We start from the raw sequence: 66,052 nt of genomic DNA, 5'->3' as shown, positions 1-66,052 counted from the left end.
GAAAATGATGAATCTATATAAAACAAAAGTTATATTTATTTAAGGACAAATATAGAATTTTAACCCATTACATCTAGTGCCACATAATATAATTGGCTATTTTTCTAAAACTCTCCAAACGTGATCTAAATCCCAAAACTTGAGCTTAAGATAGCATAGTTAGTTACAAAATTCAAAAAAGAAAAGAATAATTTTAAAAGAAAACATAGAACATTAAAAAGCGAAATATATCATAGTTAATTTAAGAAGAAAAAAAACTTCTCTCTCTCCCTCTCTCTCGCACTCATATACCCTAATTGAAAACTGAAGAGATTTACACTAGGACAAAAATCGTCATCGGGTGCGACAGATGTCGCACCTAATAGCCCAATAGTCGCACCTAATAGTTTATTAGGTGCGACATTAGGTGCGACAAAGTCGCACCTAATCTCCCGTCGCTAAAGGCATTAGGTGCGACATGTCGCACCTAATAGTCACACCTTTAGGTGCGACATTTTCGGGTGCGACAATGTCGCACCTAATACTTTTTTTAATTAAAAAAAATTACAAAACTGGACGGCGGGACAGCGGCTGGACGACGATGTGCAGCGGGGCGGGACGGGGGCTGGCGGGGCTGGACGCGGGACGTCCAGCGAGGCAGGACGGCGACGTGCAGCGGGGCGGGACGGGGCAGCGGGGCTAGACGGCGACGTGCAGCGGGGCGGGACGGGGCAGCGGGGCGAGGCCGCGGTGCGCGGGACGGGGCAGCGGGGCGAGGCAGCGGGGCGCGGGAGGGGGCAGTGAGGCGGAGCAGCGGGGCGCGGGAGGAGGCACGGCGGCGGGGAAGGACAGCGACGGCGGTAGGGATGGACGGCGGCGGCTGACTGGCAGAGAAAGTGTGAGATGGTGAGAGAGAGAGAGTGTGTGAGAGAGAGAGACGGTGACAGAGAAAGACGTACCGGGGAGGGACGGCGGCGGGAGGGACGGCGGCGAGGAGCAGAGAGAGAGACAGATCGAGTGAGAGAGAAAGTGAGCGAGAATGAGTGAAAAAGAAGGAAGTTTGGGTTTAAAAACCCTAATTCATATTGGGTGCGACACTGTCGCACCTAATAATCATATTAGGTGCGACAATGTCGCACCCAATATGATAAAAAAAAAATCGGCGGGATTCGGCTGAAAAGTTTAAATTTGAAACCCATTGGGTGCGACATTTGTCGTACCTAAAGGTATTAGGTGCGACAAATTCATATTAGGTGCGACAATGTCGCACCGAATAGCACTAAACATTAGCGAAATTTTTAGTCATCCGGATGAGTATCTGGTGCGACATGTCGCACCTAATATGGGCTCAGGTGTGACTTTTAGGTGCGACATGTCGCACCTAATACCCTTCCGCACCCAATATGCTAATTTGTAGTAGTGTTACTCATCTTCATCTGTTTTAATGTATTGTGTTGGTCAGATGATGGTGTTCAATTTCGAGTTTCCCAGATGAAAATAACTTTGTTAAACACTGTTTTTGGGCTAAAGTAATGCACTGAAAATCTAAATGCATTGCAAAGTTATGAAGAAAACCGAAATCGTGTTAATCGGAATTGCCTGTCTTTCAACAATCATTTTGATACCCATAATTTACTTAAAACTACAATACCAAGAAAAAAAAATCAAGTTCAGAGACCTTCGCAAACGCTAGCAATTTTCCTAGGCCCTTAAGGTATTTCGTTTGCAAAAGTAATAAATTTCACATGCTCATATCTGGTGTATTGAGTAAAAAGAATGAAACCCTGTTTATCATATCCGATTTTCTCGCAGAAACCCCGATTTTTATGATGTTTTAACTAGTCTGGGCCGGTTTTTTGCATTACGGGATTTTCTATCGGTATCGGCACAATAAACCCCGATTATACGGGTATTTCACGGTTTTGTACGTTTCGCTCGCAAGATCTCCCATGATCTAACGGTAAGCGATATACCGCGCGGTAACCAATCGATTACCCCGATAACTCAAACCCTTGAGTGAGGATTATGTTATTGATGACCAGAGATTAGCAAAGCTTCATACGCTAGAAATTGAGATTTAATTTCTCATGATTTTTAATGGAGACGAAGTGAAAACACACGTACACAAGGCACATATGAGACTTCCTTAACACTAGTACAAAATATAACATAAGGTGCGACAAAAGTCGCACCTGAAAGCACCACAGTCGCACCTGAAAGTATCATCAGGTGCGACTTTAGATGCGACAAAGTCGCATCTGAAAGTCCGCACCTGATGATTTTAGGTGCGTCAAGTCGCACCTGAAAGTCATCACTATCAGGTGCGACAGTTTAGGTGCGACTTGTCGCACCAAAAGTCGCACCTAAATATACTTCAAAATAAGATATCAAAGCGGGATATATAGTATCAGATGCGACTAGTCACATCTGATACTTTCGCGGGAAAAGTATCAGATGCGACTAGTCGCACCTGATAGTAATTCCCCGCCTAATATTTTGGCGGGTTACAGTACAATCAGATGCGACTAGTCGCATCTGATACTTTTCCCGCGAAAGTATCAGATGCGACTAGTCGCATCTGATTGTTTGTAGTTTTTTTTTTAAATGCTGATTCTAATAGAATCAGCCTATATTAAATTAATTAAATAATTTTAATAATAATTATTATATAATATTAATTAGAATAATTATATAAATAATTTAATAGAAATTCTAATATTAAATTCATAAAATTTGATAATTTACGTTCAATAAATTAAAAAAATTACAATCTATTCCTTTTGTTTCCCTTTTTCACTCGAAGTCTTCCAATTCTTGAATGCACGGCCTCCTCTTCCGCCAGATCTTCCTCGTGCGCTGCCGCTCGAACGATGTCGTTGAAATTCTACCGAATCTGGCGTCTGAGCATTCGGCATTGAAGCTGGTGGCGGCGTCTGAGCATTCGGCATTGAAGCGGATGGCGGCGTCTGAACATTCGGCATTGAAGCTGATGGCGGCGTCGTCCCAGGGTGCATCATCGCGGGGGATGTCTGCATGGGAGACTGATGCTGCTGTGTGTAGGCAAAGAACTGTCGCTGAAACGCCTCCATCTGAGCTCGTTGCTCACGCCTCATCTCTTCCATTGCGGCCTGTTGTGCAGCCAACGCTGCTTGTAGCTCGCTAACCACTGGATCTGGAACGCGCCTCGATGAAGAACCTGATGACGAGCTGTCGTCCTGAGCCTGAGCCAAGAGATACGAGGATCTCGGGATCGAGGGACCTATCCCGTCATACCAATCTCGACGTTGCCCGAGAACAGTATCCATCGCGTACTGCTCCGCCTGGTCTATGTCAAACGTTTGGCTTGACTCCGCTGCTTGTCGCTGAATATCCTCGGCTTGAGTCATAATTCGCGCCTTCAAACATATGTTAAAAAAATTATTAAGATTATCGAAATTTGATTATTAAGTAATTAACACAAGTAACCTGACTCCGCTGCTTGTCGCTAAATCGCTGCTTGTCGCTAAATCGCTGCCTCTGATCAAGGGTTAAGGTATACGATGCTCGTAGTTTGTACCACGAATCCCCTTGTTTTTTCAAGTGGAGAGCGGTCTTGATGCCCAAGTCCATCAAATCAAACCTCGCCTTATCCGTGTCGTAGTTCTTCTTTTCTAAGCTGAGCATGGTTCCGTGAAGATTCTCGCACACGTTCGTCTCTATATGCATGAAGTCCATGTTATGCTTCAACTCCAAATCTGACCAGTACAGCAACTCGTAAAAGATGCTTTTCTTGGCCCAATTTAGTTCGCACTCGGCTCGTTTTCGTTTTCTGCCCAGGAGCCAGCATGTTTACCAGTTGTCGTGCAAGACACATTAGCCAACTGAGCGAGTATGTCTTGCAGAGTCAACTTCTCGGGTTTACTGCGTTTCTCGTGGCGATCCTTGTAGTGATCGGTGCTTTTTCTCAATCGGTGACGCGTACGCAAGAATCGACGGTGGTCGTAGTAGACGATCCTGTTTCTGACTTTCAAAGACGGCGTGTCAAGGTTGCACGTCGGGCAAGCGAGATACCCTTGGCCACTCTATCCCGATAAATAGGATTGAGCCGGAAAATCGTTAATCGTCCAGAGTAGCGCGGCACGCAATCGAAACACTTCATCGTTGGCGCCATCTCAAACGTGGAATCCGATCTCCCATAGTTCTTTCAGCTCTTCGACAACTGGCTGCAAGAACACGTCCATGTCCTTTCCTGGTGAGTGAGGCCCCGGGATCAAAAGCATCAGCATCAAGTACTCTTTCTTCATGCACAACCAAGGCGGCAAGTTGTACGCAGTTAGTACCACAGGCCACATGCTGTACGATAGACTCATTTCTCCGAACGGATTGAATCCATCTGCAGCTAGTCCAAGCCGCACGTTTCGAGGCTCTGCAGCAAAGCCTGGGTATCTCTCGTCTAGGTTTTTCCACGTCGTACCAACCGCAGGATGTCGTAGAACACCAACTTCCCTGACGCGATCTCTTTCGTGCCACTGCATCAGAAGCGACGTGTGTCGAGACGTGTACAACCGCTTCAATCGATCTTTCAGGGGAAAATATCGCAAAATCTTTTGCGGTATCATTTTTCCAGTTGACTTCCATCTGCTCTCGTTGCATACTGGGCACACGTCGGCTTCCGCGAGATCTTTTCGAAATAGGACACAGTCGTTAATACACACATCGATCATCTCGTATCCCATGCCAAAACGCTTCAGCTTCGCCTTTGCCTCGTAATGCTTCTCCGAAATTCGATTACCAGCTGGATGAGACTTCTTCAAGAGCTGCAAGAGCTCTGTGAACGACTTGTTCGTCCAATGGTTCGTGACTTTGAGATGTATCAACGAAACCAAGAAGGACAAAGAAGAAAACTCTTTGCATCCAGGGTACAATTCCGCTTCCAACTCGGCGAAGAGGTCTTCCACTTGCTCCTCTGCACGCACCTCGCTCTGGGTCGGCTCCGTAGCATCGTCGAAATCCTCGTGATCCCTGATATCCTCCACAGCACCGTGCAATCCTCCTATTCCTCTCTGATCTGTTCCTCCGATGAAATCTTCTTCATGAGGAAGGACGACATGCTCGAGCTCGCCGTGATGATACCATTTTGTGTAGCCTGGGGTAAACCCCTTGTTCAGCAAATGATTCCTGACAACCCCGATGTCGTGCCATCTCACGTTGTTGCAAGGTTTGCAAGGACACCGATATTTGCCATTTTCGTTAGGGAATCTTCTTGCAGCGCGAATAAACTCGTTAACACCGGTTTTGTACTGCAATGTCACCCGATTATTCTCTGTGATCCAATCTCTACTTGGATTGGACATTTCGCTGAATGAGAGCGAAAAATGAAAGTTGTGAAGAGTTATTGATAAAGGACGACGGAGAACAAAATGAAAGAGAGATTATGAATTGTATGTTATTTTGAAGTCGGATTGAATAAGTTGAGAGTTTTTAGACTAATTGGTTCGAAACTCTACCGAAATTTCGGCAGAGTTTCCCCTATTATATAGACAAACCAAAAACCTGCTAAATTATTTAAAAACATATACAAACCATCCAGAACTATCCTACAAATTAGCTCGGCCCTAAACCGAACCTCCGTGGTTCGGTCACAACATTTTATAAATGAAAAAGCCAAATAAACAAAATATCACAAACTATCAAAACATTTCACAAACTATTTTTCTTATTTAAACTTACAATTTCATTTCATGTTAAATCAACTAAAACTAATCACAAAGTCATTAACTTAATTTTAACCTAAACTTCATTTTATACTAAACATGTCACAAAACATCAAAACATGTCACAAAACATCAAAACATGTCACAAAACACAAATAAAACTTAGTTTTAACCTAAACTAATCAAATTATTAAACATGTGATGACATTATCAATTACAATTACTAATCAATTTCAAAGTAGCATGTTACAATTACAATTTTAATTTCATTAAATAATTTTAAACTAAACAACCTATTCATGTAATTATTCGACTAATTAAAATTCCTAATTGATAAATTACAATAAATCAAAACTAATTAAAACAAAACAAATTTAAACTAAACACTAACCTAAACACATTACTAAACATTGTAATTAATTACAATTTCTTTACAATTACAATTAACATACTAATCAAAATTAAATTAAAGAACCTAAACATATTACTAACTATGTAATTCAAATTTACAATGATTAACTACAACTATATTAACTAACATTTACATTTACATACTAACACTTAACATTCTAAATAATTAGTTACTAACATATCTATTTAATTAACTAACATTTACATACTAATTAACTAACTAACATTTTATATCAACTAACCTAATTAACTAAACTAACTAAACTAACAGCCATCTTATATAACAAACAAATTTTTAAAAACAAAAAAAAAAAGCTAGACTTACTTGGACAGCTCGGGACAACATGGCTGAGCGCGCGGCGGTGAAACGGCTCGGTGAAACGGCGGAGGAGGGATCGAGGCAGCGACGGTTCGATGCAGCGGGGAGAGAGACTCGTCGAGGATAGGGGACGAGGCAGGGACTCGTCGAGGATAGGGGACGACAGCAGGGCCGAGGATGACAGCAGACTCGTCGAGGACAGCTCGGGACAACAACAGCCCTGCTCTTGGTTCTCGGTTTAGTCAGAGAGAGAGAGAGAGAGAGAGAGAGATAGACGGTGATAGAGAGCTTACCGGGATTGCAGCGATGCCGAGGCTGAGCACGCGTCGAGGCAGCAGGGCTGTCGGGGCAGAGACGCCGAGGTGTCGAGGCTGAGCGCGCGGCGGTCGGAAGCTCGGCCGGAAGAGCTAACGATGACCTGACGGAGAGAGTGAGAGTGAGGCAGAGAGAGAGCCGGAGAGTGAGAGTGAGCCGGAGAAATACCGGTGCTGAGGGGCTCAAGGCCAAGAGTGAGGCAGAGAGAGAGCCAGAGAGTGAGAGTGAGCCGGAGAAATACCGGACCTGATGAGAGAGTGAGAGTGAGGCAGAGAGAGAGCCGGAGACTGAGAGTGAGCCGGAGAAATACCGGTGCTGAGGGGCTCGAGGCCAAGAGTGAGGCAGAGAGAGAGCTGGAGAGTGAGAGTGAGAGTGAGAGTGGTCGGAGGGGCTCGAGGCCGAGAGAGAGAGAGAGAGAGAGAGAGAGAGAGAGAGAGAGAGAGAGAGAGAGAGAGAGAGAGAGAGAGAGAGAGAAATACCGGTGCTGAGCCGGAGCTGTGGTCGGAGGGGCTCGTGGCTCAGTGAGGCAGAGAAAGAGAGCTTTTTTTTTTAACTGTCGGCGAAGTGGGGAAGACGAAGTGCAGAAGAGTCGGGTTTATACAAAAACCTAAATTACAGGTGCGACTTTGTCGCATCTGATGGCTCTTTCCGGTGCGACTAGTCGCACCTGATAAGTTATCGGGTGCGACTAGTCGCATCTGATTAATATTAAAAAAATTAATTAATTTCGGAAGCCACGTCATAACTGAATGAAAAAGGAAGGGGGAGAATTGGCCCGCTTAAAATTTAAAACAATCAGGTGCGACTCTGTCGCACCTAAAAGTTTCTTTAACTATCAGGTGCGACTAGTCGCACCTGATACTCAAAATAATAAACAATTTCAGCGAAATTTTTTGGACTTCTGGATGCTAATCGGGTGCGACTAGTCGCACCCGAAAGTCATTTAGATGCGACTAGTCGCACGTGATAGTCATGCGCATCATAAAACCAAATTTGTAGTAGTGTAAGACAAATCAGAAATCATGCTTGCAAAATTCATCTAGAAATTTGTACGAATTCATGTTTTTTCATTTCATTTTATTTCATGAAGAAGAATACCAAAGTACGTTCTCAAACTAATCTTAGAGTTCCCTTAAAAAAAACCTAGATCTGGCCGATTTTTGCCTCCGAGAAGACGAATTGAGCGGCCAAGAGAGAGGGGAAGAGAAGAGTAGAGTTCAAACGAGACTCTGAACTCAAAGCCGCGGTGGACCAAGGTTTCGTGGATGAGGTTTATGCTTGTGATCGCGGTCACCATAATTCTCTCTGAAATTTGGCAGAGAGATTAGAGCATCAACTTCAGGGCAGAGGAAGAGGAAAAAAGAACATTGTTCATTTTCATTGTTTTATTTTATTTTTATTTTTACTAAAACAAATAAGAGTTAGATTATTAGTCGCTTGAATCATTTGAATCCCCAAGGGCATTTTCATAATTTTTTCTCATTTGAATCGTAACGTGTGAACCACATGTTCATTTAACTGACTTTTTACCATAAAAGTTTCAAAAAGAAAAAATGTCAAAAATCAAAGTTTAAAAGGACAAAACTAAAAATAAATATTATGTTCGTTACAAATGACATACTTCAAGGGGTAAATACATTTGTTACAGGTTGTTTGTTGATAAGTATATTCTATTTTTTTTACTAGGAGTCCTTGAATTTTGATAGTATTACACTTGTGACCTTTTTGTCCAAATTTTATCAAGAGTTAGACAGAATCTCAACTGTGGGATATAAACAGAGAGGATCACAAGTTTGTGGACAGAAGTCGAAGCTCACAACACTTAATATATACAGCGATCAATAATTAATTAGACAAAATACAATTTACAATTATAGCATGGACTTGAATGTAAAAATAAGTTCAAACGTAGTTGGTGATAAAATGAAGTTAAATAATAGGTTTTAGACAATTGGGTAGTCGTGTTACACGAATGGTGGTGAACTGTCCATATTTCCCTTGGCACCGATTGACAAAAAGTAAACTGAAACAACAAAGGATAAGGTGGTCTGGTCTCCCACTTCTTTTTCTCAATTCCCATTAGAAATATTTTTAAAGTAAATTTCCAACCAAATTCGTCTTTCATAATGGGGCAGGTAGTTAATAGAAAAAAAAAAATGCATCTATGCTCGTTCACAAAAGCTAAGATTTAGTATTTTGTCAAATTATTTAGCTATCAAAGTTGTTTATTTCATTTTATTTTTATGACCTGAAATTTTGTTTAATCATAGATAAGATGTCGTACACAATGTAAAGTCAATCCATGTGACAATCTGTTCCTATGAAAATGATGGATAAATAAAATGCAGTGCGTAAAAATAAATGACACAGATAATGATAACACAATTCAGTGCAACATCACCTACTCTGAGAAGCAATGTGCCAAGTATAAATGAAATTCACTATATGAAAAGTAGTCAATAGTATGACAATGTACTTATATGAACGATCCCCGCTTCAAGACCATTTTTTAATACTACCCATGACTATTAACGCAGGCTCCTCCTGAATCTAAGATCCTCTCGCTTCGACTCTCAAACACTCTCCCAACTATGTGGTAGTCTTCAAGGTCAATCGATCGTGAACACTTCAATCACGAAAACACAAAATGCAAATAACTCTCTAACATTCAATAGGTCTAGAAAATATATAGAGAATTACACCACGCACATCACACAATTAGTTTCTTAGTCTGTCGATCGTGCTTGTCTAAGAACCCTAAAAGTGTGAATGAATGCGTCAATACTACTAAGGGAAAAATCTCTTTCTTTTATAGCAGTCAACACCTTTGGAAGTCGAATTAGGATTTCCTTACCCATTCACGCGGATAAGATAAATGTAGAAGATCTTCGCGAATCATTATGGCAGGACAGGAAACTTGCCAAAAATACAATTACGCACACAGTGACCAAAATGTTTCACATATCCTGGAGCATAGTGTAAGATATCTTGCCAATAAGACTTGCACTAAAAAATAAGTCAACAACGAAAGTAACAACATAACCTAACCATAAAAATTATTGAGCTGCTCCAAGTTTTAGTAATTTGACATGCATAAAAATTAAAATGTCATGAAGATGTTCTAGGGTTAGAATTTGCAATATCTTTTCATTTTTTGCAATTTTTTTATTTTTTTGTTGCCTAATTTCTTCCATTTTAGGGTTATTGAGTGTTTATGTAGTCTTTTCGCCTAATCTTTTATATTCTTCATATTCTCAACCATTTTTATGTGACTATGGATTTAATAGAAGGCCAAAAGCCATAATTTCCCGTTTAATTTACATTTTTTTCGATTATTGTCTTTTGTTCATTATTTCAGATTGAATTTAATCTCGGTACAGAATTTTGAGGCCAATCTCTACAAATCTAACTCGATCATTTATCATCACTAATTAGTCAAGATTGCTTTGAGGTGATTTTTCACGTCAACAATCACCACCACCAAAAGAAGGAAAGACACCATGAGAAGATAAGCTTATTTGAATGCTCGTATTCGTTAATGAGAGGTATCATCCACCTTTTCATAGGATAAGCTCTTAAAGGTTTTGTCCAAACCGTTTAACTCACCATTGCCAATGAAACTTATTGCTCAATCATCATATTAAGAGTTTCAAAAGGTTTCACACTATTACTTCGGACACTTAATTGTCCGTTCAAAATAAATTTTGAAACGTTGGATCCTTTGTGGCATGATTTTTAATTTGAAAAAAAAAATGTACATTTGTTCATGATATTATGCAACAAGTTGTTCAAGATCTCTTGTTACTCAAGTCACATGCCTTCACTCATGAATGGAATTAAGAATATTTTGTTTTTAGTTCCGAGATCTTTAGAGAGATATGATATGGTGTCTTGTTATAATATATTCACATAAGACACTGTAGCTAACCTAATAAAACACTCCTAGGGTTTTCATTGAGGTGATGAATTGTTTGGATTTCAGTCGCACACATGCTGACTTATTCTCTAACTAGTCTATATACTTTGGAGATCTTCATCGACAACTGGTTTGAGAAATTGCTTGCTAATGTTTAATAAGTTCGATTTATTCTCACTAATCTCGATCCTTTAATATGAGAATCAAATCTTGTTTTTAGGTTATTTGATAGTGTTTCGTAGGATAATGATTTAAAGGTACAAATGAGCAAGAGAGGGTTATGCTGCAAAAATGAGCAAAATTAGAACTTAAATGCACAAGAAATGACCCTGGAAGCCAAAGTCAAAGCTAGAGAAAAGTCAACCAAAGCCTCGTATGTCGCACATGACTCAGAGCGCGATATGCTGGAGGATTTCAGGCAGTGCGGCGCGCCAGATCAGATACGGGACGCGTGAATGTCACAAGGATCTCTAATCCTAGCGCGAGGGCCGCACTCAGCTCCACGCAACACGCATTGTGACAAATTTTTTTTATTAAATAGCTCGTCCAAGAGCTAATCTCAACCTTGGATCTCATCCAAGGGCACATAATGCTCTGAAAATATGGTATCCAATGCCGTAAGATCTTAATTGGGTCTAATTTCATCATTATCACATACATTACACAATACCCCATAGTTTTAGATCTTGAAACCAATTCCTAGAGAGAGAAAAGCCATTGGAGAGCTCTTGAAGTGAAGAAGAAGAAGAAGAAGAAGAAGAAGAAGAAGAAGAAGAATAAAGTGACAGGCCCTTTCATCATCATGATCAACTTCACTCTTTGTTATCCATTTTCCTCTACCTTTCTTCATTTTCATCTTTGTTGAACACCATTTTACTTTCTTTGTAAGTTTTTGTTTGTTTTAGATACTTTTGTGATCTGGATGGATTTGAGTATAGTTCTCTGTTATTTCATACTTTGATCTTGTTTTTATGTTCACTTGAGTATTGTTGGAATCGAATCTTGGATTTTGGAAATTGAATAGAGTTTATTGTGAGTTTTGCTTTGAATATGATGTCTCTTTAATTTCTTGCTTTCTTGCTTTTACTTATTGTTATTTTTCTTTCCGTGATTTCAATTATGAGTAGCAAATTTGTAAAGGGGCATAATATAGTTGGTGAAAGGGTACTTTGGTTGGTTCATAGCCCAAGGATAGAGTTGTTCTTCGTGAGGGAAAATAAAAGAGCAAGTCTATGGGATTTTAGGTGTGTGTGTCATCTCAAGTTAGCTTAGCTACCTGGTCAGTGAATCTCTGGGCAAATTTTGAAACCATGAGGTAATAACCATTCGAGCTCTACTCGTCCCATTACAAGTTCACCTAGATCTATAGAAAGACTAGGAGATATGTGCAATTGTTTGAAACCCAAGCTTAATGTGGTTGTTTGTTTGGATAAAACTCATGCTGATAGGTGCAAGTTCGTCAACAATCTAAGTCCCTAAAGAATCGAGAGAGATTAGCGGATAAAATTGAAGGGTGAGATTAAGTTTCCATTCTAAATGCCAGTCCAATAGCCAACTGAACCATGAAACCAACGAAATCATGCCCTTTTCCCTTTTTTTTTAATAAATGTTCATAGTCGTTTTAGGTTGCTTGTTTGATAAAAATCATCACAAAACACTTCAAAACCCCAATTCTTTGCTTGTTTTATTTTTAAGATTAAAAAAGAAAAGGAACTAATTGATTCAATTTATCGAGCTTCTAGTCCTCGAGGGATTGATCCATGCTTTCCACGTGTATTACTTGACGACTCGTTCACTTGCGATAAGTGTTTTGAGATATCTCACATCAATGTTGTGCTTTATTTATATGGAGTCAGTGAGTCACGTGTGATTTACGTATAACCGAGATAATCTTCGGAAGCGGATTGTGTGGAAAAGAGAGGGAGTTGCTGATCTAATAGGATCTTGGATTGCAATTCATTAGAGGATTAAAGGAGACGATAGTTTGAGAGAGTCTGTAAACCTACGCCCTTGTATCTTTGATCTGTTATTATCATCACTGGACGTATCAGTTTCCTTGACTAGATGTTTTGTCGTTGAACATCATTGACAAATCCATGTTTCCACTATTGTTTTTCTCCTTTTTGAGTGCTTGCTTAATTGATTATGTAATTAGTTGTTGAGTTAATGGCGACAAAAATACTCAAAGTTTTACGTTTAATACACTTCAATACTCATTCTTTTTTTTTTCTACGATTTTTTAATAAACTTACTTAAGTAATTACTTGCTTTTCTTCTATGTTTTTTTTTTCACAGCGCTTCACAAATTTTTTTTCTCATTCAAAGCGCCATCATCAACAACTACCATAAAAAACATCAATTTTATTTGTGAGAGTAAAACAAGTGTATCAAAAACATCAATCATCGTCCCTAATGTAGTTATACACACAAATACAGCTGAATCACTCCAAATTTATTCACCAAAAAAAAAAAAAAGTTCACATTGGACTCCGAACGCGTTCTCAGCTGTGCCATCCTTCTTGATCTTGATGATGGGACAGCCATGACGAGCACAGAAGAAAAGAACCGCGCGTTCTCGAGTGCGTCATCGTTCGGGGCTCGAAGCGAAGACAATCTTAGTCCAGATTGGACTCCGAACCGGCCTTCCCTGGCCGGCGATCGATGTCGCCGGAGTCCTCGGTTTGGAGCTTGAGGTCAAACTCCATGGCTTTCCTAGGCTGCGACACCCTGCAGCGCCGCGATTCCGTGCTGCTGTAAATACCATTGACAAAGTATAAGCATAGAAGATGAGGGAGGTGGATCTCTAGGTTGTTGTCTCGGCACCAAACAATTTTTTCTATGACGACGTCTCTTACATGTTTTATTTTGATTTTTCTTTATATATAGGTTGTTAATTTCTTTTTTTTTTCTAAATTTATTTATTTATATTATTTTTATATCTGAATTCTTTTAGTTTTTTATTATTAAATATTATTTTAAAATTACATAATCATAAGATTAGGACACGTGGAATTCACGTGAAATTATGGTAAAGTTAACAGTGAAAGTAGTAACGGTGAAACAAAAAATGAACATTAGGTATTTTATCCGCCGAAAATAAAGAATTAGTATTTAAGTGTATTAAACGTAAAACTTTAAGTATTTTTGCCACCATTACCTCTTAGTTATTCAACTAATTGTCACAACTAATAGTTGAATGACTATCTCATTACTTGTTTAATAATATTGCGGACCGTAAAAACATGATATGAATTTAATTTGGCAAAATATCCTCTAGAAAAATAGAAACAAATGATAACCAGGAATACACAACCTATAAAAATACATTCGTGTAGAGGTAGTGTTACACTTGAAACATTTCAACAAAGGAGCCATTGTATAGATATTAAATTTCCTTTCAATTCCATTATTTACAACATTGATCACAAACCCAGAAATCCAATATATTTACGTATACTTTACAACTAAACAAAGAGAGTTAATAAACAAGTAGTTAAGGTATATATGATCATCTCTCTATATGGATACCTTGTTTGTGTGAAAGCAAGGCTTTCCATTAATCATAAATATTTAACCTTTTGTCACTAACTATATTAATATAGTATCAATGAGCCCTACTTCATGAACAACATCTTATCACTCGTAAAGAGGTAAGAACTTCATTAAAGCTTCATATACCAAAAAGTAATGAACTTGTTTTTTCTGTGGCCTTTATGACCTAATCCAAGTGAAAACATATTAAAAAGAAGATTGATCATTGTAATCAGTGGTGGACCCAAATTTTTTTTTTTAAAAAATAGGGTCAAAAACAAAATTTGGCTGGAAAAAAAAAATCGCTAAAAATTTTTCGCCCTAAAAATTTACCGGGGGAGAGGGGGGCGGACCCAAGGGTCCGTCACTGGTACTAATTACCCAATAGTATATTACATATAAAATTCACTACAACGCCCCACAATCTATGTGGAAGTCCATTTCATAGACATGTCATGGGAACCACTCAAGTCCCAAAGCAAACTTTAGCTCTCTTTTTTTTGCCACTTTCACTAAGCACAGATTCACTCGTTTCTTTCTTTAATGAGCTCATTTAACGACTAAGACTACCAAAAAAAAAAAAAAAGTTTTTAGTCTTGATCCCCGTTCATGAGTGATTAAGAAGACACTTTGCTAAAATATGCATAAAAATTAATGAACCATCGAGCGAACAAATTGACCTATATTTACGATTATATAAAATATAAGGTCAAATATTTCATGTTCGTTTCTATGTTAATTGGATTAATCCAAACAGATATCTTAAAAGATGCACGCCATTCGTAGAAATTACCCAATAGTATATATTAGATATAAAATTCACTAAAACGCCCCACAAAGGCCCCACAATCGCCCCAAATCAACAATGCGAACACAAATCCTAATAAATTATTGTAACACTGCAACAATCAAACAAATAAAAAAAATAAAATAGAAAAAACTTAAAAATCGAGGAAGATTTACCTCGAGATGGTCAGCCGAGTCAAACGGGTTTGGAGAGTATGAACACGCTCAAGTAACACTAATCCAATACTTCAAAAACGTTGTAGAACCATTAAAATAACTTAGTATACGAAAATCATAAAATTTAAAGCATACAATTACACAAAATGGAAAAAATACAAACCCTAAATTGCGGTCGAAGGTAAGGCTAAAGGTTGAAACACAAGAATCCAACACTTCAAAACGGTTCGGAATCCACAATATCATCTGCTCAAACAAGAAATTTCAGAAATTTTGAAAATATTTGAAATAGGAATAAAACGAATAACACGTATGAACCCGATCGAACGTAAATATAAACCACGAGAACAACGAGGAATACTGCAAATCAGGGCGCGGTCGCTGAGGCAGAGTGTGGTTGACGACGGTGGAAGAGGGCTGAGAAAGCGGAGGATGTCAATGGAGTTTTAGGGTTACTCGCGAGATAAAGGAAGAAGAAGAAGAAGAAGAAGAAGAAGAAGAAGACGCGGGAATGAAACGAAGAAGAAAACTGTACTAGTCGTGCGTATAAGTCAAAGACTCTGACACATACATGTGTCATGCTGTGATTCGACAAAAGTATATACGGAATTTATACTTTTCTAATTCGCCCCCTCCTGTCTGCTTCTGGTTGGTCGGGAAGTTTTGACTGAGCTTATAATTAAGTGTCAGCTCTTGCTTTCCACAGCACCCACCAACAAGCTCCACGCGGATCTTTTCTATTCGCCTGTTTAAAAAAACACCTTTGACTACACTTTTTTTCATCAAATACCGTCTAAAGAAGTGTTGTGTAAGACATATTTTCTAGTAGTGATGTCATGGGAACCAAACTAGTGCGAAATCAAACTTTAGCTCCTTCTTTTTGCCACTTTCACCACAAGAAAGTAAAATAAATTTTGTGAGCAGGTGGTCACAAAATAAGCACGCTTCGTGACTAGGATGTACCTGCTTCGTGATTACGTGGTCAAGAAACATGTCGAATATTCGTGACCACTTCGTGATTACGCTTCGTGACTCTGGAGACGGCATATCATGTTGAGTTTGGGGTAAATGAATTAGTGCATATTCGTGATAGGGGATATCAGAAGCACCACCATCTGGCTTTGGAGACGACATATCAGGTTGAGTTTGAGTAAAAGCAAATCGTGCAAAGTTGTGGTTAGAGATCTCAGAAGCACTACCCCCGGCTTTACAGACGGCATATCAGAGTCGCCACTGGGTAGGTCTAGCTGTCATTGCTCCATCTCCACTACCAAATTCAATTTTGATTTGTTTTTTTTCTTATTCCGAAGATGCGAATAACATTTCAAACTTAGGTCGGACGCAATACTAACCAGAGGCACCAACCCTTCTGTCTCGTACTTAACATACAGTACATCCAAGAAATCCTCGTACGTCGCCCACACAGGTATTAAGACGGTCTCACTACTTTTGGTTTTGTAATGTTCAGGTTTCACCCACCTTCCATTATGCTTGACGAATGCATCAATGTGTCTCACTTGACGAATACATCAACGTGTCTCATCGATGCACATAGTCCAAATATACAAAACAAATAAAAATTTGTAACAAATAAACTAATTTTTTAGAAAAATATCGAAGTGGCCAGAGCATTTCTTGACAACATCTTATCACGAAATATACATGTTCACGAAATACACATGTTTCGTGATATTGTTGTCACGAAACATGAAAACGAAATATGAAATTTTGTGACAATGTTGTCATGAATTCTTCATCCAGAAGACATATGTTATCATGAAATACATATGTTTCGTGATAACATTGTCTCGAAAATATATTTCATGACTATGTTGTCGCGAAATATTTAACCAAATTTGGTTTTCTGTTGAAGATTTCGTGACCTTGTTGTCACGTAGACCCTAATTTGTGACAACATATTCACGAAACCTTCAACGGAAAACCAGATTTGTTTAGTGATTGTCGGAGGCGATCGATAATAAATCCTACAGATTTTGAGAAAACAATTAACTTACCGAAAGAGTGAGGTTGGAGCTTCGTTCTGTAGAAGCGGGAGAAAGAGAGCATGGAACTAGTCAGAGCTTGGAAGTTTTTACTGTGCTGCGGAGCTTTGTCGGTGTGCTGGGGGAGAGAGGAAGAGCACGGACGTACGGGAGAGAGAGCTTTGTCATTGTATTGAGAGATAGAGGAGGTGCATAGACATTTCCACCAGAGAGAAAGCTGGTCGGAGAAATTGAGGAAGAGAAATGAAAGATTGGGACCCGGTCGGAGAAAATGAGGAAGAGGATGGAGAGAGAGAGAGAGAGAGAGAGAGAGAGCTGGTCGGAGAAAATGAGGAAGAGAAAGGAGAGAGAAAGTTGGTCGGAGGGAGAGAAAGAAAAAGAGAGAATGAGATGAGCTATTTGATTGGATAGAGGTTTTTTTTTATTTATTAAATGAAAATATGGTAAATGTGTTAATTGATATAAAGATAGATTAGGAAAAATAAAATTATCTCTCCTAAACCGGTCTTAGTTGTGACATTTAACAAAAAAAAAACGTAATTGAAAATAGCAAGAAATTTAGTCCTATAGTAATCAATTCCGCAACTTATTATTAGGTGTTAATTCTCTAATATAAATGGCCTTGTTTTGTCATTCCAAAAAGTACCAAAAAAAAAAAAAATCACCGTAATTGAATTGGAACCATCTCTTTTCAGTTTGGAACAGAAATTAACATGACCTCATCACGTCAATAAAAATTAAATAAAGGGAAATAAAGTTTTTGTCCTACTCACGATGACGTGGAAGGAAGCATGTAAGACAAAAAAAAGCATATAAGCAAAGTAGAACCTTGAATTCCCCTAAAGTCCTAACTAGGAGGTTTGACCACTCATTTACTATAATATAATTAGTAAAATGTACATAATTTTAACAAATATATAATTGAGAAATTGCCCCATTTGCCATCAATTTCATAACATTTTCTCATTTTCCACCAAAACACTAATTTGTCCCAAAATGCCACCGAGATGTCAACATTGTTGACATCTCATAGTGAATGAAAAAAATAGATGTCAACATTGTTGACATAGATGGTGACATTTTGGGACAAATTAGTGTTTTGGTGGAAAGTGGAAAAATGTTATGAAATTGATGACAAATGGAGCAATTTCTCTATATAATTTTGGACACATTATTAAATTTGACATATTAAATTGATGAGGATATCATGAGAAAATTAATAAAAAATAGAGTTTCCGTACATATCTAAATCTTTAATATAAATATCAAAACTTATAATTAATGAATTTTGGCTCATAGCATTAACATAAATAGCAAATAATAACAATATCCATAATATTATAACAGCTTAACACATACTTGAGTGGCACAATGCTATTAATAGCCGACTTTGTTTCATTTAGAGAGTTGGTAATATTAAATATAAACCTAAAAAACAAAAAACAATATATATAAATATATATGAGAATATTTTTTTAGTATGTCTTAAATCGAAGGGGGGAGGGTTAATTTGAAAATTTTCAAACAATATGCAATAAATTTTTTAAAGGGGGTTAATTTGAAATTTTTTAAGATAAAAAAAAAAAAATTAAAGTAGAAAAGGTACCAATGAGGCAACTCAAACAAAATGAAGACTTGCGCAAAAGAATTGGAAAAAAATAAAACATTACATTATAATCATTTTCAGATGATGGGTTGGTGGTACTTAGTTGTGGTGATTAAGCCGTCTTATATTGTGGGGTTGTATTTTTTCCGTCTCTAAAGTATGACATCATAACCATTTTTAATATACCAAATTATGTAGAGCGATGAACAAGCAATGCGTTAATGAAATTTATTTTTCAAATATCTAAGTTTGCCTTGGATTGACTGTCGTCTTATATTGGTGCCATTAAAGTTACTCGGCAAAAATATCATATTGCACTTTAGATTATGTTGATATAATGTTTGTGCTATCATTATAAACAAAAATACTGAGCCGTCAAACCCTTCATCTAAACTCAAGTGGATAGACGAGTTTATACACCAATAAATTTTGATTTTTCTTTTCCATTATTAATTTATTCTTCCAGTGCATCGCAAGAAAAAATAACTAAAAAAAAGTGACAAGAATATGTTATACATAATGCTTTATATATAATTAATTATGTGTGTGTATATATATATATATACACACAGTGACGGAGCCAGCTAAAGCCCAAAGCCCCCCTCTCAAAAATCTTTTTTTTTTGCACTTTTTGCCCATTTTAAAAAAAAATTACATTTTTTTCCCTTGAAAATTTACACTTTTGGCCCAATTTTTATAAATTTTTTACAATCAAGCCCCCCCTGAATTTTTTTTTTCAAATTAGCCCCCCTGATGGGCTTTTCTGGCTCCGTCACTGTTACACACACACATACACAATACTTTCACACAGCTTTTAAGAACTAAGACAACTTTTACAGCATTTTACAATAAAAGCAGGATATAAAATTTCTCAAAGAAAAAAAACATTGAATACCATATAAATAATTGTTTCTCTCTTTTTTGCACCTCAATTTGTGGAGTACCAACAACGGTCAGAGCAACGGTCACAACAAAAAAGTAAACTTGGCGGGAAGGTAAACTGTATTTTTATTTTCATTATAGTTAGCGGATTAAAAAAGGTATAAGTATGTATCAACTGTTAAGTGTGAACGGGTTCAAGCAAATGTGGTTTGTGGGCCACCCAGAGATTGGAATTTTGGGGTGTGAGTCTGACAAGCAATCTTCAGAACACTTTCGGTGTTTTTTGTGTGTGTGCACGCTAATAGTTTATTTATAATTATGCTACATACTTTTATTTTATATTATTTTTAGACACTAATATTTTTTTACTCAATATTTTGGACTCTTATTTGTTCTATAAATTAAACACTCTTCCCTCGATTTCTACTCTACCCTTCTTCACCATCTTTCTTCCATCAAAATCACCCATAACTATTAAGAAGAAAAAAAACATAAAATATTTATTTTTTCTTCCCACTATAAATCCACTACTTCACCAAAACAATACTAGGGTTTTTCAATAGGTTCCAATTTTGGAAATTTACACTCTTGTTTCTTTGCAAAGCCTTCAACACTCAACTAGTGTAGTTTAGACAATATCTGTTTCTAGGTATTGCTGAGAAAGTTCTGTTTGCTCATATTTTTACATTTGGGCTGAAAATAAATAAAATAAAAACAAAAGGGGTTAGTGGGGGGTGAGAAAATAATCAAGAAGCCATTGCATTCTCTTTGAAAGACAATGATTCTGTTGTTCAATAGGTACACTCTGTGGAAGCATTACACAACTCTCGGCAAGAAGTCAATTGTCTGCAAAAGCTTCTACTTTTGGATCTTTCAAATTTTTAATAGATACAGCATGGACACTTAGCAAAAATAAATTTCAATCTCCACAATCTCTTACAAATACATCCTTTTCTTCTTTCTTTTCTCTTGGTTCATTGCTTTTCGCAATTTTCTTTTTCTTCTTCTAAGACTCTTAGAAAGAGTGAGTTGAAGAGCCATGGGAGGGTCTTCATTGCCACCCGGTTTCCGATTCCACCCGAACGATGATGAGCTTGTCGGGTATTACCTGAAAAGAAAAGTCGAAGGCCTCGAAATCGAACTCGAAGTAATCCCTGTCATCGATTTGTACAAGTTTGACCCTTGGGAATTGCCAGGTAAACATTTTCATTGATTTTTTGTTTTTGTTCTTGTGCTTGTGTGTATAGTAGAAGTATGAATACTTGTATTTGTTGCTTTAGTCATAAGTAGTCTTTTTTCTTTTCTCCTTTTTAAGGACAAAAATATGTTTTACATGCCCCTTTTATCTTTCCATATAGGACAATAAGTTACTATTGATCTCATCCTTTTATTTTTTTTTCTTTTTCAAAAGCCAATTTAATTTTCTTTTTCCTATAATTCAAGCTATGTCAATTGACAATTTGAATCGTACCGTTATAGAGAAATCATTCCTACCGAATCGAGATATGGAATGGTTCTTCTTCTGCCCCCGAGACAAGAAGTACCCGAACGGGTCAAGAACAAACAGAGCCACCAAAGCCGGATATTGGAAGGCCACTGGAAAAGACCGAAAAATAACGTGCCAATCCGAGAGCGTGACAGCCTATAGAAAGACTCTTGTCTTCTACCGTGGTCGCGCTCCTCTCGGAGACCGAACGGATTGGATAATGCACGAGTATCGCCTCTCTGATGATCTCACCCAGCATGGCTCACCGACTTTTCATGTATGTAAATTTATCTACAAATTAGTATTTTCCTTCTCTCGGTCGAGTCGAGGTTAAGATTAGGGATTTTATTTTCTAAAAAATAATTTCAGCGCAAGATATAATTTTCCTTAGCGTATAGTATGGTAATCAAAATCCAAGGGAATCGCACGCGCGCCAGATTTTAATTTCATTTTTTTCTTGCTTTGAATAAATTTCGGCAAAAAGTAGTAAATGTTTTTTTACACATTTTACAGGGTGGATTTGCTCTATGCCGCGTTGCTAAGAAGAACGAGAGCACGCAAAAGGGTAGTCTTTCCCACGCCGATTCAAAGAGTAAGAATATCGGAAGCAGCTCAAGCAACGGGGAATTTTCAACAACGGGACGGCTCTCGAACGAGCCATTGGCCGTTTCTGGGGACATTTCTTCGAACACAAGTTACCAGTGGAACGAGAGTCGATACTCGAGCCCGACCGCTTCTTTGGCTGAAATCACTCCTCCGGTTTCTGATTTCGAGCCTTCGTCGTCATTGGCTCAGACGGACCAGGCAAGTTTCTGGGTCTCGCCCGAACTGATTCTCGACTCATCAAAGGTGATTAATTTATTACTTGTTACCGAAGTAACCAAAATTATTGGAAAGATTCAAAGCTGAAAAATGGAAGAAAAAAAAATATTGTTGCCTTATTGCAGGACTATCCACAGTTAGAAGCAGCAATACAGGATTGCTTCCCACAATATGAGTACTCCGAGTCGGTAATGACACCGTGGCAATCCTTCGAACACACAGAAATCTCTCCTAGCTCGTCATACTCAAATTTCCCTGCGAACATCATGGACAATCAATCCGCTAACTTCATGGACATATGTGGAAATGAGGATATGCAATATGACGGCTACTATGATCATACTGGTACATTGAGCTACATGAAACCGTATTGAAGACAAACACATGCTATTCTCTCTCTCTCTCTCTCTCTCTCTCTCTCTCTCTCTCTCTCTCTCTCTCTCTCTCCCTCTCTCTCTCTCAATGAAGGGTGTCAAAAATTGATTAACCAAGCCCCAATTAGCCATGGTGACATCGATCAAGATCGTATTTTGTGTCATCTACAAAGGGCCCGAGACAACGCCTTTTAAAGTTGGTTCTTGGTAGTAGCAAAATGTATTTTATTCTTGTTCTTAATGTGTGTTTTCTTTTCGAGTCGGGTAATACTATTTTCGGGTTTTTGTTTTTAGTTTTATTTTTAGTCATCATGTTTTTCGATGAAATCCCAGATAGAAGTCACTTTTTTTCGATCTCGTCTGGAAGTTGGGATTTGTAGCAGTAATTCTCGTGTATTATGCTTTCATGAATCAATCTGATTTTAGCTTCTCTCTTTGGAGTCTTGTGCTTAATTTTATAGCTTTCATTTTCATTTATCATGTCCTGTTTTTATGATACTTTGCTTTCTGGTGGGGCTTCAAGTGGTGACTTTTAATAGACATCCAACAAGGTAAAGATGCAACAAAGAGAAGGGTACAATTTTGTATGTGAGCAAATAGTAATTCATTGATAAAAGTAATTAAAGACAACAATGAAATATTCTCTTGAGATTTATCAAAGCCAAGCTAAAGATAAAAGTCTACTTTCAAGTTGATGAGCCAATTATCAGCAAGTCTTTTTCTACATTCTTTTGTCCTTTTGGTTAGTTTATTTGAAAGACTTCATTTATTTATCTATTTTGGCTGTAGATTATCAAAGAATAGCTTATTTTGTAGTTGCGTATATAAAATATATATCAAGAACCTTTTCATATCCAAGCATATCTGATACATGGATTAATTAAAAAGAAGTGGGACACTGGATTTTTTTTCATTTTGCTTAGTTTTCTGTTGCAAAGCCTAAGGTTTGCCTTGTTCTTTGTTTATCCAGTCTAATCTGATCTGTGAAAGGGAATTTAAAAAATATTTTTTTACTAAAGATGAAAATTAATCGCTGCGGCGTGTAAATTTTGAACATTTATTTATTTAAATTTTTTTTTTTTTGTGTTACATTTGTATACATGAAAGCTAACACATGGCAGCCATATAAAAGTTTGAAAACAGGGTTTTGGGTTCTTATTCAAGATTTACACTTGGACATCAAGGTATTTAAAAAAAAATATATATGCAAATTTTACTATGTTGTACCATTGATTTACATTATCTATATCCAACAAACTTAAACCATCGATTTTAAAATAAGTTGTACCAAATTGTAACACATAAACATAGACTTAGAATGAGTAAATAAACTAGTGTAGCTTAGCGTAGTTAAGCCTTTCTGTTACTGATAAATAAGAAATCAATCTAGATCTTCTATTTTGTCTCAGGAGCCTACAACATTTCAGAAGTCTCCATAATAATCTATCATTTAACTTAGCTTCGACCTAAACAAATCAATAATCGATCTTATACCCTTCGCTACGAGAATTAATAATCTGCTCTAAAATATGAGATTCGATGACTGGACTTCATTTAATTATTTGCCACAATTCAGTTCATCTGACAACAAGAGATTTTTTTTTTTTTTTTCCAAGACTGACCTCTATACTTCTATATCGTATATTAATCATACCGATACTCTATTAACCATCTTCAAATTTTTAATCATAAAAAACCTAGAAACCCTATTATATACGTACCAATGAATTGAAAGAAAAAAAATAAATAAATAAATTTCCCAATCCTGGAAACCCTTACATTCAGTTTAACTTTTGCTACTTTATCATCTAAACAAATGTACCATATCTTGTTTGTCTAATATAAAATTCCTTGATAATAAACTGAACATATGATATGCAGGAAACGGAAATAAAGGCATTAGTGTCCTTTGAGGTCTGTTAATAATTTGTAACGGTTCATTTACAATTATAAACGAAACGTTGGCCAATATGCAATTTTTATATTTCATTGGGATTATTCCTAAAGTATGATCTCCCCATTAATTTTGGACCAAAATCCATTAAGTCCAAATTAGTCCAAATCTATGACCCCATAAATTGGGCAATTACATTTTTAATCATTTTTTCTCTCTTTACCCAAATCAACGAAAAAAAACTCAAATCAACAGAGGAATACCACCTCCAGGAAGAGCGTCGTTCTGTGACTCATCGGTGTCGGATCCAAGCATCTCAATCCACGACCCAATCTTCCTCTCCGCCGCTCTGAAGATCCTCCGACGCTAGAGAATTTTGAAACCACCTTCATTACTCGCCGGAGACTTCCCTCTCGGCCACGCTGCATCGCTGGAGTTCAGACGACGCTGAGAGTTCCGGCAGAAGACCTCAACTGTCAATAAATCTTCAAAGGAATTTTCTAGAATTATTGAAGATTTATTGACATTAATGTTAATAAAAATGCATATTTATTGACATCAATGTCAATAAATCTTCAACGCAAACCCAGATATTTATCAAGAAACTGTTTCTGAAAATTTCTGGGTTTTCGTTGAAGATTTATTGACATTGATGTCAATAAAAATGCATATTTATTGACATCAATGTCAATAAATCTTCAACGAAAACCAAGATATTTATCAAGAAACTGTTTCTGAAAATTTCTGGGTTTTCGTTGAAGATTTATTGACATTGATGTCAATAAATATGCATTTTTATTGACATTAATGTCAATAAATCTTCAATAATTCTGGAAAATTCCTTTGAAGATTTATTGACATTGGCCTCGGCGTTGAGGTCTTCTGCCGGAACTCTCAGCGTCGTCTGGACTCCGGCGATGCAGCGTGGCCGAGATGGAAGTCTCCGGCGAGTCCGGCGAGTAATGAAGGTGGTTTCAAAATTCTCTAGCGTCGGAGGATCTTCAGAGCGGCGGAGAGGAAGATTGGGTCGTGGATTGAGATGCTTGGATCCGACACCGATGAGTCACAGAACGACGCTCTTCCTGGAGGTGGTATTCCTCTGTTGATTTGGGTTTTTTTTCGTTGATTTGGGTAAAGAGAGAAAAAATGGTTAAAAATGTAATTGCCCAATTTATGGGGTCATAGATTTGGATTAATTTGGACTTAATGGATTTTGGTCCAAAATTAATGGGGAGATCATACTTTAGGAATAATCCCTATTTCATTAAGACTACTTAGCAATAGTAGCCTTAATTTTTATAAAATAGTAATATGCTTATACTTGCAACTAATATTCAAGAAAACTGTTTACCACGTATGTTTATGCTTTTGACAAAACTTTTTTTCTACAACACTAATATTAAAAGCACAACAATACCAAATTAGGAGAGGTTAGAAAATATTGCAATTTCGTAGCTATTGATGAATGTCAAAGATTGAAATTTTGTAGCTATCAAAACCGGGTTTAAGTAAAGTCCGATAAAGATTAAAGCTAAGATTTTTACAATCATAAATATACATATTTTGAAATGCAAAGAATCAGAGTAGATTTTTAAATGACAGATTGACTAAATTTTTTGTTTAATTCATTATTTAAAATTATTGAGAATTATTGCTAAAGTTTTGGAATTATGCTTACCGATTAGTTACAGGGAATTATTGTTCAAAATTTAAATTATGATTATTGATTGAAATTTTAAAATTATGTTTTTCTTATTATTATTATTGGCTGAATTTTGAAAAGAAGTTTGATGAGAGTTATTATTATAGATTTAATTATTGTTGACGGGTGTGATATATGTAACAAGCTGTCTCGCCCGTTGCTACGGAATAATTAATGTATTTAGTCTGAAAGAAAAAATATATAGAGATATGTCCATAAATATTTAGGTTTGAAAAAAATATATTTAAAATTTTATGAAAATATTTTATCTTTCTGGAAAAAAAATCTATACGAATGAACACTACTTGCGTTTAGGGTTCAATCTCTTTAAAAAATCGTATATATATAAAAAAAATAAAAATAAAAAATAAAAACCCACGGAACACTATTCATTGAACGGTGTTTCGTGAGAGGGAGGATCTCCTTTGCTATATATATATAATATATATATATATATATATATATATATATATATATATATAATTTCAACCTAATCCAAACATATTATTCGTGTAATATTCATTTATACTTAGTTGAATTTAAGTATAAAGTACATATAAAACAAAAAAAAATTTACTATTTTCTGCAACATTTTTTCGTCCCAATTTTTCTCGGTCGCAAAACTGACTCTTTTGTTTTGTTGACATATATATATTTTCCAATTTTTCCTCAGTTTTCCCATCGGTCTTTACAATTTCTGTTTTCAAGGAGCATCAATCGGCAATCACAATTCCCGTTGAGAAACCATTGATATTCTTGCTTCAAAAAGAAGAAAGAAGAAGCTTCTCTTAACCATTGATATTAAGCCTTTCAGAGCTCTACATAGTTTATAGTTTAGCTACTCTTTTGTATCTTCTTTTTTCTCCACTTCCTTTTACTTCATCCATTAACTTCCTCTTTTAGAAGTGCTTCTTGAGAATCTATACATTTAGCCCATCTTTTCAGTATCAAAGTGATGTAGTGGAGCCAAAGATAAAAGCATATTAGGTCATGAATTCTCTCAAATTAACTAGACATAGGCAAAACGAAATAAAAACTGGCCGGTATCTCCCATAATTAGCTTGATTAACATAAAACATCTATACAAATAAAACTTGATTGCGTTGACTTGAGAAAATACCAAAAAAACAATGCCTCTAGTAGAAAATGGCTTCTAGTTAATTTCATTATTAATAAATCCTTAAAATAACAACGTATGAAAATTGATTATATAATTTCTTCAAATTTTAACAATATATGAAAATTAACTATGATCAATATATCATGTGATGCAAAATAAAATAGTAAAAAAAATTAAAATTAAAATTGTTGTAACTAACTAAATGGCTAGAAATAGAAGACGAAGCAGTCTAATTCGAAGTAAATAAAGAAATAAATTATGCGTTATAACTACTATATTTAAAACAAAAACAAAAACAACAGAAAACATATTTAATTTTTAAATGAACAAAAATAATTATGGATGATAGATCTATCTCCGTCAGTGCTACACTAGGTATGAACGTTTTGTCAAAAAAGAACAAACTTTAACCAAATAACATAGTAAATTATTTGCCATATTCAAACAAAAAGTGCTTATGTGATTGTGAAGTCGTTGTATCATATGAGAAAGTGCGAACCGGCTATAGTATGCAATAAATGCATTTTTTTTAAGATTTTGTTCTTTTATGTAAAGCTTTCAATATGTCGCCCGCCCAAAACATTAGAGATAAAAGAGACTTCACTTATAGTGACTATTATTATTATTTTTATTTTATTTTTTTGGTAAGAAGTGCCAATAATAATGCACTCTTTTGGTCAATACAATACAAAATACTTAAAAAAAATCAGAGATTCTCTCAGTGACCTACTAATTCTTGTTTGAAAAGCATATGGAATAAGCGCGTAGGCATAAATTATCGTGCTCATTAATGTATTAAAGAACGAGTGTGGTTCATCGATAATGAAACGAAGAGAGGGAAATTATAGCCTCCAAGAAAGTGAAAATGATTGATTGAGTGCTTGTGTTGATGTGTGATTAGAGCTGCTTATGTCGTTTTTAGCGATTTTAGCACTTTTAAATTAGCTCGTTCACACATTGCATGTAAAGCTAGCTGAGCTGGTCATGAGTATGACTGCATGAGAAAAAAGTCTTGCATATTATTGATATGTTTAAGCAATTTAGCAAGGCTGTATTAAAATACCTGTTTAGTCTATTATTGTGTGTTGCGTGTTTTACAAGTTTTCTTTTCCTTCTTGTCGTTTGTGTTAAACGACTTGTAGTTTCGTCAGCTCGTTATTTCACTGACGTGTAATTCTTTATATACCAGTTTTGATGAAACAGTTCGTTATCAATTTCATTCAGTAAAATAATAATATTCTTTCTGAATTCTTCTCGAGTTTCTCTCTCTCTCTCTCTCTCTCTCTCCTCTTTCACTCTCTTCGCTCTCTCAAGATTGTGAAATGCGATATGGTATCAAAGCTCATTCTCGCTGAAATCAAGCACTCTGTTCAAGATCTTTGATCTTTTTCTTCTCTTTTCCCTCACGCAACAATGGATCTGAAAGACTCACAGCCTATCATCGCAGCTGAGAAGCTCCCAATGGAAGATCCGATGGAAAATCCATACTATTTCCATCACAGCGACAATCCAAGAGCTGTCCTCGTCTCTCAGCTTCTCAATGGTGATAACTATGCATCATGGAGTCGATCGATGCTCATTGCTCTGTCTGTGAAGAATAAATTGGGTTTCGTTGACAGAACCATCACCAAACCTCAGCCGGACAATTCAAGATTCAACGCTTGGAAAACAAACAAGAATATCGTTGTCTCATGGCTTCTCAACGCAGTATCCAAGGAGATCGCAGCTAGTATCTAGTTTGGAGACTCAGCTGAGGCTGTTTGAAAGGATCTTCAAGAACGCTTCCAACAGAGTAACGGCCCTAGGATCTTTCAAGTCTTGAGAGACCTGGTGAATTTGACTCAAGATTCCAGGTCAGTGTCCGCACATTTCACCAGGATCAAGTCTCTATGGGAGGACTTCCAGAACTACAAGCCCAGCTGCTCGTGTGGAGGCTGCAAATGTGGCGCGATGAAGGATCTAAAGGCGTTCAACGAGAATGTATACATCATGATCTTCTTGATGGGACTGAATGACTCGTACGCCAACTCGCGAGGTCAGATTCTTCTTCTTGACCCTATACCGCCGATCAACAAAGTGTTCTCTCTTGTTGCTCAAGAGGAGAAACACAGAGCGGTAGGATTAGAATCTGCCACACAGGATCAGTCAAACACCACTACTACAAATATAGGCATCGGGTGCGACGAAAGTCGCACCCGATGCTCAGAATGTCGCACCCGAAAGTTTTACGGGTGCGACATTGTCGCACCCAATAGTCCGTCGCTAAAGGTCTTGGGTGCTGTCGGGGAACCAAGCGCGTATCAGACATGAACAATCGTTCTGATGCGACTCGTTTGAGATGATTCCACCATATAACCATATTAATGCGGAAAAATAATTAATTACGCTGATCATAAGCTAATTAAATTATGGTTATAATTAACAAGATCTAGTTATGTTTAATTGATTTAATTCACGAGCAACCGATTTGAACGAAAAACGAATACTTACATTGATTTTCGGTTCAGCTACAGAACGCTCCTAAACCAATCGCGTACTCCTTGCGTCGTCTTGATGAAGGACTCGAGGATGACACCTTAGTCTTCCGAAACGTAATCTCCGAGACGAATAAGAAAGATGAGTGGGCACAGTCTTTATCTCACTAGATCACGAAACTAGGTGTTTCGAGATCTCGCTCTTATTTTACTAAGAATGGAAACGAATTTCCGAGGGGAGGGAGAGGTAGAAGTGCACGGCCAAGGTAGGCTAGGGTGCACGAAATTTTTCTCAAAAATTGCTTATTTTTGTTTTCTCATGAACTCCTATTTATAGTAGTAAAAAGAGATATTCATGGAATCTTCCAGAATATTTTATTTCATTTTATTGTGTTCACACTGATGGATTAAATCTAGGCCATTGGATCTCAACAAGTGAATCCTACTTTTTCTCTCATCCATCAGATCAATATCTATGGGATATTATACTCTATTTAAATAGAGAATATTTTATTTAGTGGGAGAATAAAGGAGAATATATTATTTCCCTTTAAATATATTCTCATATATTCTCCTAAATACTTTCCTTTAATAAGGAGAAAATATATGACAATATCTTATATTATTCTCTCTCCTTTATTTAAACAACTAAAGAGAAAATATTGGTAAATACCAATATTATAAAAGTCGAATTTTAGGCACACGGCCAAGGAGAATTTGCGCAAACCCTAGTGCCAAAAAACCTAATTCGATTTTCATATTTTATGCAAGGCCCAATTGCTTAAAACTCAATTAATCATTTATTTACTTGGTCCAACAATAAACAAATAATTAATAATTGTTTATTTACTTGATCAAACAATAAATAAACAATTATACTATAAATATTTATTTAATTCTGCGAATACCCGTTTTCCAGAATTAATGCTGTCAATCACAATCACAGCAAGTGAGATTAATAATGATAAACATTATTATACGAAAGTTCTTATCCGCCTTTATCAGAGCCGAATCGGGGACTATGGACCTAGTAATAGAAGCTTAACAAATCCGATGAAAAAGACGAAATAGTCCTTTCTCTTTTTCCATCGATTCGTCTAATCTTGGTCAAATACTCCACCTTGTAAGCCAAGACTGAACTCTCCTTTATACTAGAATTATATTTGCTCATCGTGACGAGTGTCCACTGATATAGTCAGTTCGTGATCAAGATCCTCAAGGTTCAACCCGTGTCAAGAGAAGTCAATTTTTCCGTTATACTTCTCTTGATACATATCAGCCCTAAGCATTGTTGCTTCCCCAGCGAAAGATTCTTTTGAACGTTACTTACTTCGAAAGTGCTAGAAATCTATCGGTCCTGGAATCAACCCTTAGGTGAGAGAACATTAACCTTCTTTCAGGAAGGCTGGATTCCGTATCTGTAAATCATTTCCCACTCGAATTATGCTGTGAGAAAACTCCCAAGACATAAGTTGTGATTAGCATGAATAGCCTTTTAGCGAATGAGTCAAAGAGCTCAGTAACATAACCCAGTATCCATGATCACTTCAGGATTTAGATAGTGTCTCACTGTGACCATCATAGTGACCTCGGTTAGTGTGTCGTAACGCTCCTTAAACGACACATCTACACCAAGACCTGTCCAAGTCGTACACTTACCACAAGTGTAGAATGCTCCGACATAGTGATCAGCATTCACCTATGTGTTCCACCATATGACTTTAGATATAGCTTTCAAGGCGTATATCAGTCATCGACCTCGTTTTAGCTCACCGCCTGAACTCAGGTGCCCAGCACGTGACTCAGTTTAATACGGAGGCTATGGAAGATAGTTGTTATTGATTCTAATTGTTTAGAACTCAACCCACTAATCATATAATGCTAATAAAGTAATCTTATTATCGAATTTAGTAATCATTTATTCATTATCTTCAAGTGGGCAATATTATTCCTAACAGGTGCGACATGTCGCACCTATTTGGCTTCAGAAAATATCAAAAAACGAGTATTAGGTGCGACATGTCGCACCTAATACTTTATTATAATTAAAAAAATTACAAATTAGAATATGGAACTGTGAAACTACGATGGTCTCGAGCCGTTCCGCCTCCGGGTTCTTCTTCAAGGTCTGCCGCGAAGAGGATGTTGGGGCCGTTTCGCCGAGGCCCGAGCGTCTAGATCTTCTTCAGTAGCTTCGGCCATTGTCGCCGGCGTTTCTCTGCCCGGTCCTTGTCGTCCTCGTTCTCCGACGTGATGTCAATCTCGATGAAGTGTCCAAGGACGCCGAGCTCGCAAAGCACGTCCAGCGCCGACGCCAAATTAAGAGAAAGAGATTGAGGATGAGGTTGAGGTCTCCACGGAGTGAGGTCGTCGTCAGAGAAAGGGAAATAGAAAGAGAGTAAGATAGACCGAAATAGAGTGAGATATAGAGAAATAGAGAGTGAGAGTCACTTACAATGGCGGCGAGGAGGAGAGGCGACAGCGAACATGTTCGTCGCGCAGAGAGAGTCGCAGATGTACAAAGAGAGAGAATGGAGTCGCAAAAATGAAGAAGAAGAAGAAGAAGAAGAAGAAGAAGAAGAAGAAGAAGAAGAAGAAGAAGAAAGAGAGTTATTTTATAATTTTAACCTAATACTTTCAGCTGCGATATGTCGCACCTGTTGCTCATATTGGGTGCGACATGTCACACCGGATACTAAAAAAAAGAGGGATTTTAAGCCCGCCTAAATTTTTTAAAAACTTTTAGGTGCGACATTTGTCGCACCTGATAGTATTGGGTGCGACATAAGTCGCACCTGATAGTATCCGGTGCGACATTTTTATATCCGATGCGACAATGTCGCACCGAATACCACTAAACATTAGCGAAATTTTTAGTCATTTGGAGGACTATCTGGTGCGACATTCGCACCTAATATGTGCTTAGATGCGACATTTAGGTGCGACATGTCGCACCTAATACCTATCCGCACCAGAAATGTGAATTTGTAGTAGGGCACTATGGCGATGACGATCAAAGATGACTCAGCGACAAGGAAGATCAACAAGAAAGATCGTCCTTACTGCACTCACTGCAAGATTCTTGGCCACACCATGGACAAATACTTCAAGATTCATGGTTACCCTCCAGGCTATACAGCAAAATCAAAGTCTGCGAGCAACAATGTGGAGAACCAGCAAGAGACCAGTCGAAGTGCATCCATCAATGCTCTCATCGATGATCAGTTCCATCAACGCATAGAGATCCTCTCCAACAAACTCACGTCCACGACATCCTCTTCAACCAAATCCACAGCTGATGCCAACTTTGCATCTTGCCTAACAGGTTTTTGTTGTTCTGTAAAGGTTGTGCATTCGACAAATAGCTTTGGTAAATCTTGGATTCTTGATTCCGGTGCTTCCAAGCACATTTGCAATCAGATGTCTATGTTCATATCTTTGCATCCCACATATAGATCGAGTGTCACATTACCTAACAACAATGTTGTGGGGGTCTAAAAACTCTTTATTAAAATATCATTTCAGATGGACTTAGGCCCGATTGAAGCCCACGATCCATTAGAGAAGCGGCCCGCGAAATCAATTTTGGACCTGACTCGCTCTCCGCAGGTCGGCCCAAGTCCAGCAACACTTTCCGGTTCGATAGACTCCAGTTCGTCCACGTCTTCCTAGTCAGAAGCATCAGTCAAAGAGGAGACTACGCCGCAAAGACCGGATCTCGGACAACTACGACCTCGGCGAGGAGAGTGGATCGGGGAACACATGTTTTCGGCCAGAAGGTTCCATCTCGCCTATAAATAGAAGAAGATAGGACGATTTTCACACACGCAAGATCTTACTCTCAGTTTCCAATTAATATTTCCTTTGTACTCTTATATTTGTGATCGTGAGCTCGACCTGTTGAGTTCGTCACCTCGTCCCGTTGTAACTTCCTCTAAATTAATAAAATTAATATTCGTATGTTATTATATAAATCTTTATTATTAACTTGAATCTTATACGACGTCTTTCTAAACCTTTCTTAAATACTTGTCGTTCCATTCTTTATTTGTGATTGTTGATCGATCTGAAAATCGACATCAACAAATGTCATTTCTGTCCATTTCTTTGGAGATATTAAAGTAAATTCTGAACTTACTCTTCATGAAGTCCTATTGTTCATGTGTTCAAGTACAATTTGTTGTCAGTTAGTGCTATCACTAAAAACAACAAAGCAACTATTACCTTCACTAACTCAGGATTTTTCATACAGGATTCACTCAAGAAGAGGACGATTGGGAAGGATGACCAAGTTGATGACCTCTATATGATGGCTGAAGACAACACAAGCTTCATCAACACAAGCTTCATCAACACAAGCTTCATCAACACAGTCTCAGCAAGAGTTTGGCACAACAGGCTGGGTCATCCCTCCTACAAGAAAGTTTAGTCCTTAAAGGAAGTCTTACGGTTCAGCTCTCTTACTCAAACCTCTGAACCTTGTAATATATGTCCTATGGCAAAACAGCATCGTTTACCTTTTGGAAATTCCCTCAATACTAATAATAATGTCTTAGACCTGATTCATGATGATGTGTGGGGTCTCTTTCACACTGTTTCACACAATGGTTATAGATTATTTCTCACCTTGGTTGATGATCTTAGTCGTTTTACATGGGTCTATTTGTTGAAAACCAAATCTGATGTGTTGAAGATTGTTCCCACTTTCATTACTTTTATTGAGAAACAACTTGGAAGGTCTGTGAAATGTTTTAGATCTGATAATGACAAGGAGCTTACTTTCACTGATTTCTTTGCTTCCAAAGGGATTATGCATCACTTTTCTTGTGTTGAAACACCACAGCAAAATGCAGTGGTTGAAAGAAAACACCAACATCTTTTGAATGTTGGTCGGGCTCTCCTTTTTCAATCTCATCTCCCTATTGAGTTTTGGTCTAATTGTATTCTGACTAGTGCCTATTTGATAAATAGGACTCCCTCTCATGTCTTGCATGGCAAGACACCCTATGTTGTTCTTTTTAACAAACGAGTTGACTATGCTAACTTTAGAGTATTTGGAAGCCTAGCGTTTGCTTCCACACTGCATAACAAAAGGACCAAATTTGAGCCACGAGCACGTAAATGTGTGTTCATTGGTTACCCTCATGGTGTGAAAGGTTACAGGCTTCTTGACATCATCTCTCAAGAAGTTTTCATCTCCAGAGATGTAGTATTCCATGAAAACATCTTTCCCTATGTTGCTACTAATTACATCTCACATTCAAAACCTGCTGATCTTTTACATGATATTGTTCTCCCTGCTAACACTAACTTAGGTGAAGTACCTGTTAGTATTCATAATGACAGGAGTCATCATGTATCCAATCCAGTTTCTTGTGATGATGGTACTCTCACTCATGATGTCCCTCCACATGATTCACATGGAAAAGATCAAGCAAGTGATATACTCCCACACCCATGATTTGCACGACCAGGTTGATCAAACCACCCAAGATCAGCATTGTGATACTAGCAATCCAAGAAAGTCCTCAAGGATCTCCAAACCACCCTCCTATCTGCAGGACTATCACTGTGACTTGGCTCAAGCCATACTTGAGCACTCTCCTTCTTACACTTCTCCACATCACATTAGCCATGTTTTGTCTTATGATGGCCTATCTGCATCATATAAAGCTTTTACTCTTGCAGTTGCTTCTACCTTTGAACCGGAGTTCTATCATCAAGCAGTCAAATCTGAGGACTAGAGGACAGCAATGAAAGAAGAATTGGATGATATGAATGCAAACAACATATGGTCCATTGTCCCTCTCCCAGCAAGCAGGAAGGCAATTGGATGCAGATGGCTCTACAAGAACAAGTTTCACTCAGATGGCACCTTGGCAAGGAGAAAAGTTAGGCTGGTGGAAAAAGGATATACACAGCAAGAAGGGTTGGATTACACAGAGACCTAAACTGGTCACAATGAAAATGATCTTGGCAGTTGCAGTAGCAAAGGACTGGTTCCTGGCTCAAATGGATGTCAACAATGCCTTCCTCAATGGTGATCACCATGAGGAAGTGTACATATCAATGCCTCCAGGTGTTCTCACTCAGGGGGATTCAAACACTAAGGGATTGGTGTGTCACTTACAGAAGTTCATATACGGGCTCAAACAGGCTTACAGACAATGGAACCTGAAATTCACTGAGGTTTTATTAGCTGTGGTTTTCCTCAATCCAAAGCTGATTATTCTCTCTTCACACGTGGCTATGGCACCTCTTTTGTGGCCATAGTATTGTAAATTGATAATATTGTCATAGCCAGTCCAAGTCAACAGGTGATTGAAGGCATCAAAAATTACTTGAAGACCAAATTTAAAGTCAAGGACTTGGGAGCTCTCAAGTATTTTTTGGGTTTGGAGATTGCCAAGTCCAAATCAGGGTTATTGGTCAGTCAACGCCAATATGCTCTAAATATCCTCAACGACATGGGTTTCTTGGAGTCAAAGCCTGCCAAAACCCATATGGATCCACGTGTCACTCTCAATGAGACATATGGTGATTTGATCGAGGATGTTGCAAGCTATAGAAGGCTAGTTGGGAGATTGCTTTATCTCACCATAACCAGACCTGATGTAAAGTTTGTTGTACATCAGCTAAGTCGTTATATCTCAGCGCCTCGAGGTCCTCATCAACAGGCTGCAAGTCATCTTCTACGATATCTGAAGAGTCGGTCGTCGTTAGGGCTCTTCTACTAAGATGTTTCCTCTATACAGCTGCGTGGTTTCTCGGATGCGGATTGGAGCACATGCCCTAACACTAGACGTTCCATTACAGGTTATTGTGTGTTTCTTGGGGATTCATTGGTTGCTTGGAAGTCTAAAAAATAAGTCACAGTCTCACGCTCTTTAGCTGAGTCTGAATATCGAGCAATGGGGTCTGCAACAAGTGAGCTTCTTTGGCTCCAACAAATTCTGTGTGACTTGAAGATCAAGCAACAGGCTCCTACAGTGCTTTACTGCGATAACAATGCAGCTATGCACATTGCTACTAATCCGGCGTTTCATGAAAGAACCAAGCACATTGAAGTTGATTGTCACTTCATTCGAGATCATCTGAAACGTGGGGATTTGAAGCTTCTTCATGTACGCACGAATATGCAGCTTGCAGACATTTTCACAAAGCCTTTGGCTTCTCCTCTTCTTCTGCACTTGATGGGCAAGATGGCTCTCAAAAATATTTGTTTGCCATCTTGAGGGGAAGTATTAAAATACATGTTTAGTCTATTATTGTGTGTTGCGTGTTTTACAAGTGTTTTTACAAGTTTTCTTTTCCTTCTTGTCGTTTGTGTTAAACGACTTGTAGTTTCGTCAGCTCTTTATTTCACTAACGTGTAATTCTTTATATACCAGTTTTGATGTAACAGTTCGTTATCAATTTCATTCAGTAAAATCATAATATTATTTCTGAATTCTTCTCGAGTTTCTCTCTCTCTCCTCTTTCACTCTCTTCGCTCTCTCAAGATTGTAAAATGCGATAGGCGAGAGTAATTTAGCATTTGTGATTACTTTTAGGGACAGAGAAATTTAATTAAAATATGTGTACAAACATTCTTCATTGATATATCCAATTTATGTAAAATTAAAAACAAAATTATGTATATCTTTACTTTTTAGATAAAACCCCTCGAGATTTTTTTAATTTTTTTTTAAATTAAGTTTATTTAAGTTTATCACATTCATTCAAGGACTAATTTCGGACTAATACGTTAGTATTTAAGAGATCTTCTTGAGTAAAAACTATGGCTAAATTTGTCTTTATCTTATCTATCTACTACTACGTATTTGAATTGTATTTACCATCAAACATAAGATTAGACTTGTATATTAAGGATGATTTAGGTAAAGTACACGTGACTTATGAAAAAAAAAAAAAAAGTTGCTGTACAAATAATATATAGCTTCTGCGGCTCCATATTCTTAACAAACACATTCGATAGAAATAAAAGAGTGGAGACGAGAAATTTTACGTGTTTAACTTGAGAAATTTCATAAAGTGAACCTAAATGTGTACAAAATATCATTACTAGACCACGTTTTTTAAAAATATCTAAACTGAACTTTTGGTTTCAAAATGGACGAAAATACCCCTCTAACCTTATAAACCCTCTTTCTCTCACATATTCTCACTCAAATCATCTCTCAAGCTCTCTAATCCTCTCAAATCCTCTCTATTTTGGAGTAATCATATGGGTAAGTTAACTAATTTTATCATTTTGATTATATTTTTGTCTAATATTTAGGGGTTTAGGGTAACTTAGGGTTTAGAAAACTTTTAGATCTAGGATTTTTCGGCTAAAATCTGGAAAATTAAGTTAATTTGCGACCATTTGCGATGAAATTCAAGTTACTTTGCGATGAAATTAAAAAAAAAACACAAAAATACCATTCACGACCATTTGCGACCATTTGCGACCAAATGCGACCTGTTGCGACCATTTGCTACCAAATGTGACGAAATACGACCGGTTGTGACCATTTGCGACCAACTGCGACAATTTGTGACCTGTTGCGACCATTTGTGACCTGTTGCGACCAATTGCGATCCTGTTGACTTTGTGTTGACTTTTTTTTATGTATAATTGATTTTGTTGACTTTTTAATGCTGTTTTTGTAGTTTTCCTCCAAATTAATGGCACTTGGGAGAGAAATGCGCATTTATGGGTGTTCAAGGATGCTAGAACTGAGTCATTCGATGTTTCGAAAGATCTGACGTACACGGAATTAGTGGATAAAGTGTACGAGATGATCAACGTGGACAGATTCTCGTACGACTTAAAACTTGAAGTCCCATACACAATGGGTGTACTTCCAACAGCACCGCAAGTTTTGACGAACGATGCGAATGTTTCGTATTACTTGAAGCATAAACACCGAAAGAGATTTCCGATTTGTGTAAGCTTGATAGCCAAACATATCATCACGCCACCGAATGTCATCGTGCCAACAAGTGTATGTCGAGAAGTATACAAAGGAAAAGGAAAAGAAATTATGGTTGAAGAATTGTCTCAAAACGAACCGAGAAAGAGACGGAACCACAACGATGACGAACACACTACACTTGCAATTGAGGTGTATGATCGAGTTGAAGACGAAGACGAAGTGTATAGACGTGATAGAGATGATTACCACAATGATGACTACCATAGAGATGATAGAGATGGCGAAGAATGTTTCCATGGCGAAGACAATGACGGTGTCGATGAACACAACAACGAAGGAGAGAGAGGTGAAGAGTTTGAAGAATTTGTGAATCGTGATGAATATGATGAGTTTGTAAATAATTTCACAGTCCCATCAGGCCATTGTCAACCATGCGAGCCTACTAACATAAGATTATCTTCGGAGTGCGTCGTGCCACCAATGAAGTGTGGTCCATCCACCTGGAAAGCTCCCGAGTTCACACGCGAGGATGTAGTGAATGACTTTCCAACTCAAAACCGAAGTCAATCTTCTACAGGTAACGTAGATTTCGTGTAAAAAAATATAAGCTATGGTAAATTAGAATTAGCAATATCTAACTATTGTTATCTAATCCTTGACTGTAACAGCTAGCTCAGAAGAAGTATATGTTGGACTGGTGTTTGACAACAAAGATGAATTGAAGAAACATATGTACTTGTTTGCTCTAAAGAATAATTTTGAGTTTAGAGTTAAATCTTCTTCGAAGAGCAGATGGTATGTTCTATGCAAAGATGAGACATGCACTTGGAGGATGAGGAGTATCGTACAGTGGAATGCAACTTGGATTATTACGACTTACGAGAGTAAACACTCTTGTGCGCGCTTGGTTCGAACGGAGGGTCATATAGGAGCTAAAACCATGGGTTATCGGTCACGTCTTTAAAGATAAATTTGGAATTAATTCGTTGGCTGACTATTCATCGCACAATGTAAGAGAGGAAGTCAAGACAAGATGGGGCGTTAACTTATCGTACTTGAAGGCTTGGAGATCTAGAGAAAAAGCTATTGGGTACGTGAAAGGTACACCAAAAGAATCTTATCAGAAGTTACCGTCTTGGCTGCATATGCTGAAGCAAAAGAATCCTGGGACTTTAACTGACTTTGTGAGAGATGGTAACAAATTCAAGTACGCCTTTTTTGCTATTGGCGCATGTCTTAGAGGGTTTAAGTCTTGTCGACCGGTCATAGCAGTGGACGGTGCATTTTTGAAGACAATGTATGGGGGACAGCTGCTTTGCGCAATCACAACGGATGCGAATAGTCAGTTAAAAGCATCGTCCACATTCGCACTAGCATTGAACGCGTCTATTAACGCACTCAACTTGCAATTGTCTCTACCGTTTAGGTACTCTGTGATCAATCTGTCGCTCATGCGCTCTTGTTGTTCTGTCAAACTCGGACCATCTTCATACGTGAAACCGCTTACTAAAGCTTATTCAAGGCGTCCAAATCTCACTCTTTGAGAACCTATACCGAAGTGTATCTCTCCTCGTGCAGTGGGCTCGATCCTCCTCTGAAGCAAATTATGTATAAGCACGCCCGAGTATTGTAACTCGACTTGATCCTTCGTAAAAAATTGCTCAAATGGAGTCCCGATAACTCTATCCAAAATCTCCAACTTGAAAAATCTCTCATACACTTTCTTCAATGATGTGGACCCAAGATACGAGACCCGAGCCGGGAAATCCACTTCATAAAGGTATCTCAAATGATCCTACAAAAGACAAAAAACACAAAAAATTAGTCAAAAAATCATTTTCAGTCGCAAATGGTCGCAACGCATCGTATTTGGTCGTAAACTGTCGCAATTGGTCGCAAATCGTCGCAATTGGTCGCAAAATATAATTTTTTAAAAAAAATTAAAAATATCGCAACCAGTGGCAATTGGTCGCAACCGGACGCAATTTGGTATGCATTTCATCGCAACCGGTCGCAATTGGTCGCAACCGGTCGCAATTGCTTGAAGTTCATCGCAAATTCCGGGAAAATTTTAAAACCCTAACTTTTCAAAATCGATTCAAATCTATCCAAATGGCCCTAAATCTTTAATATACTATCCTAAACACATTTCTAACTATTAAATACTAGATTTAACAAGAGAATCGAAGAAAAAACTTACCTTTTTTCTTGGATTGAGACCCTCGAGCTCTTGGACCACCACCACCGCCGGAGTTCAAGCATTGTCCACCGGTTTCCATCGCAAGAGGACGCAATACGTCGTACTTGGTCGCAACCGGTCGTACGGCGTCGCAATCGGTCGGAATAGTGGAGAAGGGAATATTGGGTTTGAGAGAGGGAGAGAATGTGATGAGTGAGCGACTGTTTTTTTTTTCTGCTTATTTTTGTGTTTTTATTGTTTTAAGGGTATTTTTGTCCATTTTGGGACCAAAGGTTTAGTTTTAGATATTTTTAAAAAACATGGTCTAATAATGATATTTTGTATACAATTAGGTTCACTTTATGAAATTGCTCTTTAACTTTCTCTTTTTCTCACCTGTTAAATTGTGTGTGATGTGATACCGGTTCCACTAAAAGAATAGATGTTTTTGCCTTGCATTCTTGATAAAAAAAAAAAAGTAAAAAATGCAGATAGTTTTTCTTCTAGGAGAATTGAAGATGTTCTCTTGCTTATACTTGAATCATAGAGAAATTGCCTAATTTGTCACAAATTTCATAACATTTTCCCACTTTTCACCAAAATACTATTTTTTTCCAAAATACCATCATCTATGTCAACAATGTTGACATCTATGTTTGCCCTTCACTATTAGATATCAACATTGTTGACATAGATGTTAACATTATTGACATAAAGGTGGTATTTTGAGAAAAATTAACGTTTTGATTGAAAGTGAGAAAATATCGTGAAATTGATGGTAAATTAGGCAATTTCCCTTTAATTATATTCATCGAGTCAATTTCAAATTCAGTGATTGAAGACTAGACTTCAAAGTAGAATATCCCGATTTGATGGGTAAAAATTTTCCAACGGCTTACCTTAACCGTGTGCAACTCAAACCTTGTTCGCGTAATACTGACTCGTCTTTTGAGGTTTTTTTCTAGAGTTTCCTAAAAAGAAAGACATTAAAACAAGGGATACATGCAATTTTCAAATCCATGTACCAGACAGTATTTAAAAATTAGAAAAAATATCATAAAAAAAAAAGATCGTTTTACACTTCGAGTTTGTTTCCCTGTAACCTAATAGCCGCTGGAGAAGCCTAGGTCACCGTCGTTTGTTGCCGCCAAGATCGTAACTCAGTAATACTTTGTGCCTCTAAATAACAAAGTCAATAGAAATATAATCTGAACTAATACATAATTTTTATTTTTACTGCATAACTGACTCTAGAAGCTGGAAAAAGGGTACCCCAATAAACAAAATAATATACAGATTACAAAACACGGAACACTTGGAAAATAAAAACGAAAAGATCGTCAGTTGAGAATGTCAGAATCATCTGAAAAAGGCTGGACTTCGACGTCGGGGTATGCCGCCTTAAAGCGTGCTCGTAGCCCCTCGTCCACCAGTCGGACTCCGCTCAACTGGTTCCCCATCGCCATCCACCTGAACATGTTACATAAACACAGGGATGGAGCTAGAAATGTAAATAAAAGGACGGCTAATATGCAAAAATAAAAAAAATCAGGCGTAGTTAAATTTTTCAGAAAATTAGGAAAATAGCTAATTTAAACGTTTGACATTCCTAAATAGTCAACGTTTGGTAAATCTAGGTAAATAACCACTTTCATATGTAAATCTTAAGTATATAGTCAACGTTTGGTATATGAAAGTGGCTATTTACCTAAGATTTACGTATGAAAGTGACTATTTGCCTAAAATTTAACAAACACGGACTATTTAGCAATATCGAGAATTTAAGTTGGTTATTTTCCTAAACGATGAAAAACGAAAAAAAGAAAGAAAAAAAAAATTAAAACTACAAAAAAAGGTTGTCCAAATTCTTCTTATTTTAGTTAGATTTAAGTCTGACGAAAATAATATTCTACAACTAGCAATTCATTTATTTTCAAACCGACCCATTTACTAGTATTTCATTGACTGATCCTTTATATTGGAATGGACGAAGAGTAAAATGTTTAGGCGATTCCTCACGGGAGGATGAATCGATATACTTTTGAACCAGAGACTTAGATTTTTGTTTATCTCTCACGATAATAATATCGCTGCAAAATAAGTGTTTTTTAAAAAACGGGTCTTTATATAGAAAACAGCAAAACCGTAACAAGATTACAAAGCATGTCAACGAGAAAGGCTAAAGGACGGAGTAAACGCCGAAACTACCATGCCACCCCGAAACCCAAAGTCAAACCAGAGAACGGAGAAACCATGACGAGGAAAATTATGAAGCGCTAGACCAGTCCCTAGCCAAGTCCTCTAAAGAATACACATGGATAATGATATTAATGATTACAAATGGATTTAGCCCTATGGCTTCATGTTTCAAGCAAGGAATTCAAGCTTCACTCTATGGAAAATTGCTAAAAAGGGGTTAGGAAAGCGTGGGACCTTGATTTGGGATCTACCGTATTTTTTACTTCGTGGCTGTAATCTCTGGATCGATATTTCTTTAGGGATTTTGATGTCATCACAGGGCCTATTTTTGGGTTGTATCTCTGTTTTGTTCTACGGGTTCATGTACTAGATTGGCGTAGGATCCAAGGGCTTGGCTTTTTCGATTCACCTTTTTGTGTAAATTTTGCTCACACCTCCATGAATACAAGTAGTTCTTGTTTCCAAAAAGAAAAAAAAAAATGATATGAATGATTACTTACCCGGCATGCGTGTTGTGCATCCTGGCAAACAGTTCAAGCTTCCTTGTCCTCGGACTGATCCTCTCGAGAAGCGGATACATCTCGTCGGGCTTTCTGCTCGTCTCTCTCACCTCGGCCACGATCACATCCGTGTCTATATTCCTATTCACCAGCGGATCTCCTTTTATCCCAACCAGGCAATGCTCTTTGCTGTGGTTCAGCCAGTGTCCCGTTCTCCCCGTCCTTATGATCCTCTGAAGCTGATTCGTCTTCACCCATATGATCTCTTCCACGCGCTTGTACCCCCAAAGATCTAAGCTGAAAAACGAGCCACGAACACGTAAATGCACGTTCTTATAAGCTAACATGAAATATAAATAGGTACCATTCGCGTCCAAGCTCCATTGCCCGTCCCGTAACCCAGAGGAATATGAGACCGTCTGTCTGCAATGCGGGGACGTTGAGATTGCGCATTTCGTCGTCAGCCATAGTCCCGTACGGCAACTCCATGTGAATATCCCATGGCGGGTCTGCCATTATCACTCCAAACTGACCTAGAATGTCCATTCTGAAGTTTCGTATGTCGCAGTTTATCCATTGCGGTTCCCCGAGTTCCACTTCCGAGCAATACTCTGCGCGCTGAGGCTTCGCCAACGGCTTCGGGATTGTTCCTGTTACCATGGGTGCCACGTCCGGTGTTGGATCCAACTCGTAGTGTACGTATTTGCAAGTCTATGTCAATGCACCAAAACGTTCTTATATTTCACAAACTACTTCACGATTGATGTACTATATATATATGGGCTCCAAAGATTAGAAATTTTCATATTACCTTCATGTGACGACACGTGTCTAGAAATGAGCAATCCCCTAAATTAACGTCGGTGTGAAGAGCAATTATTCGCCGAAAATGAACCTGAAAGAAGCAAGCTTGATTTATATAAGCAACGAAAAAACACATTCAAAAAAGTTGTAAATTCTTACTCACCTTGTCACACGCCATAAAGGAACTCAACTGCCGCCGGCAATCTTCTTTCGTAAGAGACGAACAATACTCTTTCAGCTGGGAACCGCCTTTAGTTTTGAACTAAAACAATAACAAGATTGCGAGTTGGTTAATTGAGCAACAGAAACAACAGAAAGTAAAGGAAGAATTTTAGACACTGTCGATAAATTTTTTGAAATTTTTATAATGCATATAAGCAATTTACCACTTTCAAACTTGAGACTTGCACGTTTTTTTTTTTTTTTTTTTTTTCTAAATTTTGGCTATTTCACTAATTTTATACAAACTTTGGCTATTTTATCAATCCATTAATTTCAATTAGCTACATAACTATAATACCTGAAAAATAAAATAAATGAAAGCAGAAGATACCTTTGCTGCGGTGGCGGTCTCTTTGGCGGTGGGACGGTGGATGAGGTCCAAGAGCTCCTCACCGGTCTTAGACTTCTGCTGCTCGAGAAACGATTTCTTGCTCAGCAACGCCTCAACATCCTTCAAATCCTCGTCCTCCGTCCGGGCCTTGACGGCCGGAGGCCGGCCATGGTTGTTGTGATGGTGGTGGTGGAACCCCACCGGAGGCGGCCTCCTCGCCGGAAACATCCACCCCATCATCTGCTGGCCCTGCGCTGAGCTGGCGTTCTCCGGGAGCTCTTTCACGAGCCGTGTGCGGTCGATCGCCAGGACCATGACCCTCGACTTTCCGCTCACCACGAACTCCTCGAGCTCGACGCCGCCGTTCTCGTCGGCCATTGATCGCAGCGCCATCTCGACGGCCAGGATGGCCCCGGATTCTCCGCCGACCTCCCGCAGGGCAGCCCTCTCGGCGGGGCTCGCCTTCTGGTCGCTCTCGAGCTTCCGCAGCACCGCCGACGAGTCCACCGGCGTGAACGGGACCCGCTCCAGCAGAGCCACCGCCACCATGGACCGCACCACCGCCAGCGGGCTCCCCAGACCCCCCACGTCAGCATCCACGTCGGCGTCGGCGTCGGCGTCCGCGTCCGCGTCAGCTTCGTCCTTCTCGTTCTTCTCCTCCGACTTGGGGTTGTTGGGAACGGTGATGGGGTCGGAATTGGGCGGAGGGTTGGTGGGCTTGACGGGCTTGGGCTTGGGCTCCGGGAGGGGAGGGGTGGGCTCGAAGGGGCGATTCTCGAAGGAGGAGACGAGGCGGAGAGAGAGGTCGAGAGAAGAGACGATGTGTGGTTCGATGAGGGCTCGGACGGAAGAGAGAAGCTCGAGCTGAGCGGTTCGTCCAGACGCGATTCGGGATTCGAGACGTCGACGTTTCTCCTTCACTGTCGCTACTGCGTTCTCCTCGCTCGCCATTTTTCTTTTTCTTCTCTAAAATTCGAATTTTCCTCTTTTTTTTTATCGATTTACGGTTGTTTATCAAGGAAAAGTTCAAATTTACTCAAGGTAACAGGCAATGATCCTGTGTTTGTTTGGATCTTTCAGGACTCTAGAGTTTCCACTGAGATCAGTGAAGATGGCTGGTTATTTCTGTTTCAATGGAGATTTTTTTTCTGCGCAAAACATAAAAACCCCAACTGCACCATAACTCAGTGCGAGGGCTCCTAAAAATAATAAATAAAAATAATAAAACCCCCAAAATAGAGAGGGGAAAATAGTCGACAGGGGCAATTCTGTCCAGAATTGCAAAGTGAATTATTTTTTTATTTTGTTTTTTCTTTTCGAAGGCAGCTTCGCTGCAGTGAGGATTGAATCCACGACCTCCACACAGGAGGTGGTGTGGAATTACCACGACCTCCAGTTAACCATTGCATCCAACTTTAATGGCATGTCAAATATTAATTGTAGTATACCGCATTTTTTTTTTAAATTCCGCCCAAAAGGGGGCTAGACATCCCGAGCACACAAAAATTAGATCCTCAAATCGGACAGTGGAGATGATCGATCAACGAAGAGAGAGTTAGAGAGAGAAAGAGACAGCGAGAGAAATGTGTTTAGCTAGAATGATCGATACTTTTTCATTAGCACACAATTGATTATATTAATAGAATACCTAGCTTGATTACAATGTTTAACTAACTAATGATAAATAACTGACTAGTACATGTATCAGTACTCTAACAGCTTAAGCACACTTAAGCGTGTAGTTGGCGTGCTAAGCACTTGAGTGATGTGTATTGTCTTCATACGCCCCCTTGAGCTAGACGGTCATCTCGCAGTCCTAATCTGGTGCAGAGAAGCTTGAAACGACTCTCACGCAAAGGGTTGGTGAGCATATCAACTAGTTGATCATCATTGAGCACGTAGCGAAATTCTATTGCCATGCTCAGAACAAGGTCACAAATAAAGTGAGCATCGACATTTATATGCTTAGTGCGAGCATAAAATACAGGGTTGGAGGAAAGTGAGTCAGCACCTGATTATCACACTACACCATAGTTGTAGATTAGTTGTAGATGCTGAAAGAGTGATATTCAATTTATTGAGTAGTGAATTGAACCACTGATTTTTTTGTGGCGGTTTGAGCAAGAACTATTATTATGATTCAATACTTGACCTTGACACCACCTTCTACTTGCAAGCAGACCATATCACTAGGTTTCCGTCAAGCAAGACAACATAGCCTGACGCTGATCGGCAATAGTCGGGGCAGCTTGCGTAATCCGCATCGGAGAAGGCTTCAATTCGCAAGCCAGAAGATGAGTGAAAGGTGAGACTATGATCAATCGTACCTTTTACATAGCGAAGAACTCACTTGTAAGCCTTCCAATGAGAGCTTTTTGAAGACTGGTCAAGGTATTGACTCAGTTTGTTGACAACAAAAGCCAAATCAGGTCGCGTGAGATCAAGTATTGCAAGCCTCCAACTAGGCTTCTGTAGAGAGTTGCATATTCACATGGTGGACTTCCATCAACAGCAACCAATGGAGAAGATGATATCATCGGAGTTGGACAAGGTTTTGAGTCACGGAGATTAGTTTTAGTTTACAAGTCACATACATATTTACAAAAACGGTCTCTCAGTTTGTGCTTGGAAAGTGGCAAAAGATATGACTGTCTCATCTTTGCTCGAGTGGATGAATCCAGGTGTATCTACTGTGATCATCAAGCACATCTAGATAATATCAATAGCCTTCTATGGAGGCTATGGGAGACTAGCATGTGAAGCGTATTTTGGATATGGTAAGCGATGAGACTTGCCTATAGCACATGACTGACAGGAATATATGTAATTTGCATTGCAATTTGGAATTTTTAATTCCTTAATTACACTAGAAAAGATCTTAGTACAAGTGTGGCCTAATCGTTTATGCCACATATTGAAAAGGTATGTATTCTTTCTCTTTATTGTAGTTTTTTCAGAGTTTACAACAACATCAAATTATAGTTAAATAAGAAACTAGAGACACTTGCAGAATTTGTTGATTAGAGTTTTGGTTGATTTGAACATGCCTTCTTGTGCAACATTGACATGTCCAGCTCATATAGCGCATCCTTAAGCTTGCCTGTGAGAAGTACTTGCCTTCTACTCTTGTCCTTAATTTGACAACCATCACGTTGAAACTCAGCGATCACATTGTAGTGATCTCAGATACACTCACTAGGCTTTTTTTTTTAAAAAAAATCTTTGGTACATGAAAGACATTACTTAGTACTAGTGAATTAGGCATAGTTTTGATGTGTGATAAACCAATATTAGAAATAATTTTTATCACCAATTGTTACTCACCACTATCCATGTACCACGCCAGATCAGTGATCACATCCTGAGTTGCAACAATTAATGTAGCAGTCTAAGGTGAGGCGAAGAGATTAGCAACACCAGAATTTGACTGGTATTCATGATTAGACCTGTACCAACAGGCTAATGCGAGATGTCCCTACTGGGCGCAGATCCACATGTTGATTTCCTCGTCTTCCGCAACCTCTACTTCCATGGCCACGACCTATGTTCGCTTGATTTCCAAGGCCTCGACAAGACTGGCGAAGGCATAGGCGAAGTCAACAAACATTGAGTTATTATGTTGTTCAAGCCTTTGCTCATGGCATTGGATTATGAATTGAGCTTCAACGAGTGAGACGGTCTTATATTTGGACATGAGAATCACGACTACAGAGTTGAAATCGGAGTCTAAGTTGCCGAGCATGTATAGTAAGAGGTCATCATCAATGATAACTTATCCTACCGCCGTGAAATTGTCAAGTATGACATAAAACTTCATCATAAAGTCGCTGACGCTCTATGATCCTTTGCAAATTGTCTGAAGCTGGGATCTGACTTTTAGAAGTCTCGCCTTGGAGCTTCTGGCAAAGAGAGTTTGAAGAACAGACCAGTAATGTAGAATGGTGTTGCACTAAACAATGTGGCCAAGCATTGGCTCAGAGACAGATGACATCTACCAAGACACAATCGCATGGTCTGCGCGGTGACAGATCGAGAAATCTAGATTGATTCTCATAGGTTGAATCGTTGTTTTGCGAAAGACGAGAGCCTTCATTATGATCACCGTGGACTCTTCGAGGAATCGTGTTCGGCCACAAGGAACATTGTGGAGAGGTTCTTGATCCATCGATGAATCTTTTGAGATTGGGAGAACATATCGCAACAAATACTTGTGATCTCTAAAAGAAAAAAAAATATCTATGTCGAGGTTCAACACTTTTGGAACCAAGTGAGCTGCGAGCTGAAAAGTGTTTCAAAGGATTGCTGCAATTAACATTAATTGGTTGGCTCTGATACCAAGTGGAGAGCTTGATCAATCAACAAAGAGAGAGAGCTAAGGAATGAATGAGATAGATAGAGAAATGTGTTTGGCCAAAATGATCGATACTTTCTCATTAACACTCAATTGAGTATATCAATACAATCTTTAGCGATTAGCTAACTAATGATAGATAACTAACTTCTAAATGACTAGTGAACTTCATGAGTAGTCTAACAACTTAAGCACACTTAAGCGTGCGGTTGGCGTGTGTCTCAAGTAAGCTTGCCCATGCTTGGCGTGCTAAGCATGTAAGTGTTGTGTACTGTCTTTAAACGGACTGCCCATTAACAAAGAGTATGAGCAATTTAATTAGAGATTCTATTGATCTAACAAATAGCAAACAATCAAATGCATTGTTTAAATCTAAAATAAAGTCAAATAAGGAAAAAAAAAATCAAAAAAATGGACATCGTCTAGAGCCACCTAAGCTTTTCATGATATTTTTGTTCTTGTGTTCCATTGTAACATTCTTCATATTCCAACATTTTCTCAACGTTGCTTCAAAGTAAAAGTCGAGCACCTCTGCCTTCTATTGATCATTCTGTAACACATCAGACTGGCACAGTGTCGAGTGTTGATTCCAACAGCACTATAATGATTAGAATAGGTAGCATTGATATTGAGTTGTAACAACCTTCCACATGAATGACTCACTGGTGCAGAGCCGACCCTCATTAATTAGACTCACGCATCTTCCAAAATTCGCTTGGGCAATGTTCTCCAACCTTGCCCAAGCGATCTCTATGGAAGTTCTCTCCATATCTTATGCTACAAAGTTCTTCCTTAATGGCCCTTGCCCTTATTATAAACTCATTCTCGAGTCTCGCCGTCCTATTTAGATTGACACTCACATTTAGCAAAGATCATGAGATATCTTTGCAATCTGCGTCAATTTCTCAATTCCAAAAATGCATAAGCCCCTCAATATATATGCCAGAAACTCTTCGCCACATCGGCATCCAAAGAAGAGGCCATGGGCCAAAGTCTCATATTTCAACCCACAGTCTCTGCAATTCGCGTCGGATGTCATACCCTAACAGAACAAGAGATTTCAAAAATGAAGCTACTGGTCGCGACCTTCTAGAGAAAGAGTTTGGCGCACTCGTGGATCTCGAGCTTCCATAACTATTTCCACAAGGTCTCGTTAGGATTGAAGGCCATTCCGATAATTGAACTGCATCACTGAGTTGACTAGAAAGCCCTACATCATTTGGCTTTCGGCAATGGAGGCAACTCTGCATAGACACACTGATGTGAGTGGTTCCACCAGAATCCATCCACCAGGTGTCATTAGGTACCAGCGTTAAATTAACCTTAGAACAAACCAAATTAAGAAGCATACCTTTCTTAGCACGCCAAGCGTGATAATTAGCACAATGCTTCCTTACATGTCATTCAGCTCGACAGAAGAAACAACTAGTCACCTCAGGATTATCTGGTTGCTTTTAATGTTTCTTCTGAGGTGCTGTATTTGCAGCTTCCTTATCATTCTTTCTTTTCTTTCCCTTGTCCCCACTCTTAGAGGTTGAAGCCAGGTGAGCACTTTCTGTCTTATCTTGGTGCAACCTTTCCTCTTCTTGAACATAGTATGAGATGAACTCATTAAGAGACCAAGTCTCTTTCTGACAATCGTAGCTCACCTTAAACTGGCTAAACTGTGTCAATAATATGTCTTTGGATAAGAATAATGACTTGTAAGTGATATCTTGGTGCACTAATCAAATACTGATAATAATGAACATATCAAATAATAAATCTTTCTTTGGGTCGATCTATTATTTACATGTAAAACCGAATAATCATAACGTATTTATTAGCGCAAACATGTGGAATCAAGTTAAACATTTACCTTCTTTTGGGCAGATCAATATTCGCAATAACTACAAGTACAAAACCTTTTTATACTTTAAAATAAATAATTTTTCACAAGAGAGGTAACTTTGGTGACATATTGTTTCAATTAATTTATTTAAAAATATATACATACCAAATAGTAACAATATTTGAATTAAAATAAATAATAATTAAAAAATAAAAGGTCAAAATCAACGATCAATCTGTTGAAATCATCTTTGTGTGGATCTAATGCTGGACTGGATCAGATATGACCCTGATCCTACACCAGCCAGGCCCAGTTCTTTTTATTTTATCATTATTTTTTTAATATATATGCGGGCTATGCCCACAACCCAGATAAACAAAGCCCTACTTCAATTTGATGAATATAATAGCCTTCAATTTGATAAGTTAAACAAATAGAACTTCTCTAATACATATCACCTTTATGTATGTATACGAACACATGTAAATAAATTGAATCCGATATATACATGCATAAACATGTGATATGATGAATCATAATGTCCAAGAGAGAGCAAAAGTAATATCCTAATACCACAACATGAATTAAAAATCAGAGAGGGCGAATATAAAATCCATCATCCAAATAAAATAAAATAAAATAAAGCATACTCATGGTATATGACTGCAACGATAAGAATACAACAGCAGTCTTTTGCGAAAACCAAAACAAACTGAAAAGAAAAAAAAATATATGTGTATAAAAGCATAAATCAATAACGGAAGGTACTAGCGTAACTAATGAATCTATGACAGTTGGTCTTCTAGATCAACACGTATACACTAGAGAGCCTTTTGTTTCTCTCTTGTTCCACTCTAACGACGAGATATCTGAAAGTGACAAGTTAGTATGTGTGACCTAGAGACCATGTATATATAGGCAATCATTAGGTTAATCTACCGGGCTTTCTATTTCAGTCTATCACAGAAATTGAAGATATAGTTGTCTACACATCAAAGGCCCACAACATATTAGATACATTAAAGACCAATATCCGTACACCAAATTAGATCACTTTTAACGGGCTTTCTTTTTGGACAGTTCACAACACATAATTATCTAACATATAAGTTCAACTTTGGATTAAGGATCCAACATGTTGGATTAAAGATCCAATAGTTGTAACAGGTCTACGCTATATCCACCACACCAGACCAACGTTGATTCAGCATAATGATTAGAATAGGCAGCATCGATATTGACGTTGAAACATTCTTCCACAGCGTGACCCACTGGTGTATACCAATCTCTCGTTAATGTGAGACTGACACATCTTCCCAAATCCTCTTGGACAATGTTCTCCAACCTTCTCAAATCCTCGTCCTATTTATATCAGAATTATATATATATAAATATATATCCTTGTAGCCGGCGTCAATTTCCCAATTCCAAAAACGCAAAAGCCCCTCAATATATATGCCAGAAAATATTCAACATATCGCATATGAATAAGAGGTGGGTCAAAGTCTCATATTCCAACCCGCAGTGTTTGCAATTCGCTCGATGTACCGTAGCGCATCATATTAGATTTGTAGGGAAAGAAATAAGTTTGTATCAGTTTATTTCTTTCTTGTAATCTACGTAATGTAATCCCTTTTATGTCTTTTCCGGTTTTAGTAGTTTACCATATTGTCCTTGGTAAATTACTTAAGCTTGGGGTATTTTTGTCTTTTGATATACATTGTTGATACAAGCATGTATATATTTGAAGTGTACTTTCCCCAAATTCAATCAATGAGAATTTTCTTTTTTGTCTTCGTCTTCTTCGTTTATACTCTGATCTGAGTTCATCGAAATCATCAAAGCCGAAACGTGAAATGGTATCAAAGCGGTTTATTCCGCAAAATTCTTTGTGATCTGATTCATTCAAAATCCCTTTCTTCTCCGTTCTTTTTTCCTTCTTCAATTGTTCACGATGTCCGGTGAAGAAGCTTTGAGCGGTGATCTCTCGGCGACTAGTGTCGCGCCTCGAAAAGCTCTGTCCAATGAGCCGATTGATCCTTACTTTCTGCATCATACTGACTCGCCAGGAATAGTCTTGGTGACTCAGTACATGAATGGCGAGAACTACCACTCATGGAGCCGATCAATGAAGCACTACTAGAAATACAGTTTTTCGGTGTGGATGACTTTTGGGTGCGACTTTTCGCATCAAAAAAGACTTTCGGGTGCGAAAAGTCGCATCCAAAAGACATTGAAGCAACTAAAAAATTTCGCTGATTTTTTTAAATTTGGGTGCGAAAAGTCGCACCTAAAAGTTCATTAATACCTTTAGGTACGACAAAGTCGCACCTAAAAATCAAAGTTAACTTTTGGGTGCGACAAAAAGTCCAAATGTTTTAAGTGGTCTTTTTCCCCCTTTTTGTATAAATTTTGATCCGTCAAAACATTGGGTGCGACTTTGTCGCACCCAAAAGGTCTATTGGGTGCGACAAAGTCGTACCCAAATTCTAGGTCTGGTTATAAAAAAAAATTCAGTCTGAGCTTTTTTCTATCTCTCTCACGCTCTCACTCTCTCGATTTCTCTGGTCCTCTTCGCCGCCTGAGCTCGTCGGTCGTTCCGCCCCGGTCCGACAGCCTCTCCGGACGGTAAGTCTTCTCTCATTCTCTCTCTCTATCCTACTCTTTCACTCTCTCTCTCTCACATTCTCTCTCTCCAGCTCACTATATATATATATATATATATATATATATATATATATCTCAATAACCTCTGCTCCGGTCATCACTGCTGTTGAGCTCACTTGTCGGAGCTTCAAAGCTGGTCATCTGAGCTCCGCCCCGGTCCGACAGCCACCTAAATCTCTCTGTCCTTCTCTCTGTCTCTTTCTCCAGCTCACTTTTTCTCTCACCCCCTCTCAGATTTCGGCGGTACAACCTTCACAGTGCCGGTCCGAGCTTCATAGCACCAGTCCGAGCTTCACAGTGCCAGTCCGCGGATGAGGTAACTTTTTCACCTCTTGGCTTACAGCGCCTGAGAGCCCTAATAATAACCCCGTTCTGATTGTGTGTGTGTGTGTGTGTGTGTGTGTGTGTGTGTGTGTGTGTGTGTGTGTGTGTGAAGATTGCACATACTCTGTAGCTTCTCGACGATCAACAGCCCATCAGCTCGTCATCAGCTCGGCCAGTGCTTCTCGGCGATCAACAGCCCCGCAGCCCAGCCTCACCTAGTCACTGAGAACAGCTCCGACTTTCAGCCTTGATACATCGCTGCCTTTTGTCTAAGGCATAGGTTAGTTGCTTGTTAGCATAGATTATGCAAAATGTTAAATTGATTAGTAATTTTGTAATTGATTTAGTATATGTAACAGATGAAATTTTTTAATAAATAAAAAATTAATAATAAATTTGGTAATGTGTAGTTAATAATGAAATTGGTTATTAAGTTGTTAGTTTAATTAGGTAATTTGTTAACAAATGATGTTTAATTAATAAGTTGTTAGTTTTTGTAAAATGTTAAATTGATTTATAATTTTGTAATTGATTTAGTTTAGTTAACAAATTAAAAAAATTTAACAAATAACAGATTAATAATGAAATTGATTATTAAGTTGTTAGTTTAATTAGGTAATTAATAAGTTATTAGTTTTTTAGATTTTTGTAGTTTAATTAAAGTTTTGAAATGTGGTTAGGATGATATGGAATTTGAAATTGATAAATTGAATTGAAATTGATATGGAATTTGAAATTGATAAATTGATATGGAATTGAATTGAAATTGTTAAGTTTTGGATGGTTTAGGGTTAGTTGATACAGAATTTTGATTGAATTGAAATTGATATGGAATTTGAAATTGATAAATTGATTAGGATGCTTTAGATTGAAATGAAATTGTTAAGTTTTGGATGGTTTAGGGTTAGTTGATTATTAGGATAGTGTTGGCTGGTTTGTATATGCTGTTAAATAAATTTGTAGGTTTTTGGTTTGTTAGTATTATAGGGGAAACTCTGCCGAAATTTCGGTAGAATTTCCAATCAATTAATCTCAAAACTCCAATTTTTTAATTCCGACTTCAAAATAACGTAAAATTCATAATATCTCCTTCATTCGTTCCTTGTCCCTTAACAATAACTCTCAATAATTTTCTCTCTCTCTCTCTCTCGTTTAGCCAAATCAATGTCCAATCCAAGTAGAGATTGGATCACCGAGAACAATCGGTTGTCCTTGCAGTATAAAATCGGAGTATCCGAATTTATCCGCGCTGCAAGAAGATTCCCGAACGAACATGGCGAATATCGGATTCCTTGCAGACCTTGCAACAACGTGAGATGGCACGACATTGGGATTATAAGGAATCATCTGCTAAACAATGGGTTTACACCGGGCTACACCGAATGGTATCATCACGGCGAGCTCGAGCGTCTCGTCGTTCATCATGAAGAAGATGCCTTCAGATGAACAACCTAGAGAGTAAGAGGAATACACGCTGCTGTAGAGGATATAAGGGATCACGTGGATTTTGACGATGATATGGAGCTGACCCCGAGTGAGATGCGTGCGGCGAAGCAAGTGGAAGACCTGTTCGCCGAGTTGGAAGATGAATTGTACCCTGGATGCAAAGAGTTTTTGTCTTTGTCGTTCTTGGTTATGTTGATGCACCTTAAAGTCATGAATCATTGGACGAACAAGTCGTTCACAGAACTCTTACAGCTCTTGAGGAAGTCTCATCCAGCTGGTAATCGAATTCTGGAGAAGCACTACGAGGCAAAGGCGAAGTTGAAGCGTTTCGGCATGGGATACGAGATGATCGATGCGTGCACTAACAATTGTGTCTTATTCCAAAAACATCTCGCAAAAGCCGATGTGCCCCCAATATGCAACGAGACCAGGTGGAAGCCAACTGGGAAGAAGATACCGCAAAAGATATTGCGATATTTTCCCCTAAAATATTGATTGAAGCGATTGTACGCATCTCGACACACGACGCTTAAGATGCAGTGGCACGAAAGAGATCGCGTCAAGGAAGTTAGCGTTCTGCGACATCCTGCGGATGGTACAACATGGAAGAACTTGGATGATAGATACCCATGATTTGCTGCAGAGCCTCGGAATGTGCGGCTTGGGCTAGCTGCGGATGGCTTCAACCCGTTCGGGGAGTTGAGTCTATCGTACAACGTGTGGTCTATGGTACTTACGGCGTACAACTTGCCACCTTGGTTGTGCATGAAGAAAGACTACCTGATGCTGACGCTTCTTATCCCGGGGCCTCACTCACGAGCTGAAAGAACTGTGGGAGAATAGAGTCCGCGTTCGAGATGGAGCCGAGAATGAAGTGTTTCGGTTGCGTGCCACGCTATTCTGGACGATAAAAAATTTTCCGTCTTGATCGTATTTATCGGGATGGAGTGGCCAAGGGTATCTCGCATGCCCGACATGCAACCTTGACACACCATCTTTGAAAGTCAGAAACTGAATCGTCTACTACGACTATCGTCGATTCTAGAAAAAGCGTCATCGATTGAGGAAAAGCATCGATCACTATAAGAATAAGCACGAAAAGCGCCTTAAACCCGAGAATTTAACTCTGTAAGACATACTCGCTCAGTTGGCTAGTGTTTCTTGCACGACTACCGGTAAACACCCCGACTCTGTGGGCGAAAAACGAAAGCGAGAGTACGAACTGAAATTGGCCAAGAAAAGCATCTTTTACGAGTTGCCGTACTGGTCTGAGTCGGAGTTAAAGCACAACATGGACATAATGCACGTAGAGAAGAACGTGTGCGAGAATCCTCTCGAGACGATGCTTAGCTTGGAAAAGAAGAACTATGACACCTAAAAGGCGAGGCGTGATATGATGGACTTGAGCATCAAGACCACTCTGCACTTGGAACTAAAGGGGGACGGATATTACAAACCGTGAGCATTGTACGTTTTGACCCTTGAGCAGAGACAGCGGTTTACGGAGTTCTTACAATCTGTCGAATTCCCCAATGGCCTTGCGGGGAATTTGAAGAAAAACGTGACAACTGACGGAAAGCTCACAGGTTTAAAGTCGCACGATTGCCACGTGATCTTGCAGAGGTTTTTGGCTGTTGGTATTCGCCCTTTTGTGCCACAGCCAATACAAGATACGATCACCGAGCTTTGCAACTTTTTCAAGTTGATAAGTTCGAGAACCTTGAGAGCTGAAGATCTTGTAAAAGCGCAAAAGTCTATCGTCGAGATCTTGTGTAAGCTTGAGATGATATTTCCACCCGTTTTTTTTTTCACGATCATGGTCTAGTGGCGATGCATCTACCAGAGGAAGCATTGTATGACGGCCCCGTGCATATGCGGTGGATGTACCCTTTTAAGAGATACCTTTGGACGTTAAAACATTTTGTCAAAAATAGAGCTAGACCAGAAGGCTTTATTACGGAAGCTTATGTTGTAGAAGAAGCTCTAACGTTCGTTGCAATGTATCTTGAAGATAAGAAAATAGTTGATAAAGTTCAAGTGCGAGAGCTCTTCGTTTTTTTTATCCGAGATGTATGTGCCTTATGGGATGATGAACGCGATAACATTAGACGATGAGCAAAGAGAACAGGCGGAATGGTATATCTATACAAATTGTCCTGAAGTGGATCCATATTTGATGTAAGTTATCGATCCACATGTTTATCTAAGTTATTTCATTGTTGTTTGAGTAATGTTTTGAACAACAGCGAGGATTTGGATCTCCTGAGCGAATCTGGAGTTCGCGATATTAAAGCGGAACATAGAAAGGGATTCAAACATTGGTTTGCGAATAAGGTAATAACATAACATTGAAGTTTTTTTTGATAAAAACACAATTGCTAATCAATGCTTTGTTTCGTAACCAGATTTTTGAAATGAAAGCTAGTGGCTCTGTCGTGTCTGACGAGCTATACTCGTTTTCTCTCGGTTCCCTTCAAGTCGCCTATCAATATCCGAGCTGATTTGTTAACGACGTGAGTCATCGTCACGATCATCAACGAGTCACTCAAAAGAGCGGTGTATGTGTAACAGTGGATGATTTCACTTACTACGGTCGGATGGAAGACGTCATCGTGGTGAACTATAGGTATAGTTGTGGTGTTGTGTTGTTTAAATGTATATGTTACGGTGATAAACACGATAGAAGGCGACTAGTGCACAATGATAAGACTACTGGCGAAACGAGTGCTTTTACCGCGAAACAATGATTTACAGAGGAGCCGTACATACTCGCGATTCAAGCGAAACAAGTCTATTACATCAAAGATCTTGTTTTAGGTGGCGATTGGGAAATCGCTCAGGAATGCAATCATCGAAGGATTTGTGACGTTCCTGAAGTCGACCCTACCACTTTAGCCTCGATCCCATTGACAATAGAATTGTCAAACATCGAGCGTCTGAATCATCGACATGAAACGGAAGAAGCTGATCTTCTAGTAACCATCAGTGACGATGATGACATTGAGGAACACATCGTTTTTTAGGGAGAAGATGTGATGCTGATGTAGAAGAGGATATTGTAGGGAGTGATGACGATCAATGAGTATTTTTTATGTAACCACGGTTTTCCTCCGCCATATGTAAAGTCTTTTAATAAAATATCTGTGGTGTCGTTCACGTTTCTTTGATAAAATGTTGTTTACTTAGATTTGACAATCTTATGATGTTTACAAATGTAGTTTTCATATTATATGATTCTTTAATAAAATTTTATTTTCATATTATAGGATGTCGACAGCCATAGGAGCAGGTGGAGATCCGCCTCAGACACCGGGTTCTCAAGGTCTGTCTCATACACTGACTTCCCGAGCTCCTAAGAAAGTAAGGGAACCAACAACCGGCTCGACGTCGGCAAAAGCAACACACGGCGTACCCATGCGAAGGTGGTCAGGTGGTACGTACTAAACCAAACCTTCTACCAAGATACGAGAAAGAAAAACCCAAAGATCGGACAATTGAACCCCTGCCTCGGCGCTTTGGTGAAAGCCTATGTCCCGCCTACAATTCGTGATTAGAGTGAAGTGACTCCCTAGACAGAGGCTGCTATTCTGAGCGCAATTCATTCCGAGTTCACTTTCGTGTACACGGATCCCGAAACCGGCAATGATATTCTAGCGGATTACTTTAAGAATACAATTGACCAGGATATTCTTTGGAATGGCAAACAAAGGCGACGCAACCAGAAGTCTCGTCTATCAAATATGTTCAAGTTGGACTTCTGCGGGAAAACAGATATTGCTAAGAACGAAGTCCCAACTGGATATAAGAAAGAGCATTGGGAGGAAGTGGTAGACGAGTTCTCAGCAGACGATTGGAAGGTAATGTATTATTTTAATAAATCATGTTATCTTCTAATAGATCGAATAATGACGTAATTAAATATTTGCATAAAAAGTCAAAACGCAACAAGGTGAATTCGTCGAAGAACAAGACGAAGTCGATACAAGGATCGCTTTCTTACTTGGCTCATCGTTATATTAAATATAATATTCATATTCTAATTTTGTATTACTTATTTTGCACTTAAATATAATACTCATATTTTCATACAAATTGCAGAGTAAGGAAGATGGGACCTTGGGCTTCGCATTAGAAACGTGGGAGAAAAAGCATCATAACAAAAAAGGTGAATGGACGACAGACTGGGCGAGACAAACATATGTAAGTTCTTTTTGTTAATTACTATTATATTATTTACTTAATAATCAATTTTCGATAATCTTATTTTTTTTACATGTGTGTAAAGGCGCGAATAGTCGATCAAGTGGCGGATCTTCAGCGATAAGCAGAGGAGCAAGGACGCAGAGCAGTACGCGATGCAAGACGTTCTCGGGCATCGTCAAGATTGGTATGTCGGGATAGGTCTCTCGGTCCCGAGATCATCTTGGGCCATTGCTCAGGCTCTGGACGAAAGCTCATCATCAAGTTCGTCATCGCGGCGCTTTCCAGATCCAGCGGTTAGCGAACTACAGACCCAATTGGCGGCACAACAAGCTGCTATGGACGAGTTGAGGCGATCCTCGCAAGCCCAGCTGGAGGAGATGCAGCGACAGCTCTACACATTCACACAAAATTTTTCGCCCTTGCCTCATATGTCGTCCGGCCCCGCGATGCCTCAGATGACGCCGATGCCTCAGATGATGCCGATGTCTCAGACGACGCCGCCATTAGTTTCAATGGCAGATCCTCAGACGACGCCGCCATCAGTTTCAATGGCCGATGCTCAGACGATGCCGCCAGCTTCAACAAAGTTCCACTGAGAACGTACGACGAGCGGGAACAGCGCACGAGGAAAATTTAGCGGAAGAGGAGGTAATGCAATCAAGTAGTGGTGTAGAACCCCATCAAGGGGAAAATGGAAAGAAAAAGAATAGGATTAAACGTTTATTTAATTATTTATCAAACATCGGAATTTTTATTATAATTATGCAATTAATATTGTTTAATGAATATTTTAACTAAAATTATCTAATGCATTTTCAAATGAATGTTATTAGTCAATTTCATATAATGAATATTTTAATTAAGGCTATTTAGAATATGAGCACAAAGATTTAAAAAAAAAATTACTTTTACCTTTGTCGCAACCAAATATGGCGGGTATGATATTTTGGGTGCGACTTTTCGCACCCAAATGCCTACCCGCCATATTTGGGTGCGACTGTGTCGCACCGAAAAGTCAAGAGGAATAACTTTTGGGTGCGAAAATTCGCACCCAAAACCATACCCGCCAAATTTAGGTGCGATGTTTTCGCACCCAAAGGTAAATGCAAACGAATTTTGGGTGCGAAAAGTCGCACCCAAAAACTTACCCGTCAAATTTGGGTGCGACTTTTTCGCACCCAAAATACTTTTCCGCTATTTTCAACATACTTTCAGTCATGAATGATGACGTGACTTTATTATTCATTTAGAAAATGACTAGATTATCCTCTATTAAAATCGGCTAACATAAACATGTAGCCAACGTTTTGATCGGCTAACATAAACATGTAGCCAACGTTTTGATCGGCCAAATAATGCATTTAATACATGTAGATTTTTCCTTAAAAAAAGAATACACGTCCACTTTTAATAGTGCATAATATTTTATTTCTTTTTTTTATATAATTTAATTAGTTGATTTAAAAATGGCATTCAAATCTGCATAATCCATAGTGTAAGACAAGTTTTCTTGGGTTAATTTCAGTTAAAATCTGTTTATTTTACACGTGATAAGTTTTGCGGTAGTTAAAACGTTGGTTAGTAGGTGATTTCTTTCCGGGGTTAATTTCAATTAATTTTCGTTTATTTTACACGCGATAAGTTTTGGCTGACTGTAACGTTGATTAGTAGTTAGTTCCTATAGTTTATGTTAAACAAGGGTGTTTCTGATATTTTCTAATTTTTTATTTATGTAAATAACTAGATTACACTATTTACTAAACGTTGGCTACATTGTTAAAATCATGTTTGAAATTGGTTACGTTGTTAGATTAACCTATTATAAATATGCTCAGCTCTTATTATTGACTTAAGCAACATCTGTTTATTAATGATTACCTAATCTTCTTATAGGCAGTAAAACCTTACAATCATGACACGTGCTTCTCTTCGATCTAGAATGAGCGAGACACTTGAGATTGACCAGTTTTTGTATCCCAAAATTCAAGTGGTTTATTAAACAAGCTTCATGTTAATTGCCAAGCTGAGCTTGGATAATCGAGCTCGATCTTTCGACGAGTAGCTTCATAATCTAGCCCTGCTCGGCGATTTTGGGACGTAAACTCAAGTGCTCAAGGCAAAAAAAAAAAAAAAAAAAACAACTATTGTTTAACAAAAGGACGAATCCTACGCCAATAATATTAGAAATGGATATTCAAATATGACTTTAAATCGAAAACTAAAAAACCAAAGCAGTTCAATTTTGTCGACATAATATGGAAACTATAGAATCAAGTATAGTATTTTTTACAAAGAAACATTAAAATTTTAATGAATGAAAATCACAAAAATAAAGTATACGGTTTCAAAAAAATAAAGAATTAAACTTTTAACAAAACATACAAACATACAAATTCATAAACTTGACACAAGTCCTTAGTATGAATCTATAACAATTTGATTAACATCCTCAACCGCCACCGCCACCGCCACCGCCACCGCCACCGCCACCTCCATCACCACCTCCTCCTCCTCCTCCGCCACCGCCACCTCCACCTCCGTCGCCACCTCCTCCGCCACCTCCATCACCACCTCCTCCGCCACCTCCATCGTCGTCATCTCCTCCTTCTCCACCGCCGCCGCCACCAGATTCAAGTCCGCCTCCTCTTCCACCTCCTCCCCCACAGCCGCTAGCTCCGACTAAGCATCGGATGAGAACACCCATTACACAGATTACTACGAAGACAACAAAGCAGATTATGAAGATAATTTCCGGCCTGACCTCCGCCATTATGATTACTTGTTACTGGAATAGTTGTTGTAATAATATAATAATCTCAAACTGTTTATTCTAATAAAATCTTTTCAATGAGTACCTTAGTTTATATAGGTTGTCTCAATTCTGAAATTGCAGTCATGGCTTAACTTGCGAAGAAATGGTCTTAATTCTGAATGGTCAATGCCTTTATTTGCAAGGAAATTAGTCAGAACTTTCTTGATATTTATCCAAATAAAGCTAAACCGAAAATAAGTAGGGCAGGCATTAAAGAAGCCTTTCTAGGTCACAAATGGAATTTATATTAGCTGTTACACAAGCAATTGAGTTGTGTAGGAATGTATAACCTTTGTGTTTATTATAATACATTAATTCTCCAATAATAAGCTTTGGTGTGAAGAGGTTTTCTAAATGAGATGACTTCTAATTTGGTATCAAGAGGTTTTCTCTGTCAAGGGGTTATCTCCAATGATTATGATAGTCAGACTTTTCAAACCATAATTCTAGGATTGGCCAACGCGTTGAATAGCATTCAGAAACTCTGACTTGACTTCAAGGAAGGTACAAAAAAAAAAACTTTTCAACTTTGGTGGAACAATATTCTCCGTGGCTCGTTGTTTGACTCATGTCAACGGATGATTCTTCGGTACATTCCAGGGTGCTCTGATTATAAAAGATAAAAAAAACATTATTGCTAAATATTTCATTAAAATTAATAAATTTGTAAATAGTAAAGATTTAACTAATATTAGTAAAATTACTAAAATGTGTAAGCATCCAACTTTAATAATTTTGTAAGGATTCCTCAAAAAAAATATATTAATAAAAATAAAAACTTGGATTACAACAGTAGCAAATGATGAAGAAGATGAAAAGTTGACCACAAACAATAAAAAAAAATAGAGAAAATGGCGGCAAAACTACCTAAAGTTTTTCTCTGGATACACTTAAATACTCAATCTTTTTTTTCAACGGGTAAAATACCCAATGTCAAAGTTTGGTATCACCGTTACTACCTAATTAAAAAGAATGGCCTAGATTTAACGGATGAAATAAAATGAATTATAATAAATACAAAAGTTTGAGCCCGCCGAGCCCTTCCTGCTTCCGAAGAGCCTTCTCGGGGCCGACGAACTCCGAGGCGTCCAATCCGCCGCCCCAGGCGTCGCTGAAGCCCTCGAAAGTCTCGCCGAGAGTGGCTTTCTCGCCGCCGAATTCGATCTCGCCGTACTCTCCCTCGAACCCTTCGACGGCGATTCGTGTCGACTGAGTCGCCTCGGCCGGCGGGAGAGTCGTGACCTCGAGCGTCGCGAGAGCCGTTGTCAAGTCCGTCGCAGAAGGGTCTCGGGTCTTCTTGAACCCCCCAACGAGCTCCGCAGGCTGGTTGAGCTTGTCGCTCGCGGCGAACGGGTCTTTCTCGGCCTCAATCTCCTCGATCTTCTCCTCCTTCTCCGCGGCGGAGGAAGAAGATTCTCCGTCCCCGGAAGAAGCCGGCGGAGCCATTGCGGCGGCGACCTCGTCGCCGGCGGCAATGGTCTCGGCGGGCAATTCGAACCCGGCGTTGGAGAAAACCTCGACGCACGCCAGATGTTCGACGGAATTCCCCTCGGCGTTGGCGATCCAACTCTCAGAATATGAGAAGTCACAATATGAATTTACTTGTGATAGTAACGGCGTTGGAGAAAACCTCTCGGCCGTTAAATCTAGGCCATTCTTTTTAATTAGGTAGTAACAGCGATACCAAACTTTGACATTGGGTATTTTACCCGTCGAAAAAAAAGATTGAGTATTTAAGTGTATCCAGAGAAAAACTTTAGGTAGTTTTGCCGCCATTTTCTAAAAAAAATACAATAAATTAATTGAGTTATCAGTTTATGCAGGTAATCAGTCATACATTATCATATTAATATACTAATCACAAGCGGAAATGCCGACCTTCGCATGTTATAGATTACGGTATTATGGGTCTTGTCCGACTGAGATCCATGCCCAAAGAAGAAAACCATATATTAGATATGAGATTCAGATATGAAAAAAATATTCAAAACTACTCCAATTATTAAATATCAAGCGGAACAAAAGCCAGATTAAATAATGGTGTATTATTGAAATATAATAAAAAAGAAAGCAAAACATGAAGAACAAAATAAAAGATGGCGGCTATGATTTGATTTTTAGGGCAGAGAGCGCAGCTATGATTTTTTGACATAGATCGCCATTACTAAATGAGATGACTTTGGTGTCAAGAGGTTTTCTGAATGAGATGACTTCTAATTTGGTATCAAGAGGTTTTCTCTGTCAAGGGGTTATCTCCAATGATTATAATAAAAAAAAATATAAAAATTTTACGATTATTCATTCTAATTTGCTGTGAAATTAATGTCCATATAATTTGATATATGATATAAGAATGAAATATTAAGAAAAAATTGCTTGATTGGTGCTCTTGTGACGTAATATTAGTCAGACTTTTCAAACCATAAACTCTGACTTGACTTCAAGGAAGGTAAAAAAAAAAACTTTTCAACTTTGGTGGAACGATATTTTCCGTGGCTCGTTGTTTGAATCATGTCGACGGATGATTCTTCTGTACATTCCAGGGTGCTCTGATTATAAAAGATAAAAAAACATTATTGCTAAATATTTCATTAAAATTAATAAATTTGTAAATAGTAAAGATTTAACTAATATTAGTAAAATTACTAAAATGTGTAAGCATCCAACTTTAATAATTTTGTAAGGATTCCTCAAAAAAAATATATTAATAAAAATAAAAACTTGGATTACAACAGTAGCAAATGATGGAGAAGATGAAAAGTTGACCACAAACAATAAAAAAAAATAGAGAAAATGGCGGCAAAACTACCTAAAGATTTCTCTGGATACACTTAAATACTCAATCTTTTTTTTCGACGGGTAAAATACCCAATGTCAAAGTTTGGTATCGCCGTTACTACCTAATTAAAAAGAATGGCCTAGATTTAACGGATGAAACCAAATGAATTATAATAAATACAAAAGTTTGAGCCCGCCGAGCCCTTCCTGCTTCCGAAGAGCCTTCTCGGGGCCGACGAACTCCGAGGCGTCCAATCCGCCGCCCCAAGCGTCGCTAAAGCCCTCGAAAGTCTCGCCGAGAGTGGCTTTCTCGCCGCCGAATTCGATCTCGCCGTACTCTCCCTCGAACCCTTCGACGGCGATTCGTGTCGACTGAGTCGCCTCGGCCGGCGGGAGAGTCGTGACCTCGAGCGTCGCGAGAGCCGTTGTCAAGTCCGTCGCAGAAGGGTCTCGGGTCTTCTTGAACCCCCCAACGAGTTCCGCAGGCTGGTTGAGCTTGTCGCTCGCGGCGAACGGGTCTTTCTCGGCCTCAATCTCCTCGATCTTCTCCTCCTTCTCCGCGGCGGAGGAAGAAGATTCTCCGTCCCCGGAAGAAGCCGGCGGAGCCATTGCGGCGGCGACCTCGTCGCCGGCGGCAATGGTCTCGGCGGGCAATTCGAACCCGGCGTTGGAGAAAACCTCGACACACGCCAGATGTTCGACGGAATTCCCCTCGGCGTTGGCGATCCAACTCTCAGAATATGAGAAGTCACAATATGAATTTACTTGTGATAGTAACAGCGTTGGAGAAAACCTCTCGGCCGTTAAATCTAGCCATTCTTTTTAATTAGGTAGTAACGGCGATACCAAACTTTGACATTGGGTATTTTACCCGTCGAAAAAAAAGATTGAGTATTTAAGTGTATCCAGAGAAAAACTTTAGGTAGTTTTGCCGCCATTTTCTAAAAAAAATACAATAAATTAATTGAGTTATCAGTTTATGCAGGTAATCAGT

General features: G+C 38.5%; 3 protein-coding genes across 4 annotated transcripts; 2 read left to right on the top strand and 1 right to left on the bottom strand.

Moving 5' to 3' along the window:
• Window positions 1–20,049: 20,049 nt before the first annotated feature.
• LOC149404885 (NAC domain-containing protein 71-like) lies at window positions 20,050–22,730 on the top strand. Of its 2 annotated transcripts, none has more exons than XM_089606954.1 (4): window positions 20,050–20,814; window positions 21,098–21,381; window positions 21,618–21,908; window positions 22,052–22,730. In XM_089606954.1, exons 1-4 carry the CDS (start codon window positions 20,658–20,660, stop codon window positions 22,298–22,300), a joined length of 981 nt encoding a protein of 326 aa, XP_089463080.1. In that variant the 5' UTR covers window positions 20,050–20,657; the 3' UTR covers window positions 22,301–22,730. The 2 variants fall into 2 exon arrangements, with proteins under 2 accessions (XP_089463080.1, XP_089463079.1); XM_089606953.1 differs by having other exon boundaries at window positions 21,618–21,953.
• Window positions 22,731–28,429: 5,699 nt separating this feature from the next.
• LOC149404884 (uncharacterized) lies at window positions 28,430–31,682 on the top strand. Its single transcript, XM_089607711.1, has 3 exons — window positions 28,430–28,745; window positions 28,863–29,160; window positions 31,556–31,682. Exons 1-3 carry the CDS (start codon window positions 28,430–28,432, stop codon window positions 31,680–31,682), a joined length of 741 nt encoding a protein of 246 aa, XP_089463837.1.
• A 9,942-nt stretch (window positions 31,683–41,624) lies between these two features.
• MTA (mRNAadenosine methylase) lies at window positions 41,625–45,841 on the bottom strand. Its single transcript, XM_089606759.1, has 6 exons — window positions 44,647–45,841; window positions 44,257–44,355; window positions 44,101–44,184; window positions 43,654–44,000; window positions 43,290–43,586; window positions 41,625–42,060 (listed from the first exon to the last, which is right to left on the bottom strand). Exons 1-6 carry the CDS (start codon window positions 45,595–45,597, stop codon window positions 41,931–41,933), a joined length of 1,908 nt encoding a protein of 635 aa, XP_089462885.1. The 5' UTR covers window positions 45,598–45,841; the 3' UTR covers window positions 41,625–41,930.
• Window positions 45,842–66,052: the final 20,211 nt, after the last annotated feature.

The sequence above is a fragment of the Urtica dioica genome, chromosome 2, assembly GCF_054948205.1.
Source record: "Urtica dioica subsp. dioica isolate 48M chromosome 2, U.dioica_male_clone48M_v1_H2, whole genome shotgun sequence".
Classification (NCBI taxonomy): domain Eukaryota; kingdom Viridiplantae; phylum Streptophyta; class Magnoliopsida; order Rosales; family Urticaceae; genus Urtica; species Urtica dioica.
This window is presented reverse-complemented; position numbering and strand designations above follow the sequence as displayed.

Excerpts from the sequence above, each read along its gene's own strand:
- LOC149404885 (XM_089606953.1), top strand. The coding sequence starts at position 20,658 with ATGGGAGGGTCTTCATTGCCACCCGGTTTCCGATTCCACCCGAACGAT. Across the intron at positions 20,815-21,097 it reads TGACCCTTGGGAATTGCCAG|AGAAATCATTCCTACCGAAT; the intron begins GTAAACATTTTC and ends GTACCGTTATAG. Across the intron at positions 21,382-21,617 it reads ATGGCTCACCGACTTTTCAT|GGTGGATTTGCTCTATGCCG; the intron begins GTATGTAAATTT and ends CACATTTTACAG.
- LOC149404884 (XM_089607711.1), top strand. The coding sequence starts at position 28,430 with ATGGATCTGAAAGACTCACAGCCTATCATCGCAGCTGAGAAGCTCCCA. Across the intron at positions 28,746-28,862 it reads ATCCAAGGAGATCGCAGCTA|ATTCCAGGTCAGTGTCCGCA; the intron begins GTATCTAGTTTG and ends ATTTGACTCAAG. Across the intron at positions 29,161-31,555 it reads GAATCTGCCACACAGGATCA|AATATGGAACTGTGAAACTA; the intron begins GTCAAACACCAC and ends ATTACAAATTAG.
- MTA (XM_089606759.1), bottom strand. The coding sequence starts at position 45,597 with ATGGCGAGCGAGGAGAACGCAGTAGCGACAGTGAAGGAGAAACGTCGA. Across the intron at positions 44,185-44,256 it reads CCTTTATGGCGTGTGACAAG|GTTCATTTTCGGCGAATAAT; the intron begins GTGAGTAAGAAT and ends TGCTTCTTTCAG. Across the intron at positions 42,061-43,289 it reads ATGCACAACACGCATGCCGG|GTGGATGGCGATGGGGAACC; the intron begins GTAAGTAATCAT and ends TAACATGTTCAG.